Source organism: Lissotriton helveticus, chromosome 4_1 (assembly GCF_964261635.1).
Source record: "Lissotriton helveticus chromosome 4_1, aLisHel1.1, whole genome shotgun sequence".
NCBI classification, from domain to species: Eukaryota; Metazoa; Chordata; class Amphibia; order Caudata; family Salamandridae; genus Lissotriton; species Lissotriton helveticus.
This window is the reverse complement of record NC_136063.1, coordinates 1991179968-1991252056: the sequence shown is the minus strand read 5'-3', so window position 1 is coordinate 1991252056 and position 72089 is coordinate 1991179968.

The following is a 72089-nucleotide window of genomic DNA, read 5'->3' as shown; positions in this document are numbered from 1 at the left end:
GCGATGACAGCGTCGGCCTTGTTGAAGACGTGGTGGGGCAAGGGTCGGTCGGGGATCTGGAGTGGATGGAGTTCATCGTGCGGGTGGTGTCTTCGGTGCTGATTGGGGTCCAGGCGCGGAGGGTGGTGGTGGGGGGCGGTGGTTCGGTCGTGGCGTGCATCGGTTGAGAGCTGAAGCTGTTGTGTATGTCCGCGATCTTGTTGTGGACGTGGGTGGCGAGGGAGTTGCAGAGGTCTTGCGAAGGGGTGATGTCATTGTTTCCGGCGTTGGGGTTGGAGAGCTCTTTAACGATGTTGAAGAGTTCCTTGCTGTTGTGTGCGTTGTTGTCCAGTCGTTCCTTGAATGCAGTTTCCTTGGTGGCGTGGATCAGTTGGTGGTGTTTTCGGGTGGCGAGCTTGAGTGCAGTCATGTTGTCTGGTGTTGGGTCTCTGCGCCAGGCTCTCTCGAGGGCTCGGCAGTTCTTTTTGGAGCTCTTGAGTTTGTCAGTGAACCATGGGGCTCTCTTGCTGCAGGGTTTGCTAGGCGGGGTCCTCAGGGGGGTGAGGTCATCTGCGCAGTCGCTGATCCACTTCGTGAGTTTGGTGGCCGCTTGGCTGGGGTTCGTTGCGCTGGTGGGTGGGTTCTTGCTCAGGGAGGTCGCGAGTTGGTCGGTTGTGATCTTGTTCCAGCTTCTGCGTGCAGCCTGTTGCTGGTGGTGGTGAGTCGTGGTCCTTCTGAAGCTGAAATGGACGCAGCTGTGGTCCGTCCAGTGGAGTCCGGTGGCGTGGCTGAAGGCGATGTCCTTGCTGGATGAGAAGACTGGGTCGAGTGTGTGTCCGGCGTAGTGGGTGGGGGTGGTCACCAGCTGCTTGAGTCCGAGGTTTGCAAGGTTGTCCAGCAGGGTGGTGGTGTTGCGGTCGTTGTTGTTCTCCAGGTGGAAGTTGAGGTCCCCGAGGAGGATGTAGTCAGCGGAGGGGAGGGCGTGCGGGCTGATGAAGTCGGCGATGTCTTCGCTGAATTGTGTGCGTGGTCCCGGGGGTCTGTAGATGAGGGTGCCTCTGAGGGTGGTCTTGGGGTTGATGTTGACCTGAAAGTGCAGGTGCTCAGCGGGTGCGAGGGTGTCGTCGGTGTTGGTCGTGACGCGGATGGTGTTCTTGTGGATGATGGCGATGCCTCCTCCAGTCTGGTTGATGCGGTCCCTCCGGATGATCTTGTAGCCATCTGGGATGGCGATGGCGATGTCGGGCGCTGAGGAGGCGTTCATCCAGGTTTCCGTGAGGAAGGCGACGTCTGGGGCTGTGGTGTCGATCAGGTTCCAGAGCTCGATGGCGTGTCTGTGGACGGAGCGGGTGTTGAGCAGGATGCACTTCAGGTGGTTGCTGCTGTTGTGCGTCTTGGTCTTAGTTGGTGCTGGAGTAGTGCAGGTCCGGCTTGCAGGAGTGGCAGCAGAAGGGTCCGTGAGTGCGTCTCGGGGTGGCTCGGAAGCATCCTGGGATTCGGCCGGCGTTGAGTGCGTAGAGTTCGGTGGCGTCGTAGATCCGGCGGGTGGGCTGGTCTCTGCGGGAGCCAGGGGTCCTGGCACTGGGCGCAGGTCCAGGCACGGACGGGCGCAGACGGGCTTACCTTTGGCGTGCCTTCGGCGCACTTGGGGCACGCCCGCTGCGCGTTGACCACTCTGCCATATGTGGAGAGTGGGGGGGGCGGAGCGAGGGAGGGGCAGCTGGGAGGCGGGAGCGGGGTGGCGAATGGGAAGGGCTGCCGAGGGGAGGGGCGGGGCCGCAGGGGGCAGCGGCGGGGAGCGGGGAGGTGGCGGGAAGCACGGCAGGGGCCGGGGGCGACAAGTCACAGGGGTACAATAATACAATACGGGGGAAACAGAAAATAAACAGGGAGCAGAAACTACACAGGGGGAAAAAAGCAATCGGAGTTTACAGAGGAACAAAGTACATCAACACGGGGAGTGTAAAATGACAGGGAGCAGAGAACACACGGGGGAAGAAAAACAATCGGATACGTAAATACAGACGCGGCGCAGGCGGGGCAAGAGTGCCAACAGCGGTGTCACAGGGTAACGAGCGCCAACAGCGGTGTCACAGGGTCACAGGACCCAGCTGCGAGTCAATAGGGTGAATGCTGTTGCACCGATCAGATGCACAAGGAAGGAGTGCCTGGTCAGGTGGTACAATCTGCGGAGGATGATCAAGCATAAAATGGATGAAGACTACGCACAGAGCCAGCACACTGGAGGTGGCGGTCCCTGCAGACCAGTACAGTACCAGCCCTGGGATGAGAAGGTGATGGCCCTGCTTCCACCGGTGGGAATAGATGGAATTGAAGGAGTAGTAGAGCCTGGTGAGTACACAAACAGCTCATGTAACATGGGGGTAATGGCATCCACACCCCAAGTACATAAAATGCCCGCACCAACCTCCAAGTGCCCACTGCCCAGAACTACAGCCAAAAACAATGCTAATGCCACTAACATGTGTATGCCCCATTAAGAAAGCAAGGCCATGCTACGTCCCATGCAACAGAAAGCATAGACCCAAGAATGGACGTCCGGTATGCTGGAGGGTGGGTGTCACAAAATGCATTGAGGGACTCCAAATCAGAACCAATTGCCCTCATCCCATATGGTCCAGGTACACACCCATGCACCATGCTCAATGCACAGGGAGTGGGAAAGTACTGACAAGATAGCTGACACTGGTCCCTGGTGTAGGCAGCACAAGGCCCTCCTATGACCAGTGTAAACACAAACACCAGGACAACAAGGTCTGATATCTTGGACAGGAACTTACACCTACTGTCATGGCAGCATGTTCCATGGGGGGACAGCTACATCACGAGGGAGGCCCAGTGCCAACTCAGACTCCAACTACCAGCACGGTCTGTTACACACACCCCTTACACAAACATACCCTCCTGGGACAGACAATGGTGTGCCCCACTGTCACAATTTCCATGTAACACAACAAGACCAATACAGATCTGCTGAAGCATCCAAGCCAAAAATCCACGGCGCAGATCCACGATCAGATTTACAAGCCCCTTGCACCTCTTTTACGTCGCAGTTGCGTCACTTTTGTGACGCAGCAGCGGCACAAAAGTGGCGCTATGGTGCAGGGTATTTACAAGGTGACGCATCTGGGAGATGTGTCACGTTGTAAAGCCCTGCACCAGAAGTAGGTGTTCCTGCACAGGGGGGGTTATTCCAGCGTGGGAACGCCTCCTAAATGTGGCTGAGTGAAATCTATAAGATCACTTATAAGCCCATGCTGCGTCAAAACCCTGTGCCTGATTGAAGCAGGTGTAAGGATTGATGCAGTATAGTGCAGATAGGGCCCCCCAAAGCATTGCTGAAGCTGCATTGTGCTTGCGACACAACTCCAGCAATGCGCCACTTTTACAGCACAGATGCGAGAACCATCTGTGCCATTTTTTCCCCATGGTGCGCCCCATTGTAAATGCGGCGCATCCATGCTGGCGGAGCTGTGGTGGACAATAACTGGTGCATCCCTGCTGATATGCAGGGATGCACCAGTTATTGTAAATATGCTCCCACATGTCAATGACTCAGGAGCACATATCAATCTGACCCCACAACATACCCATCTACAAGTGAACATTGAGGACAATGCAAAGCACAGACAACTACCTTGTGGAACAGTGCCAACTACAATGTGTATGAAACATGGATGTTGCAATAAATGACATTAACATTGTCTGTCTCTCACACCCACAGGGCAACATGCAGAATCTATCCCCAACAATGGGGGAGATGATTCACTGTCCCAGGCTCCGCAGGAACCTGATCCCACCGTCAGCGACGCCTCTCACCACTCCACGGATGACCCCGACCACCCTAACCCCTCTGCTGTCCAAACCCCTGCAGCACCTGGTTCCGGAACATCTGTTCAAACCACCAACACCATTCCTGCCACATCCCAGCAGACATCTAGGAGCCCTGCCCGCAGTGAACAACAGAGGCAGTCTGACGATGAGGGGCAAGGTCCGCCGGGCAACCAGGAGGTGGCATACAACACCACCACTGCCATCCCTCAGGGATCCCGTCGTCCCAATGTGCCCACAATGGCAGGCCAGGCTTGTGTGGGCAGGGGTGGTGGGTGTGGCGGCAGGCAGTGGCAAGAACCTGACCAGCCAGCTCCAGGGACCGATATGTCAGAACTACGCAACATCCTGGAGGCATACCGGCGGGACACCAGGGAGACCAGCCAGGTAGTGGTGACCCTCACAAACATCCAAAACCTGCAGGCCCAGCAACACGCCAGTCAACAACAACACCAAGGATGGATGGAGGCAAGACTGGCTGAGCTCCTGGTGGTGCAAAGGGACATGAGTAATCCACTCCGTCGGATCACAGACAACATGGAGCACCCGACCTGTGTCACCAGGCAACACACTTTTAGGCGAAGACCGCCACCAGGCACAGGGAGGGAGGAGGAGGAATCGCCCGACGGAGCATCCCATGCATCGTCAAGGCCTGCATATGAGGGTCCACCAAGGAAGGTGGATCATCCACGGAAAAAACCATGAGAGGCAGTGGGCTATGCACATCACCCAGGTCACCTGGTCTGGCACCTGGACTTTGTGTGCAACAGCATCACCTCATTGACTGTCATACTCTGCCACATGGACTTGTTAGTTGCAGTCTGAACAATGAGGCCAAGCACTGTGGTCTGGACTCTGGTGACTCCAACTGCAAAGCATTACATCAACCTCAGTGACCTTTGGATTTTCTGGATTATTGCACAGCAACTATCACCTACTCATGAATCATGCACCTGACAGAGTAATAAAGAAAACAATCACAAGGTAATTTGATGTTGCAGTCATTTAGCATGAGCCAACAACATACGTGTGGGGATATGTCAAAGTATGCCTGAGTGTGGAACAAACTCAAGCCATCCATACACTGGGATGTGAGTCCATTTGAGGACACACATAGGTCACAATGTATCTTCAAATTCATACATGGAGCGCAATACACACCCGTGATGGTCTCAAGGTGCTGAGGAGGGGGGGTGCAATACTGCTCAGACAGACAGGTTTGGAAGAGTACCATGAAGGCGTAGAGGTTATGGGTCATGTGGAGGTGCCCAGGGAGGAAGTCCCAGGCTGTTTGACGAGGTGGGAGAACTATCTCCTGCATGCAATTGTTCTGTGGATGTGATGAATGGTGGCCAGGGCAAGGTTGGCTGGACGGAGTTGGGGCAACGTTGTGTTGGATGAGAGACATCCAAGGTCATTTTTGAGTCTGGGGTTGTGGACTGCCTCCTGAGTGTGGTTGAGGAGTCTGAAGTTGATCCTGCAGTTGACAGTGAGCTATTGTAGGTATCTCACGTGGACGGTGATGTGGCTGTGGCGGGGGATGTTGAGGATGAGGTGTGCAGATGCACCCTGGATGTGTACAAGTCCTCCTGGAGTTTGGCTGTTGTTCCTGCATAGAGGGCGTTGCTGTAGTTGACCCGGCTGGTGTCGTGGACCTGGGTGACTGTCTGTCTAGACTAGGAGTGGATTTATCTGAGGATCGTTTGCAGCATGCGGAGGGTGTTGTAGCATGAGTTATAGATGGTGTTGAGTTGCATGGTTATTTTGATCGAGGAGTCTACGATGAACACCAGCTTGCGTGCGTGGTCACTGGGTGCTGGTGCGGTGCCCAGGCCGGTGGGACAGAAGGAGTTGTCCCAGTCTTAAGGGGAAAATCCTTAGATGATTACCTCAGTCTTGTCCATGTCCAGCCTCAGGTGGCTGATGTTCATCCATTCGTCGATGGACCTCATGCCTTCTTCAAGGTTGGATCTGGCAGTGGCTGGGTCTTTTTCGTGAGGGTGCGGTACTGCCTTCCATTGTTTAAGAAGGGCCTGGGTCTCTACATGCCTCCAGCTCACATGGAATGTGGCGTACTCAAAGGAGACATTCATGATGTGCAGGAGGTGGGCTTCAAGGATGGGGTATACTGTGATTGAGATGTTGTGTGGAAAGGGTCCTGATGGAGCGCCGGAGTGGATGGTGTACATGAGCCTGGTGGTGTCTTTGCTGCTGACGGGAGTCCAGAACCTGAGGGGGGTATGTCCCGGGAATATTAGCGCTTTCTGCCTCTGTGTGCCGAGGCTGTCGTGTATGTCCATGAGCTTGCAGTGGTATAATGTTGCGAGGGATTCGCTTGAACTTGCATGGGTGGTATGTCTTTTGGATGGAGATCTGGGGTTAGATAGTTCACTTACGATGCCGATTAGGTCCTTGATGTTGTGTGTGTTGGTGCCTAGGCCCTATCTGAAGGATGTCCTCTTGTCCATGCTGATGATATGCAGCTGGATGCATCAAGCAAAGAAATAGAGAATCCTTATTTGCGATTATTAAGGAATCTCAAATAAGTACTCGCTATTACTTATGCATGATGACAATAGCGAAAAAATTAAAAATCGCAAAAAATCACTAAATACATTACCGATTCCATGTTAAAGAATCACAAATGTGTAAAACCTGTAATCTCGGGAAAACTACAGAGTTGCATTGGGAGCAGGATGATGACATCACAACCAGGAAGTCAATCAGCCCATGGTGCCACCTGTGCACAGAGGAACTGAGAGGCAGAAGCAGAGTGCTGGGGGAGAGAGCAAAAATACAAACTGCTGTTTGCTGACAGGTGGAGACAGACAAAATGTCCCGAACAACAACAGAAGAGGGTGCAGTGGCCAGGAAGAGAAAACTAAAGTTCAGTGAGAGAGAACTAGAGATCCTCATTGAGGAGGTGACAAACAGCCATGACAAGCTTTTTGGGAAGCTCTCACTGAAAGTACCTGAAGCAGAAAAAAGAAGGATTTGGAACAGGATCAAGAACAAAGTAAATGCTGTGGGGGTGACACACCGCAGCATAGATGATTTAAAGAAAAGATGGTATGACCTGCGTAGCCGTGCCAAGGAGCGGATAGGCTGAAGGAGGCGAAGATGCCCGGAGGAGGAAGCTCAACAGTCCGAGACAACACAGCCCTGGAGGACCTGGTTGAGGGCACTATCCAGCCTGAAGCAGTGGTGGGAGTAACGCAGCTAGATACATCTGGGGCGACCAGTAGCACACAAGGTAAGATGCATGAAAAGCAACATATCAATGTACATACCAAATGTGCCAAATATGTAAACAACCAGCAAAATCACTGTAAAAATAGTCCAGTCCACATTTTACATAGGGACCCAAATGCATCATGGGACCTGTAGGCTGTAGAACCAAATTGCCAGTCACAATACAACATTGTAAGCCTAAATCCTACAATAATGCAGCACAGTCAGTGATGAGAGAGAGTGAGAGCTTAAATGTAAAGTAATTTAATGTTGCACAACATTAGCAACAACACAAAATAATTTTGCACTGTTTCACATCACAGATGCAGCCGAAGTAGACACTGATGACAGTGAATGTGGAGACAGCACACAGGTCATTGAAGAGGCTGCCGTGTCGAAACCTGTGACACCACCAACCAAACCCAAGGCACCGCCAAAACGCAGGGCCACAGTCACACCACTGCAGCCAATGGAGACAGATCAGGGACATGGAACTGCTCCTGAGACAAGCCGTCCAAGTGTGAGCCCCACAACTACACCTCAGGCACATGTCCGGATGAGAATAAGACGCAGGCCAAGGACCCTTATCGGGGCACAGGAGGCAGGAACTCCCAATGTGTGGGGTGGCGTGGAGTCACAGATGTTGCGGGTGCAGCGCCTGCAAGCAAGGCATATGGGAGCCATCAATCTGCAGATGACAAAGATGAATAAAAACATATCAGTCATGGCCGAGAGTGTGAGGGAACTGACTACAGCACTTGTGGAAGCAAACAGACAGTCAAACAACTCACAGAGGAGGAGGCATCACCAGTTTATGACCTGCATGGCTGGCTATACCAGGTCTAACAACAAGATCTGCAACAGCATTGCACTGCTGTCACGTCGCTCGGTAGAAATGCAGATAGATATGGGCCATTGTTGTGGGGATGTGTCCAAAGCACTCGGCCAAATGACCACTGCCTTTGAACTGATTCAGTCTAGTACTGGTGAGCCCAGCAATGTTACAGGGGAAGAGGGTAGTGAGGCATCCAGCCTAAGCGATATAAAAGGGGGTGGTGATGGACGGAGCATCCGAACCAATCAAACACTCACACCCAGTCAAAAGATCTGGGTTTAATCCATCACCATTCTTCAGCCCACTCTGCCACCCCAGTTCAGACATGGCTATATGCAAATCAGTCTGACCCTGTGCCTCATGGGAACAGTCCAGCCCGAACTGCCAAGCCATGCCTTCCCTGGACCGGAAACAAGCTTCCAAGGACCGGTTTCTGGCATTAAAGCCGTCTTCAGCCCGGCTTGCTTGAATAACAGCAGCTCTGCACAAGTCAGCACTGGCAGGAGGTGCAGTACCCGTAGACCAACACCTCCCGCTGCATCCAGGAATGAAGATGTAGATGCAGGTGAAAGACGTTTGGGTGTGAGAGGGAGGAAACGCTAAACATAATCAGAATCGTGGAATTCTTAATGGTGACGTAACCATGTCCAAGACATTCTTTGTGACTGAATATAAAGTCCTTTGTATGTCTCATTTGTCCTGTAGTGCATGCAGTTAATGTGCTAATGGCCACCATCTATGTTTAAATAAACACCCCTACCGCTTCACGTACTAAGAAATACTTTTCATTTCCTGAAATTAAGTGTTGTGTCTCATCATTACATACCTCAGAAATAATGTTGGGTGATGTCCGTACGTTTTCTTTGCCCCTCCACTGAACTGGCCAAATGGGCCCGGCGTGGGTATGATGGGGGCTGGTTGTCCTCAGTGTCGGATTCCTCAATGGGGATACCTCTCATAGTTGCTATATTGCGCAACATTGCACATGCCGCCACTACCCTACAGCATGTGTCTGGCTGGTACAGCATTGTTCCTCCAGTTTTATGCAGGATGCGGAAGCGACTCTTGAGCAATCCAAATGTCCGTTCGATGACATTGCTCGTCCTGATGTGGGCTGCGTTGTTCCTCTGTTGTTGTGGGCTGGCTGGGTTCAAGTACGGAGTCATGATGAATTCCCTCACCGCTTATGCACTGTCACCTACCGGGTTACAAGCAAAGTGTTAGTGTCATGTATACATTGCCATTTCATTTTTGAGTATATTAAATGTTGATTATCTGTATATTTTTCATTTTTTTAGACGGAAATTGTGGCTCCTGAAGAAGGCGTTTTCTGTAACGCCGAAACGCGCGTCGAATTATAATCACTGCCACCTAATTTTTATATTTTTTGTCAATTTATATGAATGTAGTACATTGTAATTGTTTTATTTGTCTTTTTTCATTAATTACTATTTTTATGCATATGTAAGCAGGACAGGTTATGGCTGCTTTTTAATACGATTTTTATTAAATGAATCAGATTTCTTCAAAATGTGTTGTTTTCTCCATGAATGTACTTTTCCCTTTCATTTATAGTTGTCAATATTGGGTTGCGATCTTCACACAGTTTATGTCCCTGCCCTAAGAACTATCTATTCTAAAGCAGGGGGCCCTTGATATTCACATTGTACATTGCCATTTCATACATCAGTGATGAGTACATGTATAAAATTTACCTAGCAGGTGTCCTTCGCCAAAAACGCCCCTGAGCAGACGTGTGTGTATTCCACTATGGCGAAAGATGTATGAATCATGGGTGTTCCCAGGGTATTGTGCTACAAGGTCGGTAATGGTGTTTTTTGCATTGCACACTGCTTCTACATTTATTGAGTGATACGCTTTCCGGGTATGGAAGATATACTCATTTTCTGCTGGGGGACATATGGCTACGTGGGTGCAATCTATGCATCTGATCACGTGTGGAAACTGGGCAACTTGGTAGAAGTCCAGTTTAGTTTGGGTCAATTCCTGTTGGGTTGTGGGGAAGGTGATGTGGTTGTGGATCAGAGCCATGATGGCGGCCAGGAAGGATTTGAAGAACCGCAAAAGGGAGCTTTGTGATACCCCTCCAGCTTCTGCCACTACATCCTGGAAACTACCTGACGCAAGCAACATAGCACCTGGACATGAGTTGGGATGGCCTGGGTCCTAAGTGTCTGGCGCTGCATTAGTGGGAAGGTGCTGAGACAACGTTCAGCGACACACAAGTTCCCGGCTGACGTGGGCAGCACAAGGGACCAAAAACATAAAAACATAAAAACATCAAGGAGTGACGTGAGCACACCCATGCTCAAGGTATAGGTATACCTGCCGAGCATCAACATATGGCACATTTATGAAAGTTGGTGCAGGGTGGAGTGACAGACCCATGCTCTGAAGAATTTGCCGTAAGTTTATAGGGGCAACAAAACATGTCGGCTTTTTAAATTGAACTGTCACACAGCACAGAATAAAGTACAGGAGGCTAGTGTGAAAAAGTACGGTTTTACTATTGCAGGATTAGAGTGTCATAGCCTTTGTCACATCTTCTCCTCACTTTGGGTCCATACCTGCAACACACCAGGCTTGGTGTATAGACAGACATGGATACCCTAGCACCTACACTTTTATATTTCTGTATGCACATCTTCACTTTTCCTTTCGAGTGGTGGATGCTGATGATGAGAACCTAGGCAGCAGGCGAGTACCATCCTGCTAGCCTCCATGGTGTCACTCCCGTGAGGCTCCATCACTCCCTTTCTACACTTTTTCCTATTCTCTGAACCCCATCCTTTCAATTCCTTAGGGACGGGAGGGTTGAGAAACAGAGAATTTAAAGTGAAAACAGCGCAATCTTTGAAATTTAATCTTTTAAATTGATGCTCTAAATATGATAAGGTGATCTCCACCCAGTAAGTTATGACGGTTGATGAGAAAGCCGCTGTCCCAACGAAATAACTTTATTAGTTGGCAAGGGCTAGGAGAAGGACACTCACCCACAGAACAGGTCTAGTGTTGTACATGTTACGCTGCATTAGTGGGTCCAATTCATCTATTAAGTAGTGAATCGTTGCAGCATTCAGCCTGTACATATCATATATTTGTCCAACAGTTTGTCCCAACAAAGTGATGCGCAGGAGGAAGATTCTCTCCTCGATTCTCCTTCTGGGCTGGCCTGCTGCTAGGATCCTCCTCCTCCTCGCAAACACGTAGAATGCTGCCATTGTAAAAGGCCACTATGGCCTCATGGGTCAGTTTAAATAGCCTTCTGATGATTTGCAGGTGAGTAGGAATTTTCTTTTTTTTTTACCACCTGATTGTCATTCCCCTCAATCTGCACTTGCTAAATAGTGAATTTTGATGAAATCGCTATTAGCGATTTTTCATGCATTGTATTGCGATTTTTTGGGCGATTCCTTATTTGCTATCGCATTTTTGATTTCTCGCTAATATGGAATCGCACATTCTCTTTTCCCTAATCTAGCAATTCGGTATTTTGCGAGATTGTTCTTTTTGGTTGATGCATTGGAAAATGGTAAAAGGCACTCGCAAATAGATAATCGCTGTTTTTGCGAGCGCTTTTTGGTTTGATGCATCTGACTGATGGTGATGTCTGTGTGTGGCGGTTTCCAGGGCTGAAAGGTAACTGATGGTTGTTTGTGTTGCAAGGTTTGCACAAGAGTCTGGCTAGATCTGTATGAGTCCAGTAGGTCTGCCTTGTCCCAGGTGGCTTAACTGTTGTTGTTGCGCTTTACCGGAAAGTCCGTCAATGTGGCAAAATTGTTGGATCAGTTGCTGATCCACTGTGTGAGGTTACAGGGTGTGGCGGTGGTGTTGGTTGGAGTGTCCTGGGCGAGGGTGCCACACAGCTCGTCTATGATGACTTAGATCCAGCATCTTCGGGGGACCTGTAGCGGGGTGTGGGGCAGTGTGTTGCTTGTTGGAGAAGTGGATGCGAATGTTGATGTACCAATGAAGGATGGTGGTGTGGTTGTCCTCCAGCCAGAAGTTGCTGTCCCCCAGCCACATGTAGACTGTGGAGGTGAGGGCGTGCGTACTGATGTAGTTGTTGATGGCTTAGTGGAATTGTGGATGTAGGCCTGGAGATCTGTAGATGAGTGTTAGTCTGAGGGTGGTCAGGGGGTTGGTGTGAAACCTGAAGTGCAGGTGCTTGACAATGCTGAGTATGTCCTTTGTGTTGTTTGTGACTCTGAGGGTGTACTTGTGAATGAATTGCAATTTATCCTCCTGGATTGTTGGTGCAGTCCCTGCGGGTGAGCTTGTATCCGTCTATGATGGTAATGTTGAAGTTGTGTGCTGAGGATGCGTTCAACCAGGTTACTGTAATGTAGGCGATGTGTGGGGCTGTTGTGTTGAGGAGGTAACAGAGTCCAATGGCGTGCTGGTGGACGGAGCGGGTGTGGAGTAGGAGGCACATGACCTGGTTGCTCTGACATGGTCTGGTTGGTTGGGCAGCGCGGTGTAGGCAGTTGGTGTTGCACACACTGCATGCGAAGCTGTCGTGTGGGTGCTTAGGGTTTGCTTGATAGCAGGTGATTGATTGTCCGGTGTTCATTGCTTGGAGGGTGGCTGGAGCATGAGTCTGTTGTGTTACGTGGGTTATGCAAGGACCAGAGGGTCTTGCACTGTGCACGTTGCAGGCGCTGACGGGCGCTGATGGTCCTGCCTTTGGCACAGCGTTGGCGCAACAGTTGGCAAAGACAAGTTGCTGCCTGTATTAAGAATGGATGGAGGGAGGGAAGAGCATCTGGGAGGCATGTGGGTTGCAGAATCAGGGCACTCAGTGGGGCGGTGCCGCAGGGGAGGCAGCAGCAGGAATACGTGAACACCTGACGGCGGAAGGGGTGAGAAACTAGGCAAAAACTAGCACACAAAGACAAGGAGGTTAGAAAGGCACAGTGTTATGTTATGTTATGTTATGTTATGTTATGTTATGTTATGTTATGTTATGTTATGTTATGTTATGTTATGTTAGATGAAATTTGTAGAGCGCACTGACACCGTGGGTTTCCTGGCGCTGTAAGACAGAGGTGAGTGTGGGACCTGAGGAGGCGGAGTTTAGCCGGGTGGGGGAAAAAGGAAGGTTTTGAGCAGTTTTCTGAAATGAAGAAGGGAGCTACTGGATTTGATGGACAGGGGAAGAGGATTCCAAAATGTGGGGGCTAGGTGGGCAAACCGACGGCCCCCGAATTTGTTGGTTTGGGTTTTGGGGGCAACAAGCAGGTTGAGGTGAGCTGAACGGAGATTGCGCGTTGTACGGTGTGGGTTGATAAATGTTGTCAGGAAGGCGGGGCTGGAGCAGTGGAGGGATTTGAACGTGAAGCCGCCCAGCTTGAAGGCTGCCCTTTGTTCTATAGGTAGCCAGTGCAGTTTTTGTAGCAGAGGTTTGGCCGACTGCCATTTAGGAGTTTTGTAGATGAGACGGGCTGCTTGATTCTGCACGACCTGGAGGCGACACAGCAGTGATTTTGGGAGTCCGTGATACAGGGAGTTGGAAAAGTCCAAACAGGATAGTACTAGAGAGATGATAACCTGGACCAGAGCGGCTGGTGGTAGAAGGTGACTGACTTTACGGATTTTACGAAGCTGGAACGTACATGAGGAGATCACAGCGCCCACTTGAGATCTGAGGGAGAGTTCGGCATCGATGGTCACACCAAGACTTTTTACTGATTTCACAGGGACCGGGGAGGGGCCTAATTCGTTAGGCCAAAACTGCAGACCCCAGTGGGAAGGGCTGGAGCCGGGGAGGAGAAGCTCAGTTTTCCCAGGATTTAATTTTAGTTGGTTGTAGTTCATCCACTGCTGGATGTGTATCATGGTGGGATGGAAGTTGTTCACGGCATCCGAGGAGTTGAGTGGGAAGATGATACGCAGTTCGTCAGCGTAGTTGTACACTGTGATGTCCCAGCTCTGAAGCGAGTGAATCAGGGGCCGGAGGTAGAGGTTGAATAATAGGGGTGACAGGGAAGAACCCTGAGGGACTCCACAAGTCGTGGGGGTTTTGGACGCTGTGTAGGGGCCCAAGCGGACGGCTTGTGTTCTGCCGGTCAGAAAGGACTGGGTCCATTTGAGGGCAGGACCCTGGATGCCTGCCCGCTCGACATGGTGAAGAAGAATGTTGTGGTCAACTGTGTCGAATGCGGCCGACAGATCCAGGAGTAAGAGGGCCTGGGGAATCCCTGTGTCAGCGTTCCTCCTCAACGTGTCCAAGACTGCTAGGATGACGGCCTCAGTGGAATGGGCTGGCCTGCAGCCGGCCTGGTTAGGCTCCAGGTGGCCGGAGGTCTCGATGAAGTTGGAGAGACACCGGGTGACGTGGGCCTCCATTAGCTTGGAAAAGTAGGGCAAGAGCGATATGGAACGGTAGTTAGAGAGTTCCGCCGGGTCCGCGCCAGGTTTCTTCAGGAGAGGCACTAAAATGGCCTCCTTGAAGGTGCTGGGGACAATGCCGGTGCTGAGAGAGCCATTCAGCAGGGGTAAGATGCAGTCGGTGGTTTGAGACAGACGTCCTATAGGACCGAAGGAGGGCAGCAGTCGTTCGGAGAGCCTGATTTTACCCGGGTCGCAACTTCAGCTAGTGAGTTGGGGTTGAGGGTGGGGAAGTGGGTGAAGGTCAGTAAGTTGTTCGGAGGGGTGTCTGAGGGGGTATCTGAGGGAGGGGGATTGAGCCCTTGATTTTATTGATTTTCTCGATAAAGAAAAGGTTGAGAGCATCGCAGGTCTCTTGGGTGGGGGTCTGAGCCAGGAGAGTTCTGTCATCTGAGGTAAGTTCATTCATGATTTTGAACACCTCCTTTGATTTATTGTCCGCGGCCGAGATTCTGTTTGAAAAATGTTCCGATTTGGCTAGGAAGATTGCGTTTTTGTATTCTCTGCGAGCTGTAGTGTATTGTAGTCTGTCAGACTCAGAGTAATTGCGTCACCATGTCCGTTCCAGCTGGTGCACCTTCAGTTTGTGTTTCTTAAAGTCGCCAGAGAACCATCTGCGGGAATTGTGGTGTCTGGTGCGGGGGAACTTGGTTAGTGTAACAGGTGTATGGAAAGGAAGGAGTGTCAAGTTACTCATTGGTCACTCAAAGAAAATGGATGAACAATCACCAAAAATGACGGGCACAGGATCAGGCTCCAAAAGGCCAAGCTGCGCCCAGGACACACAGGGTCAGCAGGCGTTGCCTGCCCGTTGCGGGCAGCAATCTGCACAAATACATACACAACCAAGAACTTCATGCACAATAGGGATCATTAGCCATGAAGAACTGCATGCATGTTGCCAAAGTACACATACACTCATATGCACAATCTTTGACAATTATGCCATAGATGACGCATGCAAAGTGGCAAGAGATCTGCGGAGACAGAGATGAGGCACATTGTATTGTTGTGAACACATTTACGACACAAACGGATCAAGTATGTGTTGAGCCATGCTTCATGAGCCAATGTCCATGGCCAGTGCCATTGCTCTGCGGAAAATAACAGTCATGTAATGAGTCTACCTGTACTGCTGGTGATCCAATGTGCACATGACTGCCTGTGACTGTCAGGGCCTTGAATCCTCGGAAACATGCGATGCTCAATGGGATCCATCTCCCGATAGCCCCTTGGTCTGAGTAGAAATAGGGTGATCAGGTGAGGGAAGGAAAGGAAGGGAACAGCAGGGAGGGAGATCTGAAACAAAGGTAAACAAGCATAAGTATTCAATTCTTCTTGTCACTGAATCACAGAATACCTCAGGACCTATACTGTAACAGTAATACTTGTAAAGGAAAACAACAGCCACTGTAACCTAGTTGGGATCACAGTAATGAAAGTGCTACTGGATCTAAGGATATAACAAGGACATTACTACACACTTAGAAAGAAGGCTGTTCTATATGTTTTCATGCATTTATCCAGCAGTTAGCAACATACCCAAAAAAGTTATAAGAGCCATGTAACAGGGGAATTGGAGCATTCTTCAGGACGAGCTCTACAAGTCCCTGCTGTGAAAACAGAGTTGAACAATCCACATGAATTCATAGCACATGGATAGGTGATTAAACAGCATAACACACCAAAGATAATGTAGTACGAGTTGCAAAAGAAATGGCCAATGTTATGAACCTGTTCAAAGGAATGTGCAACTAGCACAGGGATCACAGAAGAAACATAAAAGGTAGCAGAGTATTGCAGTGATATGAAGGGGGTATAACGCTCTGCAGGCTGCTTCAACACAATTAAAGCCTTGCGGTAATCCAGAAATTCACAGTGTATAAATAAAGTCCAATAAACAGTAATTCAAATGCGCTGCTGCACGTGTCACACAAAGCGGACAATCCGTAGTTCCCCGAGGGAATCAGTGAGGGTCATGAAGGGGAATTACCCAGCCCCCGCAAGAGCCTTAAGAAGCTCATCCAACGAGGGAGGGAATTAGGTAAACACAAGGAAGCCCCGCAAGAGCCAGTCATCGGCTCATCCAACTGGGCTTCGAAATGCCCAACAGAACAAGCTGCTGGGCCGGAATTCAACAGAGAGTAACGAGGAGCGATGGTGCAAAAGCACCCCTACCGTGACCAGGATATGCAGAACGCCACAAGAGAATCCTGGAATTAACGGCACCCGACTGGTGCCACGAAGCGTTTACATTCGCTTCAGCGCAACGTCGTGGCGCCATCAGCGCCACGTTCTTGGCTTCATGGGAAATGTAATTTCTCATCCACTTACCGAGAAGGCTTGCACCGCAGTGTTCTCCACCGGCCCTCAGGAGGCCATGTGACAGTGACATGACATCGTCAATGACCCATATTGTGCCGTTACTCTATCAAAAAAGGAACTCAAAGATGTTTTTATTGAAACTAAATCTGACTTACGCAGGGCGAAGTGTATCTCCATGCCTACTTATGTATTTTATCATTCTATTAAGTCAGAAGAGAAGGGCATGCCCATGTATCTAAAATTTATAACCAAGCAATCTCACCAGTTTGTTCTTACGAGATTTAGACTTGGTATTGTACATAACTTAGTGGCCTTTCCAGTGATGAAATTACATAGCATTTCTCCCTGTCCTTGTGATGGCCAGTCTAGGCAAAGCACTTTGCACCTTATGCTTATTTGTCCACTATATATGCACCTTCGCCGTTTCTACCTCAGACCCGTGTTTTTAAAATTCTCTGTGTATACTACTGCCCAAGCCATGAAATTGTTATTTGCACTTGACTCTGCAGATATCTGTTTTTTTACCGCTACCTTTTTACTTAAAGCCATTTCGCTTAGGAAAAGTCTGGTGTTCTAATACTTTTAAATCCCTTTACTGCTGAGTTATTGTTCTCACTGTAATGTTTGTATTGTGTTTTTTATTGTACGCTTTTGTGATTGTTTTTAATAATCGAATAAAGCTTTGAAATGAATGAATGAATGAATGACATGACATAGTGGCACAAAGGGAAATGCATCCATACGAACAGACTCACAGGACATGTGGGACATACGCTGGCCCCCACCTTCACAACATGGATGTTGTAAATGCAAATGAACTGGCACACAAGATTAATGGGATGAGCCCAACACATCCTGCTGCACACGGAGAGGCTGCAATTGCCCATAGAGCCTATTGTTGTGATGTCCCACACAATGTCAACCCGTGGCATCTGCAATGTGTCAGGGGCAAGGTTTACACACATTGATGCCTTCACCACACTCCACTACAGATGACTGTCAAGAAGGGTGACTGTCATGTCATGGGAGTGATGCTACATGTTATTTGATCGATGGTGAGGAGACATGTATGCATGGTAATACAACATGCACAGAAACAGTTCCCACACATTCCCAAACCATACCAACACCAAAAAGCCTGTTTGGATTCCTTACCCGAACTGAGATTTACACATGTCCGTGCATGGAATGCTGATTCTGCCCACGTTGAAATAATCATGAGGAATAGCAGGAGGACAAAGATGACATGAGCAGACCTGCGCTGCCATTGTGAAGGGGGCAGAAGCTGACCGAGCTTCGCCCAACCCGCCGCTGCTTCCATCCAGAAGCAAGCAACTTCACGGATTGACTCAAAGCTTCCTAAAAGAAGAGCGCCTAATCCTTTCCACACCCTCGGCTACAACATACGTAGCTAGCAACTCTACGGATTGACTCAAAGCTTCCTAAAAGAAGAGCGCCTATTCCTTTCCACGCCCTCGGCTACAACATACGTAGCTAGCAACCACGAGGATCCATCAGAAGGAGACCTCCAAAACACGGAAAATAACAGAATTTTTCCCACCCCTACACGGCCCACACTATATGTGGCCAGCAATTGATGTTGCGAACCGGGTGGAAATTCCTTTCCTCCGGTAAGAAGAATTATTCCAATCAAAGGCGACTAGTAGTAGCGCCAGGCTTCATTTATTGCAGGCACTAACTGTAAAAATTGTCCTGATGATGATCCCATTGTATTATGAGCCCTTAGGGATCGAAACGTCGACGCAATATGCAGTGTAGCATATTACTTAATATGTTTATTTGAAATTGTTGACACTGCAGGGTGAATTTGTTGTAACTGCACTTACTGTAACTACAAGTCACCTTCTGGCTCAAAAACGTCTTGCTTGCCTGAAAAACTTCTTCTTTGTTCTATCTCCCTCTTCCTGGTTTATCTCTTTTAAACCTTTCGGGATAGGTACAGGACTGTACCCTACCTTGCTACTATTTTTGGCCTCTCCTTGGGCCAACACGACTCCAACGTTATCCTATGAATAAACTTACGTCCGGCTGGGCGTTTTTCAGAATATAGCACTGATTGTAGTCTATATTGTTATCTTCTTGTCATATTGTGAATCCTTAGGACCCCTGTTCTTTAAAATATGAGCAGACAACAGGCACAGCAACCTGGGAATGACAGACACACAAGAGGTCACCGGAAAACTGTTTTGCAGCAGACATGGGCAGTTACGAAACATTAACAATGTAGGACACATGCAAATTTCAAAGAAAGTCATTGCGCATTACTGTGTGGCATGACATCAGCACTCGAGTGACACATCAGAACACACATCAAAGTCACTTTCCATTCAGTCAGCTGGACACACACATTGCAACACATGCCACTCAATGCTACAAGCTTGCTCACTCATACCCAGTGAATCACAATTATGAGAAGTTGCATGTGAGCTGACTCCGGATATCATCCTCCTCCTCCTCATCACTTGCATCATGACCAAGCCCTTGATCCTAAACGGGTGGATGTTCCTGCTCCTCAGGATCCAGGATGAGTGGCACAGCCTTCTCAACTGCCATGTTGTGCAGCATGCAGCACACGATGAAGATCTTACAGACCTTGTCTGGTGCATATGGGAGGTATCAGCTGGTCTTATTGAGGCACCAGAATCGGCTCTTCAGGAGGCCAAACGTCCTCACAATCACTCGCCTGGTCTGCCGTGTGCATTATTGTTCCGGTTGTGGAGAGGTGTCATTAGCCATGGCATGTTGGGATATCCCGAGTCCCCTACATGGAAAACATCATGTAAATAAGTAGGGCAGGCAATGCCGTAAGAGCAAAAGTTACTGAAACACACAGGACAAACAGAGTTTACCCACCAACAAGACATGCCCGCTCATTGCACAGCCGCAGCATCATTTGTGGCACCCTGCTACGCCTCATGATGAATGCGTGGTGTGCCAATCCTGGAAAAAGTGGGAAATCAGCATGTTAGCAAGACACACCACAAGGGCACCACCACAAGGGCATTTATTGAATGGTAATGTTTACGGTTGCGGTAGGACTATTCAGGAGTAGGAAATTTGATGAATTCATCAAGGTGCTCCAACATGGCTGCAAAAACATCACGCAGGACACGGCTGAACATCGTCTGTGATATCCCACCAACATCAGCTATGGTTAATTGAAACGTACCTGTATAAAAAAAAAATGTAAGGCTGCCATCACCTTAATCTTGGGGGTCAACGCAGTAGGATACCTGTGTTACGGTTGGAGATGTGGTGCCAGCTTGCTCCTCAAGTCCGCAATGAACTGTTGAGTGAATCTGTAACGTTGGATGCAGGAACCTTCTCTCATGGTAGCCAAGTCTGGGAATGGCCTTGGTACAAGCGGTGCCCTGCAGGACATTTTTGGGTATAATGAAGATTGACAGTCAGCCAACATCAATGGCAATGAACATAGCACATGCAAAACTGCTACTAAACATCAGGTCACTATGGAGTCTGGCGTGTGCAATACATCCAGGACACATATGCCAGCTTGCTGGCACTACTACGAAAAGCCAGATACACCTGTTGATAGACAAATCAACATGACATGCCCTGAAATGAGCTGGTGGGCCTGTCTGAATGAACAGCCAGAGATATCACCGGAGTGACACACGTCAACATACCTGCAGTGGAAGTATGTCATCCCATCCAGACAGCTTACTGCAAGGCACACGCACAGGTCACATGGAATGTCAAATTTACATATCAAACACATTGTGATTAAGGGGTACAAGTGACAACAAAACAACACAGCCATTGACACGACGCAGACATGTGTGCCTGGGGAAATATGATGTCTGATGCACACAGACCCAACAGCCGTGGGAATCCACATGTGGCATGGTGTGCGTAGATCTTAAACCATTCCTATCTCAACACAGACCCATGTTAGATGCATCAACAGCAGTTGCAGTTTACAGAACACAAACAGCAAGCTCAATAGAACACATGACACACACCTGACATAGTCACATAGGGTCATGCTGAGTGTGACATGTCAGTTGACAAAGTGCCCCTGTCCCTGGCATCAGGAGACAGGTGCCGGTTGTGATGACTGTGCCATTCCAGTATTGCTGAGCATGACAAAATCGGACTACTGATACACATGTGACAAGTGTCAAAGTGATGTGTACCACATAGTGCCCCATCACACATGACATGTGTCCACAGGTCATCACACATTGATTGTGCAACAAGATTAGGTGGCCTGTGCTATATCACTGGCTGCCACACCTAGGGCATGCACATAAAAGTATGCAATGACAAGTACTTTGATAGACATCCTTGTGCGACTTGTATACCTGCATTCATGGCGTGTGTGCGCCGTGTATCATTATTGTAATGGTGCCATACGCGAGCGTGTGTAACGCACCGTACCCCGGCATTTATGGCATGTGTGCACCTCGTATTACTATTTCAATGGTGCTATACGCGAGCGAGTGAAACGCACCGTACAAGTACACTTCCGTTGTTGTGGTACGCAGGGGTTGCGGGACACGCCCCCCAAATAACCGGACATTGGTGGTGATGTATGTCATCCAGATTAAGAGTTTGGACTTTGGTATCAGTGATGTTTACCGCCCCTCACCCCCCCAATCGCCCCTGGTTGTTGTTCTCACCGTATGCGCCGTCGTCGGTTTCTGTGCACCAGGCCGTAGGCGTACAGGACTGGGATGACACGGGCGATGGGGATCATGGTGTGTACGTTGCGTAGCGGGGTAGTGGTTTGGCTTTTCTGGATGTTTTGAGCTCCCGTAGAAAAAGAGTCATACGGAGTGTCACAGAGACGAATCATACTTGCTGCGTCGGAAACTGCTGCTTAATTATGTACGGACATCGCGTACTGAGAGTTCCGGATACAAATTGCACGTATTTTTTAGTCATACGGTTTTTACGGGTACGATTCATATGGGAAATATGCTCCGTATGGCTATTTGTAAAGGGATTTTACCGAATCGGAATCTGCCCCTATATCATGTTCAAATATTTTTTGTGTTTTATATATATATATATATATATATATACACACATTTTATTATTATAATAGTAAATTTTATTAACTCATTATATTTATTATTATAATTTACATAATATAAAACAAGGTTGTAATACATAAAATAAACATGTATACTTTTTTAGTATTTTACTAAAATGCTATAGTAATTTTTAAAGTAATATGTAATATTAAATAAATAGTTTGGACATTTATTTGTTATTTTTTTAGTTGCCATGTTTGTTTGGGTCTTTAATTTAGTAACCGCTCGCTGTTGTTTTGGGTTATTTGTGCAGAATCCAGGTCGTAGTTGAGAGCTGCTTCGCGTTTGAGAAGGTAAATTTTATGCTCTATATTATTAAACTATTTTAAGTGTTTTTTGGAAGTAGTAGTGTTGTAATTAGTGTGTGTGGAGTAATGTTTTAGCAGTTAGGGTGTTTGTAATGTTTTATTTACATTTTTATAAATAACGTTGTATTCCGTGTTGCGGTCTAGTTAGTGTTTTGTTATTTATATGTGTTAAAGTTTCATAGTGTTTGAATCATGTTTGTAATGATGTTTTAGGTGCATTATGTTTATATTTGTGTGGGTAGGAATGTTTGTTTTTGTTTAGTAGGTTTTACGCTGAAGATATTTACGTTTACCGAAGATTGCGTTCTTTTTTTTTTTAAAGGAAGTGTTTATTAGTTGTTTTAACAAATATTTTTTTTATTCTTCCTTTATTGTTCTGGTTTCTAGGAGCGGTTATTTATCTTTTTACTATTTTTGGGGATTTTTATAGTTATTGGATTGTCGTTATTGGCCTGCAGCATTTTTTTGGGGAATACAGTTATATTTTTGCATTTTATTTGGGGTTACTTTTGCGATCTATGGATTTTGAGCTATTTGGATTTATTTGGAACATTTGGAATTTTCGTATTGGAGAAACAAGAGAGGGAAGTCGATTTAAATATTTTAACTGTGGGTGGGGAATATCGTAGTTTTATTATTGTTGTTGTGTAGTTGTTTTGCTGTTTAATTATTTAGTCTAAATATATTTATATATAAATTGTTCATATATATTAGACAAAATAATTCATTTATTAATTTAATAAAATGCCTCGTTTTTATTCTGAAAGTTGTTTTAGTAGAATTGTGTAGTAATTTGTTTAAATTGTTTAGAGGAGAGTTTTAGCTATTATACTCAAGTCCTCTTCTGGTAGGGTATAGCTGTACCTGTTGTTGCAGGTACTGATACATTTGAGTAGTTTGTATAGATAGTTTTGGTTTTAATTTTAGGACAGATTGTTGCATTCTTAATTTTTGGAAACTTTGTTCCTTTTGTATGGCAAGTAATAGTTTTTGAAGTGTTGGAGTTGTTCGTCAAGTCCAGTAGAAGTTAAGAAGGCATTATGCCAGCCCTCGACTGCGTTGTTAGTTTTGGCCTCTTGGTTGAGTGTAGTTAGATATACATTTCACCAAGGTATTTGGAACTTTGGCTGAAGTCTATGCCCTGATCTGTGTAATCTCCCCACCCAGGTATCCTCAGAATAATCTAGGAGGGGAGATAACTTTTGCTCATTTTGATGGTAGAATTGACTGTCAATTAAAAGATTGTAATGCTCTGCCACATCTGTCAATGGTACATAAGCTAGGGCTCTTAGAAGTTTTATTTGATGTGCAAAAGTAATATTTGTGGCATATTCTACACTAAGTGCAGATTTTTGTAAATGTTTCCATAGACATTGGTTTAGATGAAAATAACATCCTTGTATAGATGTATGGGGGTACAGTTTAAGAATGGAATTTATCATGGCTTGCTCAAAGTCTACGATAATTCTTTGAGGGAAAAAAACGTTTGATTCTTGTTTTATTTTTCCTAACATTTCATTATATGTTGTATTTAGTTTATTAGGTAATAGTGCATAGATAAAAGGTATGCAACTGTTGTGATATTTTCCATGGATTGTGTAAAGCTGCTTGTGGCATATTATAAAGGTGCCATCCATCATCCATGTTTGGCATTGTTGGAGTTTTGTTATATTGTGGGCTGTTGCGAACATAATGCTTCTTTTTTCCTTATTTTTATTATCAAATAATAAATAAAAGGTTCATCATTGTGGGTGATATTTAATTCTGGTGAAATGATGTTGGTATTTTTGTTGTGGGTGATTTTTTGGTTCTAGCAATTGTTCTTTTTATAGAAGCACTTGACGGTAATTGACCTTTTGCTTTTTGGGGCACTTTAGGCAATATTTTGTTTTGTAGGATAACACTTGTAGCACTTTGTGAACCATTGCTTAATTCTTATATATTTTAAAGAGTGTATCTTACTTCTATTTCAGAGATAATGGGTGGATGGTTGTGCTCTCTAGTATATAGTACAGTTGTTTCTCTTGTTGTTCGCGACCATAGCATTGGTTGAATAATATTTTGAACACTTCCAGTTCACTTTAAGACCTGTCTGCTTTTCTTGGGTACATAAATAACCCATGTAACACAATAGGAATTTCCCTTTCTGAGATGATATCAATTGGGCCACTTCAGTCATTGTGATGTTACAAATCTGGAAAAAATGTATAAGGAAATATATGAAAAAGTATATCATATACATGGGCGAAGGTCAAACTAGGGGATGGCATCAACCTCACTCATAAAATCGAGACACAGGACGGATTAAAACAAGGTTGCGTCCTTGCCCCCAGTCTTTTTAATCTATATCTTGCTGATGTCGGACGTAATTTAGAAGCAACGGAAAGCCACGCACCGAAACTGGGTAAGGTTCTTGTGCCCATAATGCAGTACGCTGACGACATAGTTTTACTAAGCAAAACCCCAGTCGGCCTGCAACGCTTAGTAAACATGTTAGCCTCATATTTAGCAGAAGAAAACCTGGAGTTGAATAAAGATGAAACAAAAGTGCTCCGAATTGTGGAGGGGAAGAAATTAAAATATAGATGGTCAATCAACAACTCTGTTCTTGAAGAGCAGGCCACATACAAATATCTGGGGGTGACCATTGAGCGGGGCAACTAAAAAAAAGGCACATACAGGTATTAAGAGGGAAGGCGCAATCATTCATTTATGCATATAGGCAACTGCAAAAGACAGTGGGAGGTCCAAACTACATGCACTTACTCAAAGTAATGGCTGCACAAATGATACCAACTCTGTCTTATGGATTAATTGGATGGCTCAGAGGTGAATCAGCGATATTAAACAACTTACAAAACAAAATATATAAAGTTGTCTTCGAGTTGCCGTACGCAGCTGCACCAGCCCAAGTCCGCTTAGAATTTGGCTTGCAAAACCAAGAAATCAGGTCGATGTCCACATTTGCTAAACTCTGCCACAAGCTTCGATCTGCCCCCAGTGAGTCAATGGACAATCTTTGTTGGGAGGATATAAACTTTCAGGAAGCCAAGCATAACACCACCCAATGGGGAAAATTTCTCAGCACGAGTTTGACAACATTAGGCCTATACGAAGTGTGGAAAGAAAACATCGACCACAAGCAGTTCTGCAAAGTAGTAAACCGATCAGCAAAAAGGATTTCTTTGCTCAAAGACAAAAGAACCCTAACTAAGCGGCGACACGCCTGGACAGTAGTCAACTCATACATCACCCAAAAACCACAAGCCTGTCTAGCCTTACACTACTGCCAACATTTAAAAAAATCTTTGACAGCGTACAGATTTGGCATGCACCACTCAAAAGATCTAAGGCCTTCTTGGAAACAACAATTCGAAAGCACCAACTGCAGATTATGCGGATACAAGGAGGAAACAGTGACACACTTCTTATGTGTATGCCCAGCGTTGCAGGCCTTAAGAAGAAGATACCTACGGGCAATTTTCAACACACTGAAAATCCGTACCTGCAGGCAGGCGGTGATATCCTGGCTGAGTGGTGCTTCACCCATTCTTTCATGCCGGGGAGTCAAATTTATGGCTAAGGTAACAAAGCTGTTACAAGACTCGGAATAGATAAAGGCATTCACTGCCCTGAAGAAAAAGTAGATCTGGGACTGATTACTGGGATAAAGGTCATCCAGTGAAAGATTAGACATTGACTGTACCAGTAAGTTTTAAACTAAGACACATGACCATAGAGCGGACATTTTCGGAGATAGATTATTCCGATTTTTCTACACTTATATTAGACTTGTGTATTTGTTGTTGCGTTGTTTTTAATTCTTACAAAAATTGTAATGATTTTAATTAATCACACAATAAAAGAATAAGAAAGTAAGTGAAGTAAATATATCATATATGTAAATGAAAATTGCAAAAATTATATTTTAGATATATACTAACCAAGTGTTATGTTGTTGTACTTGAATGAAGATGTTCTTTGTAGAAGAAATGCTATTTAGTTAATGTACTCTGTGAAATGGAAAAAAGTATATTGTTTTTGATGTTTTACATTTGAATATAGGGTGGTATTGCTGTTTGGTATAGACTATAGGTTTTAAGTTATTAAAAATGTTAAAAAGTCTGAATGGAGTTGTTTTGGTGTTTAGCATATATTGGGTTTTGAGTAGCATTTAACTAATATTTTAGAAAGTCTTTTTATAGTATACTTACTTTGTCAGTGAGTTTTTTTAACAATGTATAATCTTTTCTTTCGCTGTTTGCAGTAATATCTGTAGTGGAAATAAAAAGAGATAAAATATATATGTTAGTAAGTTTCTTGAGTAAAGAAAAATTGGTGTTGTAGTTTAATTTAGCAGTTTAATTAGCAATAGTAATCTACTTACTTTTTCAGAGGTGTAGTAGGCTTTAGGTTTCTTCTATTTTTGATAATTGTAGAAAATCCTGAAAAAATTCTCCTTCCTTCAATGCTTTGGTTTAAGGGTTAATAGAAGAGTTATTTTCATTTGTTTATATAGTGTATTTTAAATTGTTTCTTGAAGGTCATTGGTTCATTTCCATATGTTGTATTTCTATTGGTTATTTTCTAATTTTTTCTTACTTTATTATTTGCTTTCCTTTTATGGAACATGCTAATTATGAGTACATTTATTTTTTTGAAGAAGAAGGAGAGTTCTAAATAATTATATAAATAAAATGTTCGTAATGTGTATTAATGTTTTAGAATATGTTGGTAGTTCATGTTTTGAAATCAAGTTTTGCCGGTATTTTTTATATTATTATTTATTTATGTTGTTATTATTTTTATATTTATGTTTGAGTTGATTATAATATGAATTGTATTTTAATAAAATATTGTATTTATGTTGTTTAGAGTATTATTTTTATGCGTATTTGATTTTTTTATATATTTAAAAAAATGATATAATTGATGTCAATATTTTTGCTCTCAATATTTTTACATGTGCTATATTTATTTATTAACATCGATATTTAGTATTGCGATATTTATTTGTGCGATTTTCTGTGATCTATATAGTTGCATTACGATATTGTTGTATCGATATTAGTGTCGTTTTTTAATTAAGTATACACTATCGATATTTTTGATGTCGATATTTTTGTTGCGAAATTTTTGTAGTTCGATAATCTGACTTTCGATAATATGTCAGTGATCCATCAGTGATATTAGCCTCTTGAGAAGCAAATAGAAGTGCAAACCAGGCTTGACAAGAGACATTATGGGAAAAGGGAAGAGGAATGAAAGGTGTTCCTCCCGTTTTCTGATGAGCTGGCATCATTCCACAGACCCAACAGTCAGTAATCTTCGTAGCATTGTGCGTGTGGTGCAACATCTGGATGAACTTGTTGTTCAGATAAGACTATCTATGCTTCTGCTCATGATAAGGGAGAGTTAAATAGTGGTGTTCAAAGGGTGCTGGAGTAGTGGCAGTCAGTATTTGTCGAGCAGGAGCCACTCCCTCTACAACCTAAGTTATCACTGTCATAGTGACCACAGTGACAATAAATCCAATAATGCGCATTATCTTTTTATCATAGATCCTTGCAGCAGTTGATTTTTCCTTCACAGGCATATTTATCTTGTCATTGAAGTAACAAAACCATTGAAGTTCTAAAGTCCTGGGCAGCCGTTGGTTTCTTCACTGAGGGTTAAGACAGGTGTCACTACACAAAAAAATCCCCCCCCTCATCAGCTCAGGTTCTCACTAACCCAGGACGGTTGCTCAACCAGTTTTTTTCAACAATGACGTTTTTTCCATGGCCGCAGTTGATATCGAGATACACCAGGGGTCGTATGGTCCGGGAAGACATCCTCAAGTTCTTCAGGTGATTTGGCTTGTCCTTTCTCCGTATCCAGGATGTCTTGATGGTAGATCAGGACAGCAGGTTCCACCAGGGTAGACGGCACTTTCTTACAATGGGTAGAATGCACCAGGTTCCTCCTGTTTGTCACTCGGACTGCAGTTCTCGTTGCCAGGAGGACTTGCTCTTGGCCGCACAGCCTAGGATCCAAACTGCTGGACCTCTAGAAGGATCGGACCATCACATGGTCGCTGGGCCGTAGTCCATGGCTCTCACACTTAGACCTATCGGAAGAGCTTCTCGAACCTGTTGATGAATAGAAATCAAACTGTCAGTCAACTGTGATAGGTAGTCACTCATCCAGACACATTGTACAGCATGTATGGGCCATGGCTTAGGAATTCCCCAAATATTCATAGGTCATCCAAATACCACCTCATATGTTGTAAGACCAGATTGTGAATGTGGCACTGATCTAATGGACAACAATGCCAAGGGTAATGCATCAGGAAAATTTCAAGGATGTAAAAGTCTGTATTTTAGCTAGCTTCAGCATGAGAGTAGCATTGTATCTCTCCACTAGCCCTGCTGATTGTGGGTGGAAGGCAGCATGACACGTCTGCTTAATCCCTAATCTTTTCAGGACATACTCAACAACTTGCCCAATAAAATGTGGTCCGTTATCACTCTACAAAAGTTTGCAAACACCAAATCTGGGGAGGAATTCTTTTAAAAGCACATTTGCTGTAGTAAGAGCTATATTATCTTTAGTTCTTTCGCAGGGTATGCCTCTATCCACTTACTGAAGGCACATACCACTACTAGGACATATTTCAGATTATTACAGCATTCAAGCTGGATGTAATCCATTTGCAAAACTTCAAAAGGTACAGTTGGTGTAGCAAACCCTCCAGTAGGAGTATGTGTCCCTTTTACACGATTCTACTGAAGACAAATCAAGCAGGACTGCACTATCTTTTTAGCTGTACTGGCAATTTCTGGATGCTCCCAAACTTGTGCAAGCAATTTCGTTATTGAGGAGGCTCCAACAGTTGCCAGCCCATGTGCCATATGAATCATAGTTTGTAAATAGGCTGTGGGCAGTTTTCATTTGGTCATGTCTTTATTTCGTCAACAGCCCTCATCATCCAATGTTCCCTCTTTACCAAAGCTCAAGTTCTTCTGCCAAAGCAGATCTCTGCATGTCTAACACTTTCTGCCTAACATCATTCCAACGTTCAGCCTGTGACTTCACTACGTACATAGATGTGGTGCTTCACTGTATTGCAGTTTTGTGGGCTGTGTGATCTGTGACGGCATTGCCTTGTCCCATTTTATTAGTCACTTTCTTGTGTGCGCTACATTTAACAATTGCTATTTTCTTTGGGTATGTCAATGCAGTCAGAAGATTATGTATCAATTCTCCATGCATTATCTGCATCCCATGGGATGTAAGAGAGCCTCATTCCTTCCAGAGTAACCCAAAATCATGAGCCACTCCTAAAGCATAGCGCATTTCAGTATAAATGTTCACAGACAAGTTGATACTAAGTTCACACACTTGTGTCAAAGCTATTAGCTCAGCTGTCTGAGCTGACTTCTGTGGAATACGAGCTGTCTCAACTACCGTCTGAAGTGTTGTAATTGCACATGCAGCTGATGCCGTGTCATCATCTGGTACTTTCAAACAGGACCCATCAACCCATGGTTCCCCATCAACATTTCAGAGGGGCATATCTTGCAAATCAACACAACCCTTTGTCTGTTCCTCAGTAAGGAATATACAATAATTTGGCTCTTGTGACTTGGACTGAGTCACTGGTTATGGCAACAAGATAGCTGGATTCAGGGTTGAACATCTTTTCAAAGTATTATGAAGGGCTACTGGTGTGTCTAAGATAGCTTGAATGCGATCTGGTGTAAGTGCACGTTCCTCCTTAGACAGAAGCTGACCTAAATAGGTAACCTTCTGTCTACAATAGTGCAATTTCTTCTGTGAAACTTTGTGATGGTGTGATGCAAGAAATGAAAGCAATGACAGCGTTCCTTGTTCACACTGTTCAGGCGTATCAGCTGCCAACAAGATGTCATCGACATATTGTATGAGAGCCACCCCAGTCGGCACAGGAAAGGAATCAAGTTGTCTTTTAAATGCTTGACTGTAAATACTAGGGGCCCCATTAGCATGGCAGTGGCAATTCGCCCGACATCTTTTCCCGCCCGCCACCCATTTTCCCCACCATAATACTATGGCGGGGGGACCGCAGCGGACGGAAAGACCATCCGCCGCTTTTCCGCCCCGGTCGCCTTGCGACCGGGCGGAAAAGGGTTCTATATGGTGGTGGTGTCTATCAGACACTGCCAGCCGTATTAGAATGGGCATTTTCCAATGCCTTTCCGTGGCGGCAATGCATGCGGAGTCTGCTTTGGGGGGCCGTTGCGGGCCCCCAGGGACCCCGGAGGGGGTGGGGGTACGAGCAGTTCCATGCACAACATGGCAGGCAACGCGCGGTGCCTGCCATGTTGTGCATAGAAGTGCACAGCATGCCTTCCTGGCATTGTGGCGGGCGGTGCTGAGTGCACCGCCCGCTACAATGTCAGGAATGCTGGATGCGCCTGCCACTGTGGCGGGCGCATCCTATTTGCAGGCACGGGACCCCGCCTTTATGGCAGGCGGTCACTATATACGATGGGATGGCGGGCGGGAAAAATCCACCCGTCATCCTAATGGGCCCCTAGGACTCTCAGTATACCCTTGTGGAACTCTACAGAATATAAAGGTTCAGTTATTCAAAGTGAAGCCGAACAAATATCGGCTGTCAGGAAGAACAGGGATTGAGAAGAAAGCATTCTTTAAATCAATCACAGTAAAGGTAGTCGCTGTCGGAGGAACCATGGTAAGGAGTGTCGTGATGTCAGAGACTACCAGGTATCGTGGCAGTACAATCTTGTTAACGTCTCGTAAATCACTGATAAACCTGTAGATTTTCGTATAAGTGTCTTTCTTCTGAATAGGAAGGATAGGGCTATTGCAAATATTGCAAGGGACTTCTTCCACAACCTCCACTTCAATCAGATCATGAACAATGTGTACAAGTGCCTCTTCACCTTTTCGAGAAATTTTGTATTGAGGCAATCAAGGCAGAAAAGCTCCCTCCTTTACATGAATATGCACTGGTGGAATAACCATTTGCCCCACATCAGTGTCTAACAAGGCCCACAAAGTACTAGGGAGTGAAGCCAAAGCAATATCCTCTCTAACGAGACAGGATTTCTTAGTCACTGGATAGTTATCATTCATAATAACGTGCACACCTTCTGGGGAACAACGTATTGTAGCCCTAAAATACTTGAGCATATCAATACCCACAATATTGTCCGGTGTTAGGGGAAAGCAAAAATGGACATGGAGCAGTGAATTTATCAACATGGAATGCCAGTGGGTGAGACAGTGAGCTAAGGGAAGGTGTACCACCAAAAGCTATCGATGTAATGGTTAAGCAAGACAGGGGAGACCTCGGAACCAATTGTTTAGACAAGGCGCTACGAGTAGCTCCTGTATCAACCAGAAATCGATCAGTAGAACCCAAAACATGTGCTTGAACATAGTGACCCTTCTGATCTATTGGAACTTCAACTGATTCCTTACCCCATCCTAGGCAGTCCTATGTGTAAGCAGAATCTTTCAAATCAGATGATAAATAATGAGACATTTGATATTGGTTCCGTCTATTAAAAGTATTGAAAGCATTGTGTTCATGCACAACAGTGTCAAACCTAGCACGGTCATCCATGCCTCTACTATGCCTGAATACCCCAGACGACTTCACGTTCGCCCTCGTCCACGCGGATACTGCTGAGCACGCAATGCTGGACAATCAACAGCCCAATATCCAATCTTCCTACAATACGCACACTGATCAGAAGACAAAGTTGGTCTAGCATAAGTGGGTAAGGTCGGACCATAAGACTCACGTCCGCCTCTGCCGCCACCTCTGTAAGACATGCCGTAAGCATGAGCTAGCAAAACCTTTGTTTTCAACTCCTTAGTCTTCTTATCCTCATTGCCCTTAGCTTCCAATTCCTGACGTTCATAATACTGATAAATATTTATATGATTGAACGTGCACAGCTAATGTTTAGTATACGTTTTTAGTTTGTACCGTGCTCCTGGGTATCGCTCCCTGAGCTGGAGCGTTATCTTATATCTCTGTGGCAGCACCCCCATATACATGGGGTATGTCTCCCGGGCACAGGTTAAAAGTGCTCTATGAGAAGCTTTCCCACTGTCAAATAGGCACGCTTTTCCAAAAGATTCTTTTCAAAAGTTCATTTGAATTGATATTGTTTTATTCACAATGTGCTTCTTTCAAAGGTAAACTTCATTTCACAGAAGTCATCATTCTCAGGTTGACATATTAATTGTTGTCCTGAATGCATTTCGGCCCGCTGGCCTTCATCTGGGGAATATCTATGAAAAGAAACATTATTCCTAGTTAGGTAACTAGTGAGGATAGTCACTGAGTATTAGGTTAGTGGTGACATAGTGTTCAACCTAAAATATAAGTGCATTAATGGTGTGTGAATAATACTATTGTTACTTTCCCCATGGTCAAGTGTTTTAACCTCTCCTGAGTGCTCACGGTTTTAAACTATATGCAAGTCCTTCTTAATCGGAGTCCGTTCTTGGGTTCGAGTGCATCTGTTTGGTATGTTGGTTATTTTCGCAAATGCGTTGACAATTTTTATTGTTATAGGTGAATTTCACAAGGCCACTACGTGCCTAATCCCAAGTGTAAAGCATGAAATACATGCTTAGTATCAGGCATTCCACTTATAATGTCTGAACGGCGTGCTCCTCTCCCGTAAGCGATTCGGCAAGTTTTAATGAACTGCTGTGGGTTACGCGTTGTGGTTATGTGAATGATGATGGACTACACGTCGGCGTGTAGTACTAAACATTAAAAGTGGATTGAAACTGAACTCGGAATGAACATCACTTTACGTGCAACCTTCTAACGCGATGTGTTTATAAACGTGTTAGTGTAATTTTTTTTAAAAAAACATGTGCCCAAAAGTATAAGTTATGTCGTTAGCATGATTTACAACTGCGGGTTAGTGCTATGGGTTAAAGTATAGGTAACGACCTACACGTCGGCTCAAGCTGCTAAACATTGAGGATGGACTAGAATATGCTAGAGGAAGGTAGAGAAAGGCATAACGTATTATGGCATGTTACATTCAACTAGTAAAAGGCTGTTGATAGACCATATGATTCAAAATGTATGGCTTAACAAGGTACATTCGAATTGCCAAAGGCTGTAAAATGAAACTAGGGAAGTTGATAAGATAATAAACATCTCCTAGCTGAAGGTAGTAAAATGAAACTATGCAACTAGAAAAGTTGCTAAATTGTAAACTGTTACACAGCTGAAGAACCTCAGTCCTCTCATAAAAAATGATATAACCTTACACAAATGTCATCCTGTTTAATATATTACACATGCTTGGTTATGAGTAGCATTGAAATTCAACCCGTTAATTCAACCCGTTGGGTTTCAAGGTATTCATGTGGTATATCAAATAGTTCTCTCTTTGTAATAAAGTGTTGTGATTGTCTTTTCCTTCTTGTTTGTCTATTGTTTCCAATACGCTGCATTTTAGTTGGCTGATGTTGTGACTTAGTTTAAAGAAAAAGGGGTAACCCTGTGTCCCTCAGAACCTGGGTAATTAATGGTTTATGAAGAAATGGTTCTGTTGGGTAAAACAAAATGATTTAACCATGCAATAATGCAATCCAAGACTAACGTTCTCCCCTAAAGCACAGCTCTAGAAATAGATACTCAACAAATAATTCATGAAGTCAAGGGATTGTACTATGTATTTGTAGCAGAATTGCTTCATTCATTGTTCACATTCATAGCATGAATAGACTGTCGCAATCAATATTAAAGGTGCAGTTCAGTGACATCTGTGAAAAAGTGCTCAATGAGTGAGGAATATGTACAGTGCGAAGAATTTCCTGTATACAGATATATACACAAGTGTTTTTATGGTGGCCAGACACCAATTTGGAGCCAAACATTCCTATTCTTCCTAATGGAATCCTGGTGGTACTGGACCTATGAATAGCATACATATTCCTCACTCATTGAGCACTTTTTCACAGATGTCACTGAACTCCACCTTTAATATTGATTGAGACAGTCTATTCATGCTATGTATTTTGGGGAGAACGTTAGGATTGATGTTGTGACTTGCTTCAATAAAATGATGTTGGCATATGGATGGTGCAGCACAATTTCCCATCGATGTACCGGTCTTTTGTCGATACCAGCTATCCTGCCATTTAAAGTAGCTTTGCAACAGGGTAAACTCCAGGAGTTCTATAAGAAACACCTTCATCCCTTCTTCATACTCCGTGTGTAATAGTGCTTTTTCAACGGCTTCTATTCCTTGTTGGTGCGGGATTGATGTATATAAAGATTTTACAGCTATGGTACACAATAGTGTGGATTCTTTTCCTGTTATCTTGACTTGATTAAGCCTATTGAGGAAGTCCGTTGTATCTTTGAGGAATGTTCTCATCTTCAGAACACATCGTTGCAGACAACGGTCTAAAATGTACCCACCGGTTCATGAAGGCTTCCACGAGTCGACTATGGGGCGACAAGGTGGTCTTTCTGAGTCTTTGTGTATTTTAGGCACCATATTAAAGGTCGGGCTCTTGGGATTCATTTGAATTAAATATTTTTTCACCTTTTCGTTTATGTTGCCTCCATCTAGTGCTTTTTGGACTATGGTTTGGAGAGTTTCCTTGAACTGATCTGTAGGGTTCGTCTCAAGTCTCATGTATGTGTTTTGATCAAGAAGATGTGTTTCCACCTGCTCTTGGTAGTAGGTAGTGTTCAATATAACCAGGGCTCCCCCTTTATCCACTTTTTGACATGTCACAGTGGTGTTGTTTGCGATCGATTTTAATGCTCCGAATTCTTTAGTGAGGTTTCTGTATTTATGTTTTTTTTTTAAATTGAGTTTAGTTAGGTCTAGTCTTACCAACAGTTCAAACATGTCCAAGCTCCTATGACTCACAGGGCCATATATATGCTTCTTTGTCTTAAGCCTTTCAGAAGGTACTCTCCTTCATCTGAATGATCCGTGACGATATTTTTAAAAAAATGTCAAAGTCTACGCTTTCTCATCAATTTGAAGAACCTGATGTTAAGTTCCAACAAATTTGTTTGTGCTGTGGGCACAAATGATGTTCCCTTTTATAATGTTTGTAGTTTAAACTCACTGAAGTTATGATCTGAGATATTAATGACCAGGTTATCTGTAATGTCCCTTTCTTGCCCTTGTCTTTCTTCATTGTTACATTGCGTGTTTGGAGTTGTTCTTTTTCTTTCTCTTTGTCTTTGTCTCTGGCACCGCGTGGGTCGTCCCGCTTGATGGGGCCTACCTCTAAACAAGCATTTGCAATGCAATAAGTCTCGCATTTAGGCAAGTTGAGCTATTGGTATTGCCTTTTATTTTTGTTTTGGTTTTTAAAACATAAATCAAACACATTGTCATTTACAATGCCAATAGCTTAAACTATTGCAAATGGGAGATCTATTGCATTGACAATTCTTGTTTAATTATGCAAATAATGAATAATATTAGTGTTATATAAATTGTAGTATATTAGCTAGAATATGACCCTATCTGGAAGCTAAGGTAAGTAAAAAAAATACTGTAAAATGTATGTTGCATCCATGCTTGCTGGTGAGAGTGAGTCTATGCATGCAAGTGCGTGTGAATGTTAGTATGCCTGTGTTGACACCCCTGGCTATGCTGTAAGTGTAGCTGGAATGTAGGTGCACCTCAGTCTGATGTCTGTGTTGCAGCAGCGCTATACCATGACTGGGTGAGGACCCACGTCTTTGTGTGTGTCTCCAGCTGGCCTGAGTTTCTGTGTGTATTGGGGGGAGTGGGGATAAATCTCTGCAGTCTGTCCCGCACTCAATGGCCTGCATGCAAGTGTTTGCGAGGCCTGCCTGCAACATGCTTCTGTGCTGACACCACCACAAAGTCCCCAGCCTCGCTGGTGCTTTTATGCTTCAAGTGAGGGGCTCTTCTGAGTGAGATATGGGCATGCTGGGGTGGGTATCTTATGCTGTGGAGTAGGAAGAGGGTGAGTCTGCCACAACTGGGGGGGGGCTTTGCCTTTCGGCCATTTGTTTCCATACGTTTTGCCCCTTGGTGTAGGTAGCTTGTGCCAACCCATGTGCCCTCCCTGTCTTTTTCTTTGGGGTACTGCGCTCACTGCTCCTTATGCCAGCTTTTATGTCATTCCTTTGCAAAACAAGAAGCGCAGCAGTGAGTGTGGAGGAAACTGATATTTACTTCTTTCACCTGATTAACATTGATTTTTAATGCAAAAGTGATGCAATTAAGACTTCATTTAGCACACATATCAGGGCACACAAAAAGGGATCCCGGAGTCGGTGCTGGCGGATAATACCCAGCAAATAGGCTTTTTTTGTTTGGACAAACGCAGTGGGTGCCCGGAGAGGATGCAGGGCCGGCCTTTCTTGGTGACTGCTGTCTATGTCTGCGGGATGGGCTGGGGACAATGGAGGCGGCTGAACGAGGGTGGACACTTTGTGTCACTCATTTTTTTTCTCTGCCTTTCTTCCCGGGGTCTCGACTGTACAGAGCGGTTAATCTTCTGTGCGAGTCAATCTGTTCCCTGGGACCAGGGAGATGGGGCTGGCGGTTAACCCCTCCGCGTGTCAACAAACAGCTCGGCACGGGAAGCACACGCTGAGTTCAATGGAACCGGGAAGAGATCTGCGAAGATACAGGGACGTGCGGGCAGCAAGTCTGACCCACGGACTGGGGTGAGGTCGGTAAACTCCTCAGAGTCATGGGGCCAGAGACCATTCAACCACGCACGTAAATAAACACACATACAGAGCCTGCTCGGCACCGGCTGCACATAGTGAGTCAGTTTGTTCGGCGGACCAGGAAAAAGTCTGTGAGCGCCTCTGAGTGATCGGGCTGGATGATGATCCACCAAGCGTGAAAAGTACAAAATAAATAAGTAAAGTGACCGCGGTGTCCCCAGTGGGCGCCTGGCTCATTATAACTAAACAAGTGCGAATAGAGTGAGTTTAACATTCAACAGTCACTATTTTCACTTCTGCTTGTATTACTTTTTTTAAATTCAAAGGCAATGTTTGGATGCAATACTATTCATCAGTGTCTCCGTCCATCCTCGTGTGACACCCGATCCAGCGCGCTTTGGTTTCTTTCTGATCCTAACAAGCATTGGCCGCGCGGCAGTAAAGCCGCGCGGCCAATAACAACTCATTCCCACAGCAACATCTAATTCGCTGTACACAACCAAAGATGCACAAAAATAGCACTTGCACACACACAGTAGAGGGCAGGACTTCAAATACCCACACAACACATGAGCAGAACAAAAACACACGTACCCTTTCCACAGCAACAGCAGGGGGAGGGAGCCTGCCGATTCCCTCGCGGGAGCCGGCGGCGATAATTAATACCATATGGCGCTGCCGCTAGCTCCCACGAGGCAATCGCCCCACATGCATGCGTTGCCATTGAAGGCAATGGAACGTGCACAAGTTTGCCACAAAAAGGGAATCTACGGCTTTAAGTCTCTTTCCAAGCAGCGCATGTGCGCTGCGTAAGCGAGACCTAAAAAGGGGCATTACTTGTAGTGGGTTGATTTGGTCCCAGCATTGGCGTTTTCTTCTGTATGTTACTGGGTGGATCCATTGTTTCATTTTCAGAGGAGGAGGTATCTGTGTTTTATTTTGACTCAGTTTGGCATAAATATCTGCCCACATGTAGACTTCCCCCAATTTATAATCAATCGTATCTCTATGATATTTCCGGATTTTCCTTTCATTCACCTCCTGTGTGTGTTTTTGTAGTTGACTGTTGATATCCTCCAAAACATTTGTTAGCTCTTCAGGGGTCATCGATTTATCAAGTTCTATTTTAACTGCCGATATCTCTTTGCCAAGCTCTTCTAGTATATTTCCTAGATTATTTATAAAATCAGATCTAACGAGCACTTGTTTAATATTGCATACTATCTTTCCTTGAACTTCTGTACATTTTTTCAAAATGCCGGTTTTAAAGGGATTCTCAGTCTCCTAGGTATCCTTTGTGATCTATAGTATCTTATCATTGTGCTGGCGTGTAGTCGTTGGTTGATCTCCTTTCTGGATGTTCTTTTCTTTAGTGCGGTTATTAGTATACTCAGTGGTTTCCTCTTGTATTAGTGCATAAATCGTTGACACTTCTTCATTGGCGAAAGCTAACGTTTCCGCCCTGTATTCTGTTAAGTTTGATATCTCATTATATAGCATGTTGATTGTGTGCATGCTACGTTCTGGGTTCAGGTCCAATTGATAAATAATTCTATGATAGAACGTGCACCGCTAATGTTTACTATAAGTTTTAGTTGTGTACCGTGCTCCTGGGTACCGCTCCCTAAGTTGGAGCATTATGTTATATGACTGTGGAGCACCCCCATACACATGGGGTATGTCTCCCGGGCACAGGTTAAAAGTGCTCTCTGTGAAGCATTCCCACTGACAAATAGGCACGCTTTTCCAAAAGATTATTTTCAAAAGTTCATTTCAATTTATATTGTTTTATTCACAATCTTCTTCTTTCAAAGGTAAACTTCCGTTCCCAGAATTCATCATTCAAAGGTTGACATTTTAATCGTTGTTTCAATGCATTTCGGCCCACTGGCCTTCATCTGGGGAACAGCTATGAAATTAAACATTATTCCTAGTTAGTGAGCACTTCGTTGGAATAGGATGTTCGGGAAGCATGAACACGTGTTTGACCGGGAGTAGCGCGGATTCAAGCGCATGTTAACACGACATTGATGCAGTTGGGAGGATTTTGTCGCATTGTGTGACTGTACTGGCGGCATTTGCTTAGATATATTCCTTAAAGATCACTTGTACAGTTTGTTAGCTCCACTTAGAAATTATCAACGTGGATGCCAATTTGGAAGTATCACCGTCATCATGTTTACGCCATCTGTGGCCTCAATTCGCAGTGACTATTATTCACTCTCGACAGTACTAACTATTCTGATCTTGACTTGCTCCCTACCGGGTTGGAATTATCACCGGTCCAGGGACGTTACTGACTTTGGAATCAACCATTAAGCCATGAAGAGTCAGAGACCACTGTTTCTCTGACGAAACACATGTCGGCTGTCTGCTTTGTGTTATAACCAATTAAAGAAATCAAGACATCAACATTGAATACTGTGCCATTTGCTTTCGAATTATATCTACATTGTATACTTTAATACTGTATGTGTGCACAGGACTGTTGCTATACATTCACACAACACCCTTCGGTAGTGTATGAAGCAACACAAAGAGTAGAAGAACCATGGGTCTTTTATACCCACTCAGGAGCTCAAAAGAAGGCGGTACAAGCACACATAGGAGAGTTACATACAAAAATGGTCAAACAGAAATGCACAGTCAACAAAGAAGGAGGAGCCAACAGTTGCTAACTTTAGTAGAAAGATCCTGACAGTAGCAAACCTAAACAGGTGCATGGGAAGCTACAAACTCTTCTGCACATGTGCAGAGTAGCAGAGGCTAAGTATAGGCAGTTCTTTGAGCAAAGCACAAGGGTAAATGACAGAGAAGAAGAAAAGAGCACATGGCAGACAAAATGGCTGTCGGAAACAAGATGGCTTCAGTTAAATGCTAACATCGATCTCTGCCAAATTTCCACATACCATGCAAACATAGGGCAAACAAAGACAAACCAAATGGGATGATGGACAGAGTGTTAAACAATGCAAGCACTCACCCCCAGTCAATTGACTCGGGTTTAATCCATCATCATTCTTTAGCTCACTACACCACCACTGTTCAGACATGGCCATATGCAAATCAGTCTGATCCTGTGCCTCATGGGAACAGACCAGCCCAAACTACCAAGTCATGTCTTCCCTGGACCGGAAACAAGCATCCTCCGTCCATCATCCCCTTTGGTTTTGCTTTGTTCACCCTAAGTTGGCACTGTATGCCCAGACGTGTGTCCCTTGCTCACTCTGCCACTGGATTCAAGCGAGCCTGACTGATGACAGCTGATTAGCCAGAAACCGGTCTCAGGATGCTTGTTTCTGGTCCAGGGAAGACATGGCTTGGCACTTCGGGCTGCACTGTTCCCATGAGGGACAGGGTCAGACTGATTTGCATATGGCCATGTCTGAACTGGGGTGGCAGAGTGAGCTAAAGAATGATGATGGAATAAACCCAGATCAGTTGACTGAGGGTGAGTGCTTGCAATGTTCAACACTCTGTCCATCAACCCCCCTTTGGATTTCCTTTATTCTCCTTAAGTTGGCAGGGTATGCCCAGACATGGGTCCTTTGCTCACTTTGCCACTGCATTCAAGCTAGCCTGGCTGATGACGGCTGATTAGCCAGAAACCGGTCCCAGGATGCTTGCTTCATGTAGAGATTAGCCATGCTGCCCATTAAAGTCCCTGTGACCTGCCAGTACAGTTGTTTCTGGGACTAGAAAAGTACTATTTTATTGCGAGAGTAGCACAATTCATCACAAAGGAGGTTGGAGTAAGATCGTTCTGTTGTCTCTGGTCGAGAAGTTCTCTTAGTGTTTTAGGGATTCATCTTGTGGGATGTTAGTGTAGAGGGATTTCACATCAAACGATGCCAGGAGGTGTATCCCAGGGTCAAAAGTCACCTCACTGAGCACTTGCAATATATGTTTAGTATCCTATACATATGATGGCATTTCTGCCACAATGGGACATAAGAACCAATCCACAAACTGAGCGAGGGTTCAAGAAGGGATCTGTTCCCGGAAACAATTGGTCTTCCCAGTGGAGGTCTGGTAGTTTAGGTATTTCTGGTAAAATATAGAAATATATATTCTTGGCTGTTTTGTATCAAAAACTCTGATTCACAATTGCTGATCTAACCCGCATCTCTAGCTTTTTCAATCATCGTTCTAATTATGGTCAAAAGTCTTTGGGTGGGGTTCATCTGTAAACATTGATTGTATCTTTCATCACTGAGTTTGCGGAGGCATTCAGCTTGGTAGTTCTGTTGGTCCACTATGACCATTGGCCCTCCTTTGTCTGCCAGCTTTATAACTATATTCGTATAGGAAATTAGCTGTAGGAGGCAGACCAATTCTGTTTTAGATAGATTGGATAAAGGCATCTTGGCTGAAGGTCTGTGTATGTGAAAATCGTTGATAACTGCCTTTTCAAAAGTAGCAATTTCCGGTGTAAACAAATGAATGCGTGGACTAAAGGTGGATTTCTTTCTCAGGCCTGTGTTGGTCACTCTTCCTGTATCAACAGTTTCAGTGTTGTCTGCAAAAAAGAAAGCTAGTTGAATGTTCCCAAATAACTGGGGTAGTTTAAGACTGTGTCAGGTAAGTCTTCCCCCAGGAGGGTGAGCACAAAACCCAGACCCTTATTCAGGACTTCACCTTCTAGTGGAGACAAAATCTAGGGCCTAAGGTTCATGATTAAGTTACACTAGTGCTTGTTGATGGGCATGGGTCCTGTGCCATGCTCCTTGTGAGGTGTTGTTCTATTGCAGGGTCCCACTGTACTCTCTGATGTTAATATTGAGGTAGCTTTTGTTAGGTTATGATTGGTTCTTTGTTTTTTAGTGGATTCAGTTTAATTTGCTTTGAAACTAATTATGGGTAGAGCTGCAAGTCTATGATGGTAAGTGGGACTATGGGGCTATGGGGATTGTATGATTGGAATTATCTTTAAAAGTTGAGAAATTGCAGTTCCTGTCAATGTTAAGTTTTTATTTGCAGAGAGATAAGGACAGTATCATGGGGATGAGTAATTGTAAATCAGTATAATCTCATTTAATCTGGATAATACATTCAATTATAACCTATATGCAAGGAAGGCTAACTGCTTGGGGCAATATGGTATGGCTATAATGTGGTTTACTGCTGCATGTAGATATGACTTGTGAACTCACTTTGGGTGTAGAATGACTTTTAAAGCTGTAAATACACATAAGATTGGAGATGTTTGGATATAGTGTGTTTTTTAATGGAACTGTTTTCAAGATTTGAATATTCCTTTTTTATGGTTCTGAACTTTTCAAATCACGATTGGTTGACAATTTCGATTAAGGGCCTACGATCTTGGCGAAATTGATCATACCGTCGCTATTTTGGCGGTCTTCCCTCCACCAATTTAGTTGTTCGACCACCCTATTTAAATGTTGCCAATTGCATAGACGAAAGACGGCTGCAGTCCCGTCATCACCACCAGCAAACCTCATCCATGTTGATGGCGGGATAGGCAAAATTGGCTGACAGAAGGAGGGCTAACAATTTCCCCATCACTCCTATCAATGTGTGCTTTCCCTACAGAATAAGTGAATGTAGCAGTAAAACCTCCACACCTTGTCAGAATGGAATGAAGATAAGGCACAATCTCAGCTGTCACTTAAAATATGCACAGTGCTCGTGCATGCAAAAATATCACCAACACGCAATAGCATATCAATGTGCAATGCATATGTGGGTAATGTTGAAATGTTAGAAATTCAAATGAACACACCTGTAACATCTCTTGAATCATGGATAATTTTGGTGAAGGCTACCTACCTAAAAATGGACACATACACAAAAAAAGGATATCAAAATATATGTCACAAGGTGTGCATAAATAAATATCTTACTTGTTGTACACATGAAAAACATATGCAACACACATCATAGGGACCAACGCAATGAACATGATGTTGACATTCTTCTAGACAAGGTGTATCCATTACCATTTGAAATACCAGATAAATGAATGCCATTTCCAAATTTGAATCCTACAACAAATCCATCCATGTAACATTTCCCCTTTTCTATTGCAAGCCCTGGACTGGATCTAAGTACAATAGATACAAACCTGTTTATACTGATCAGCAATTAATGTGAAACAAACACACCTGTAGTATCCCATCCACATAAAAAATGTCACATCAGTTAGGTGGTGCAAGTGGCCATTACAATGACGAATGCCTGCCCATAAAATCAGATGACCATCAAGGGGAAAGGATGTAGCCTAACGGCTAGGCCTGTAGATCTCAAATCTGGGGAACTGGGTTTGATTCTCGGAAATGACGCTTGGCATCCTGTTATTCTGGGCAAAGCACTTAATTTCCCAAATGCCTAACAAAATTGAATGTGTCCTTGTGTAACACAACTGGTGCTCATGTAAAGTGCTCTGATATCTGATAACTTCGGGTCAAGTCTGTGTTATGTAAAAATGCGGGAAAAACCCCATAAAAACAGTGTATGCACATAGCAGAGTATACTTTCAACAAATATGTAGCATAACAGGCCATCATGTTCAACAAAAATAGGAAATTCACATCCAACTGTAACATTGCTGTGATAAAACAATAGCTAAGGACATGTAATGCCAGAAGTAACATGGTCAAGTCTAAATGAAATATTTAGTGAGCAACAACAGTAATGTCTCTAAATAAAGTCCAAGCCAATTGGCAGTTCTGTAGTACAAAAGGTAAAGTTTCATGGACTTTGGCATAAAGCTTGCATCCTAATACACTGCCAAGGGGACCCTCCACAGGAAGGGGCATCTAGTGGGCAGGGCAGGCACTTCTCAGATCTTACATGAGAGGGGGTTGGATTTTGGGAGGGGTATCCTTGCGTTGGGAAAGGGTAATTTTCCAATTAGGATGTGATGCGTTGGGAAGTGGAAGGGATGGATGGACTTTTTGTAGGGGTGGATTTGGAAGGGGTGGGTTGGGGTGTGACAGAGGTAGAATGCTATTTGATAGGGGTGGTTGGAGGTGTGGGAGGGGTTAAGGCCCTTGAAAAACTGGAATCCTTTATCGGAATTTAGTAGGCTGTTTGGGAGGGAGAGGGGTGAGGGAGGTTGAGAGAGAGTCCAGTGTGTGATGTGCCCGAGTCTGCTAAGGGTGCAGTTGCCTGTGGGTCTGGTGTATGTTTTGGGGTTCAAAACAAAATCCTGACGATGGTGCCTGGCTCCACACCACCACCTTTAGGGGCTGCGACTACATCTGAGATCCTGACAGGGCGGCAGTTTGGACTCCGACTACATAGATTAGAAACCGCCAGCATCATAATGCGGCGGTCAGACTGAAGGGCTGACGGTCAGTCGGACTGCCACTGACGGCCTGTTGGTGACGATTTGACTAAAAGTAATCAGGCCCTTAGTTTGGAGCTGAATGTGAAAGAAGAAATTGAAGTCAAATGTTTACAGGGAATTAAAAAACTAACTCTCTCATACACAATCCCACTTTTAGAAATTTGTCAACATGTACCATGTGTAACTGGAAGACAATGAGTATAGAAGTAAATTATCTTTCTACATAATGTTTTGAATTATGCACCCTTTACGCATGGGTGCATTTTGAATTTTTCAACACTGAAAAAGAGCTAAATAATATGATTGTGTATCCATGAGTTTGTGGTTTTAACGGTTGGTGAATAAACAGCAATTTACTCCTTAAAAATTCTAAATATCTGTTACTGTGTTGTACATTATGGACAGAGGAAGAGTTGTCAGTCCAGTCAATATTAGCACATGAAACGTATTTAGCGCTGCGGATCATAAACTGGAAAGGTCAGTATCACGTAAACATTCACTTGGCAGGAGGCACTATTGGTTAGCAAAAGGATGTGGGCAGAAGGCAAGGGAAACATTGTTCATCGATGTGCATCACAAAAAAACACAATTCATTCATCCTCTGACACCTGGATTTTGGCAGTGCTAATTCTGAATTTATTGGATAAAAATATGGTCTGTACTTAACATTCAGTTGTGGATGTGCAAAAAAGTGTCATTTTTCAAATAACTCATTTTAAAAACCAATCTTGGAATATGCATTTAAAGTGGGTGGTTAGGATATCAATTTAACATAAGGGAACTGTATTTGAGGCCAGGACATACTCCAACTCCTAAATTACAACATTTTGGGCCTGAGCACGGAACACTGTAAAGTGATTTAGCTTATTTGGGACTGGGAAAGCCTGTGGAATGTTTCTCGTTATATGGTACAATGTTCCCTGCATTTTAAAGGCAAATCAGATGCAAATCAGTCACGCTATTTGTATTCTCCTTAGTTACACACGTTTCACGGAACATATGTAGGTAATGCAAATACGATTGATAGACAGAAACAAAGGTACCACTGTACAGATATGTCAGGGATATGTATCAATCAAGAAAAGCACACTATTTCTCATTGAGAATACAGAAGTACCTTCCGCGTCCATCTCCTTTGCCACAGAGCTCCGTCTTTTCGATGTAGAGAATTCACTTATACTAATAAAGTTTGAACATATCCCCTACAAATATGGCCGTCCAGATAGATCCTGTCCTATGTATGACCCATAAAAGAGTGACCGACCTTCCACATAGCCTGTTTTGTTTCTGTAGTGGACAAGATAGCACCTATGGTAAGATTAGTGTGTTTTAATGTTTCATTTTACACTGTTTTCTGTTCTTGTTGTTTAATGTATTTGAGCTTGTAAAGCGCACTGCTACCCGTCCGTAGGTTTCCTGGCGCTGTATAACTCTGGGGAACCCGTCCTGGCTTTCCCTGTGGGATGGTCCCTGCTGGGAGTCCCCAAGGTGGAGCCAGGCATCCCCGGAATTGATGGGGCCGTTGTGGAGATTAGGCAAGCTAATGCCCAGAGTTGCCGAGTGGAACCCCTGATTAGAGTAAGCACCGAAGTGAGAATTATCGAGTCCGCTGACCCAAGTCCACGACCCTGCCGCGTCAGGAATTGAACCCTGGTCCCGGGCCGATTTCTGCTCCCGGGTCTGCCCCCTCTAACCAGTGAGCCACACTACTCCAATAATTTAGTTCCTTTGCAGACAAAGCAGATAGTCCTGTCCTAGCGGCCATCCTCCTACGTTGATATGAGGGCAATCTGGCACCGTTACTGGCAGTGGTTTAGCTTGGAGGGATTCAGATTTTTTGAAGTTTATTATAAGGTTCTTTCAGTCCTGCCACATGCTCCAGGCGATTAAGTGAGCAGCATTAGAGCGAAATGGTTTATATAATGATCATCAAGTTTTTCTCTGTTAATCCACTGCCTGATTAAAACATGGCAGTGGTCCCATAAGCACTCCGTGGTGTTTTTAGGCAAGGAGCGCCCTAATACCACACCACCCTGCAATAGGGGCCAATGTTTAATCATAATGGCCCTTATTTTATTTTTTTTGATAGCTGAATCCCACTATTAATCTTAAGGTCGGTTGGAATGCTTGAAGCGTCTATTAAATAACAGTTCTTCCCAACTCTTTTGGTTTGCTTTCACCAGTGCAGAATCAAGTGTGTCTTTTTTTATAGCCTCTTTGTATAAATCTTTTCACATTATCAACTTAGCTAGCAAGTACATCATCCTTGCAGATGCAATTTCTCCCAACACGAAGTATTTCCCCATAGGGTATGTCATTTTTAAGATCCAGTGGATGGAAACAATGTGCATGTAGCATAGAGTTTCCTGCAGTTGTCTTTTCATGCAAGCGTGTCTCGTTTTTATTGTCTCGTATATACACCTGTAAATCAAGAAACCTTCGCACTTGCAGAAACTCCAAGCGGGTCATCCATGTGAACCACGTTAAGCCCACCATGACAGGGCTGATTTGACCATGCTGATGGTCACAGGTGAGGATCAGGAAGCAGAGAGTGAAAATCTCCCTGATCTCCTCTCAAACAGAAGCTGGAGCAAGATCACCGCCGACCAGCTCACCATCTCCCTCAGCCAGAACCCACCTGCCAGCACACCGGACCCCAACGAAGCAGCCCGCAACTTCGCACAGTGGCTGACCGCCTGCACCGATGACCTCGCACCACTGAAGAAACCTCCCAGCAAACCCAGAAGCAAGAAGGCCCCCTGGTTCACCGACGAACTCAAGGACTCCAAGAAGACCTGCCGCACCCTCAAGAAAGCCTGGCTCCTCGACTGGACCACTGACAACATGACCGCCCTCAAACACGCGACCCGCAAGCACCACCAGCTCATCCGCACCACCAAGAAGAAATCACTGAAGGATCGACTGGACAACAATGCCCACGACAGCAAGGAACTCTTCAGCATCGTCAAGGAGTTCTCCACCCCAGTACCGGCAACAACGACATCACCCCGTCACAAGATCTCTGCGACTCCCTCGCCTCATTCTTCCACCGCAAGATTGCCGACATCCACAACAGCTTCGGCGCACCCTCCTCACACCCAACCGTCGAGCCAACGCACCCCACCGCCACCCTCCGCACCTGGACCGCAGTGACCACCGAAGACACAGCCCGCACGATGAACACCATCCACTCCGGATCTCCGACTGACCCCTGCCGCCACCACGTCTTCAACAAGGCCGACTCCACCATCGCACCCCAACTCCGAGACGTCATCAACACCTCCTTCGACACCGCCACCTTCCCGGAGAGCTGGAAGCATGCCGAGCTCAGCGCCCTACTGAAGAAACCAACAGCGACCCCACCGACCTCAAAAACTTCCGCCCCATCTCGCTCCTCCCTTTCCCTGCCAAAGTCATCGAGAAGATCGCCAACAGACAGCTTGCCACCTTCCTCGAGACTAATGGATCCCTCGACCCCTCTCAGGGTGGCTTCAGAGCCAACCACAGCACCGAGACCGCCCTCATCGCAGCCACCGACGACATCCGAGCCCTTCTCGACAACGGGGAAACAGCGGCACTCATCCTCCTGGACCTCTCCGCCGCGTTCGACGCGGTCTGCCACCGCACCCTAGTCCAACGCCTCAGCAACACCGGCATCCAAGAGAAGGCATAGAAGTGGATCATCTCGTTCCTCGATGGAAGAACACAGAGAGTCCGACTCCCCCGTTTCATTCCGAGGCCACCGAAGTCATGTGCGGCGTCCCGCAAGGATCATCACTCAGCCCCACCCTCTTCAACGTCTACATGAGACCTCTCGCAGCCATCGCACGCCAACACAACCTCAACATCATCTCCTACGCCGACGACACCCAGCTGATCCTCTCCCTCATCAGAGACCCCGACACCGCCAGAACCAGCCTCCACTAAGGGATGAAAAACGTTGCCGAGTGGATGAAGAACAGCCGCTTGAAACTGAACTCAGACAAGACGGAAGTCCTCATCCTTTGACCATCACCCTCCGCCTGGGACGACTCCTGGTGGCCCCCAGCCCTGGGCACCGCCCCCAAGCCGACAGACCACTCACGCAACCTGGGCTTCATCCTCGACTCCTCCCTCTCGATGACCAGACAACTCAACGCCGTCTCCTCTTCATGCTTTCACACCCTCCGCATGCTCCGCAAGATCTTCCGATGGATCCCAACCGAAACCAGGAAGACGGTCACCCAGGCCCTCGTCACCAGCCGGCTGGACTACGGAAACACCCTCTACGCCGGAACCACAGGCAAGCTACAGAAAAAACTACAACGCATCCAGAACGCCTCCGCCCGACTCATCCTGGACATCCCTCGACACAGCCTCATCTCCGGCCACCTGAGGAACCTGCACTGGCTCCCCGTCTACAAGAGGATCACGTTCAGGCTCCTCACCCACGCACACAAGTCTCTCCACGACCTGGGCCCCAAGTACCTCAACGACTGCCTGACCTTCCACACGCCCACCCGACAGCTACGGTCCGCTAGCCTCGCCCTCGCCGCCGTACCACGCATCCGAAGAGCCACCGCCGGAGGCAGATCTTTCTCCTACCTGGCGGCCAAGACTTGGAACTCCCTCCCCATCCACCTTCGGCTGACTCAGGACCACCTCGCCTTCAGAAGACAACTCAAGACCTGGCTGTTCGAGCAGTAGCGGCCCCCTTCCCCCAAGCGCCTCGAGACCCTTCCGGGTGAGTAGCGCGCTATACAAATGTTATGATTGATTAATTGATTTAAAGATGGATCAGTGGAAGGAGTGGTCTTGTCATGTACCCTCACTGCTCAATAGCAGACTGTTTACAGTCAAGTCCTAAATCTGCTAATGAGCTCTTCTCCTTGGTCCCTAGTCAGACTAACTGGCGTCTACGTCTACAGGATGTGGACTTTGGGGACAGCTTACCTGTCAAAAATAACATCTACAGGCAGTCTGGATATGTCAAGTAGAGGATCAAATATGAAGTAAGCAAGGTGGTGGAAGTTATGTTATGTTATGTTACCAGGTCTTGTATGGAGCGCAGCTGCCCCAGCAAAGAGGCGTCCTGGCGCTTTCAGCATCAGTAAAGCGGGCCAAACACCATAACAGAACAACACCAAACGAAGACCACCGAGACTAAGTTAATGGAAAGAGAAAGGTTTTGATGGCTTTCTTAAAGACCAACAGACACTCCATACTGCATATCTGCACAGATAAGGAGTTCCATAACTTAGCTGCAAGGCAGCAAAAAGAACGGCCCCCACGAGACAGTGCTTCACCTCGGGAACACTGACCAAGTGCTGCCCCGTAGAGCGCAACTGGCGGGGGGGAACATAGGGGGTAAGCAAATCACCCAACAGGCTAGGCCTAGCGAGCTTCAGAATCTTAAAGATAGACACAACGTCTTAAATTGGATGCGATTCTCCACAGTAAGTCAGTAAAGTTTCCAAATGACGCCTGCAACAGGGCAGAACCATGGGAGCCCCACCAAGGCTCTGGCAGCAGCGTTTTGGACACGCTGCAGCTGAATTATTTCAGCCCTATTTGCCCCCAGCAGGAGGAACTGGCATAGTCCAGACGAGATAGGATAGTCGACTGAACAATCAACTGGTGTGTTGGTGGTTCAAAGAACTTCAAAAGAGCCTTAAGACCCCGCAGAAGGCCAAAACAGGTTTCAGCAACTTTTCTGGTATGGACCTGAAAACTAACAGAGGAGTCCATCCATACCTCCAGATTTTTTACCAGTTTCTTTGAATTCGTATTCTTACCTTGTGCACTTGGCCACCAGTGCTCGCTCCACAAGCTCACGTGTTTCCCGACTAACAAAACCTCAGTTTTGTTGGCATTCAGTTGCAAGCAGTTAGTATTAGTAGCCATCAATTCAGCCACGGCCGCCAGCCCATCTCCAAACCTGGAGGTATTGTGAGAGGAACCTTCAGCCAAGGTCACCACAAACTGCGTGTCGTCCGCATACGTGACCATAGTAAGGTACCACTGCCTGGCGCCGCTCCCAGAGGATGAACGTACAGATTGAATAACAAGGGACTCAACGCCGAGCCCTGGGGCAGCCCCTGGTTGATGGAATGGGCCTGAGAAAGAAACGGGGGGCAGACACTTGGAAAGATCTTTAGTTCAGAAAGGATCTGAACCATTCCAGAGCCAAACCTGTCACCCCTGCCTCCTCCAGCCTCTGTAGCAGAATACCATGTGAGACAGTGTCAAAGGTGGCACTAAGATCCAATAGGATCAGTGTCGCCATCTGACCAGATTCAAGGATGGTCCGCAGATATTCAGTTGTGTCCAGTACTGTGGCCCGGGCGGAAACCGTTTTGCGATGGATCCAAGATGTTATTGGAGTTCAAATAGTGTAAGTGCGTTATTAACATGCGTCTCTGCTATCTTTGCCACCCAGGGGAGAAGAGATAAAGGTCTGAAGTTTTCAAGCTTGTCCGGGTCAAGCAATGGTTTCTTGAGAATGGGAGATACCCATGCTTGTTTCCACAGCGCCGGAACAGTTGCTGTTGAGAAGGAGGAGTTAACTATCTGGCATAGCGGGGCCAAGAAAAGAGAGAGTGACTCCCTACACTGGGCCGGCTTCAAAGGGTCAGATGGAGAGCCAGATTTAATTTTCCCGCTCAGCCGAGTGAGCACATCCTGTGTAATGCAAGGAATGGCTGTCAAAGTCGGCCGTGACCAGACTCTAAGAGACGTAGTGGTAAGAGGAATGATCGCTTGTGGAAAAGACTTATAAATAGCACAGACTTTCTCCACAAAAAATGTGGCTAGATCCTCACACTGCTCTGCAGATGAAATAACGGGCACCGTGGTTTTCCTAGTCCTAAAATCTTTAAGGATCTTAAAAATACATTTGGCTGGATTAGGACTAATCTTGATTTTATTAGCATAGTAAGCTGAACAAACTTTGAATATGGTTCTATGATAATGTTTAATTTTGACGAGGTAGCATACTTTTTTCTTGGGATCATAGTCCTTTCTCAGTTTTGTTGGCATTCAGTTGCAAGCAGTTAGTATTAGTAGCCATCTATTCAGCCACGGCCGCCAGCCCATCTCCAAACCTGGAGGTATTTGGGGAGGAACCTTCAGCCACGGTCACCACAAACTGCGTGTCGTCCGCATACGTGACCATAGTAAGGTACCACTGCCTGGCGACCGCTCCCAGAGGCTGAATGTACAGATTGAATAACGAGGGACTCAACGCCGAGCCCTGGGGCAGCCCCTGGTTGATGGAATGGGCCTGAGAAAGAAACGGGGGCAGACACTTGGAAAGATCTTTCGTTCAGAAAGGATCTGAACCATTCCAGAGCCAAACCTGTCACCCCTGCCTCCTCCAGCCTCTGTAGCAGAATACCATGTGAGACAGTGTCAAAGGTGGCACTAAGATCCAACAGGATCAGTGCCGCCATCTGACCAGAATCAAGGATGGTCCGCAGATATTCAATTATGTCCAGTACTGTGGCCCGGGCGGAAACCGTTTTGTGATGGATCCAAGATGTTATTGGAGTTCAAACAGTGTAAGTGCGTTATTAACATGCGTCTCTGCTATCTTGGCCACCCAGAGGAGAAGAAATATAGGTCTGAAGTTTTCAAGCTTGTCCGGGTCAAGCAATGGTTTCTTGAGAATGGGAGATACCCATGCTTGTTTCCACAGCGCCGGAACAGTTGCTGTTGAGAAGGAGGAGTTAACTATCTGGCATAGCGGGGCCAAGAAAAGAGAGAGTGACTCCCTACACTGAGCCGGCTTCAAAGGGTCAGATGGAGAGCCAGATTTAATTTTCCCGCTCAGCTGAGTGAGCACATCCTGTGTAATGCAAGGAATTGCTGTCAAAGTCGGCCGTGACCAGACTCTAAGAGACGTAGTGGTAAGGGGAATGATCGCTTGTGGAAAAGACTTATAAATAGCACAGACTTTCTCCACAAAAAATGTGGCTAGATCCTCACACTGCTGTGCAGATGAAATAACGGGCACCGTGGTTTTCCTAGTCCTAAAATCTTTAAGGATCTTAAAAATACATTTGGCTGGATTAAGACTAATCTTGATTTCATTAGCATAGTAAGCTGAACAAACTTTGAATATGGTTCTATGATAATGTTTAATTTTGGCGAGGTAGCATACTTTTTTCTTGGGATCATAGTCCTTTCTCCACTCGCGTTCTGCTCTTTTACAAGCTTTCCTTAAGATGGTCAGAGAGTCTTTGTACCAGAAACTAGTAGTAGAGGCTCGTCCCTTAAACCATTTTGCTGGAATAAGGGAATCTAACCCTTGGGTAATCCAATCACAAAAAAAGCCAATGTTATGCAGCTGTCCGAGAGGGTTTGCGGCGAGGAAAGCATGAAAATTCTCTATCCTCAATTTACGACAAGGGCGTTTAAAGACAGGCCGTTGGATGGCTATGTTAAGAGGCTCTGTGATCGGGACGGACATTTCTATCAGCGAGTGGTCAGTCCATCCCATGGGTTTAGGCATCTCCACACTTGGAGACTGAATGTTAGAAAATATGGGGTCCAGCAGATGCCCAGCTACGTGAGTAGAACAAAAGACCAGCTGGTTTAGCTGATGTGCAGCCAAGTCTGCAAGCAAGCTACAAATCGCGTTGTCATGCATTAGATCAAAGTGCAGGTTAAAATCACTGAAAATACTGAAGTTAGCAGTGCCCATAGCAAGCGGGCCCACTGCCTCCAAAAGGGCATCTTTACACTTAGCAGCCGGCCCTGGTAGCCGACATACTAGGAGCCCTGATAGGGTCATATGGGGACTCACAGAGATGCTAAAACGAGCGCACTCGCAACCTTCAATTTCTTCCTTAATGAAGAGACAGGAATAGAAGGATTTAAAAAACACTGCAATGCCACCCCCTCTAGACTCCCTGTTGATAATGCATATAGAATAACCAAAGGGCAGTGCTAAATTAGGTTCAGCCACCATGTCCTCATTCAGCCAAATCTCACCCAGGAAAAACAAATCAAGGGTTTCCCCTATAAATAGGTCATGAATTTCAAAATAATGTTTAGCCAGCGACCTCACATTGAGCTGAAGTTTGAATGATGGAAGAGGGTAATGGGGCGGAGGAGTAGAGATTACAGCTACAGCGAGAGCAACTGAATGGTCCTGCCCCAAGAGTTAGTGGAGGTGCCTTACACGTTGTTGCTATAGAATTAATGGCCAATAATTCTTCCCGACAATTAGGAAGCACTCAACAACTAGACCGCCAAGATGGCATCTACGAAGGTCAAACCAAAAGTGAGGGTTTCCAGCGGTCCAATTCAAGTCGCCCTCCACAACAATCAGCCCAAAAGGCTGCGGTGGACCGGGGCGCTTGAAGCTGATGAATGTGTCAGGTAAATACAACAACAGTGGCATATAAACCTGGTAACACCCTATTTGGATGTGGGAATAGACAGGCATTTCCATGGCAGCAATGCTGCCATGGAAAGACTGGTGGGATTTGCTATGGGGGCTCGTTACGGGCCCCCTCTGTGGGTGGGGGTGCACTGGAGGGTACCCATGGTACCCCCTGCAGTCCCACGCACCAAGTGACAGGCACCATGTGGTGCCTGCCACGTGGTGCAGGGAAATATTGTCCATGCTCTTTTACCATTGCGGATGGTGCTGGAGCCAGCAAAACCGCCCGCAATGGTAAAAGGTCAGGATGCGCCCACCATTATGGCTGGCGCATCCTATTTGCACTGGTGGGACCGCCGCACGTCTGGTGGCCGGTCCCATCATGTTATGATTGCGGGCGGACTGATGTCCACCCATCATCATAATGAGCCCCTAAGTCCTCTAATAGACTACTTTGAAGACCCTTGGGTTGGCAGACTGCACCATTCGGGACACAGGCAATGACACAAATTCCAAATACTATGGTTCACTGTCCATGACAGCACCATAGCGCAAAAGCCAAAACCTACAAGGAATTAAAAGGATTGCACAGTGCCTTCCAAGCCACAAATTGAGAACCCTACCTTCCATAAACGCCCTACAAAAAACCAAAGCTACCAACAACTAAGATTACAACAATCAGTAATCCAAATGAATCCTAAAATAATGAAACAAACCAGTAAACTGTATGACATGCTACAATGAAATGTTAGAATCTATATAAAGAACACTACTAAGAAACAAACTACTTAGAAACAAAAGAAAAGTTACTATTTAAATCACCTAGATACCTACATAGTAACCAACAAACCTCAACAAAGCTACACACCACCACAACTTAAAGATTTGCAAATAAACATTAAACAATAAGTGGCTTATTACAATGTTGGTCGGAGTTGCCTCTGACGGACACTGTCTCAGACTTGGACCTACCGACCTGAGGTTGGCGGTTTCGACTGCCTGATTACAATGCAACCAAACACTGTTTTGGCGGATTCCCACAGTTCTCTAAGGGAGCTTGTGTTATGGCTTTAAACTCTCCATGATACAGGCTTGCGAGAAATGGGGTGTGTGTGTAAAAACCTGCACCCTGTGGCAGGCACCACATGGTGCCTGCCACACAGTGCAGGATTTTACCCTTGACCACCTGCTGTAAGCTGCAAAGGCAAGGGGGCCCTCCTAGGGCCCGCCAAAGTCACTTTCTGACAGCGTTTCTCTGTTAGAAAGGCCAGCACGGAAAGGATGTTGGAAAACGACATCGTAATCCCGACGGCGGAAACCCCATCCATAGGGGATTGTGGTGTGGTTCTAACAAACTGAAATACACCAAGAGTCGTTCTCAACCAAGTTGGAATGACCAAGCAGTTTACATTCCGACTGCTGACATCGTAATCGGAGGGTTGGACTCCAAACCTACCAAGTCGGTCGGAAAGTCTCTGACGCGGTCAAAAAACATCCGACTAGTGGTCAGAGGCTTTCCAACTGACATTGTAATCACCCAAAAAATATTTTATACGTCAGTCTGCAAACATAGAACTGCTGTAGAAAATAAGACTGATAAAGAAAAGTAATAGAGTTAATAATTAATGAAAAATCAACACATCAACAATCGCTAAGCACAACATTAGACATAATAGCAAAATAAAACCAAGTACATCCAGCACATAGAAATGTAATTAATACATTACAATTACAGCAAATACACATAGATAATAAAATGTATTATTTTCCACCCACAAATATATAAATAAAATAAACTTCCAATTCCGTAGCTGTAGATCGTTGTCTACATTCACGTTCTCAAAATATAATCTGCCAAAGAAGCCCACAGTAAATCCATCAAAGTAATCCAAAGTCACAAGAAACCATGACAATTATAAAAAAGATTCACTCCAGGAAACTCAAATAAAAGAACAAACTTAAAAATATAATTATTGGTTTATCAGAAACAAAATTGGTTTATTTTAAAATAAAATGCAAAAACCACAGGATCTTGGCAAACTTACATCAATAGAATGCAAAACTAGACTTCGAATAAAAAAATGGCTGCTAAAAGAAAACTAAGAAAGACCATCTCTATAGAAAAGAATGGGACTTTAACTAAAAATGTTGAAAAGAAATGTTTAAAATGTATGTTAAAATACCATGAAATATGTACATAGGTTAATAAATGTATAATGAAAATATAAGTAAATATGTTAAGTATGCAACAAACAGTAGTCTAAAAATACTAAATAATATAATATAGCACAGTTTATAGCATACATTACAAAGAATATTAAATGTGTTGTAAAACAAAAAATATATGAATGACAATATATGGTTGACATTTGTTTACCATATTTGGAAAAATGTTGAAAAATTCAAATATGTGAAACAATGTGATGTCTTTAAGAATACTCATTGGCCAGTTGCTGAGTTGGGAATGGGCTCTTCTCATATCATAGATTTTGAACTGTTTTCATTGTACTCAGTCAAGCACGTTTCTATTAGGAAGTGGGGCTGAATTCAAGAATAGGCCTACAGAAAATGCATGCTCTAAATATCTTCATTCTTGTCCAGGAAGGTGGGAATGCATCTGGAAGAAAAACATTAAGAGCTCGATTATTATGTTGGTCGGAGTTGACTCAGGACCGACTGTCCTCCTGTCAGTGCTCCCGACACCGCAATCACAATGCGACCGCACCATTTTTCTATGGGAGCTTGCACTGCGGCCTTACGCCGGCCGTAGCACAAGCTTCCATTGAGAAATGGGAGATTGTGATGCACACATTACTTTGTAGATAGAATTTGTAAATTGCACAGAATATACAGTGGTCCCCAGGGGAGGGCCAAACCATATACTAAAATAGTGGAATGCAAACCATGACCTAAGTGGAGAATGGACCCAGAAGATGTAGAAGAGCAGGGGACCCAAGGAACCCCCCAAGGTGAGTATCTAGGAATCCCATGGAGGTCACATGCAGAGTCGGAAAATGACTGCGTGCTCAATGTTAGTCAACAGGAAAGTCGCAGTTGCAATTTTAAAGAAGAAGGATCCTTCCCATTAAACCCCGAAAAAACCCCATTGAACCCCGAAAAAATCCTGTGGAAGATGGAAGATTGGAGAGTCATCTCACCCATGGGTACCCCAGGAACCAGGATACCTACACCAGGGAAGCCGGGTGCATAGTGTGAAGAGACGTCAGAAACTGAAGTAGACCACAATGAAGGACTTTGGAAAAGATGAAGGTGAAAGTGTCTGGTGAAGATTCAAGGTGAGAGGTACCTGCAAGCAGAGGGGACAGAGTCTATGCCATTCAGGAGTGACCAGGAGGCCCACCGATGTCGGAGATGCAGGAGAGTTGACGGTGCCCTTGAAGTTGCAGCTGTACAGACCAGGCGATGCAGAGGAGGACCAGGAGCCATGCACGAGCTGTCCCACATGGGTTATCAAGGGCCAAGGGGTGGGTGTCCAGCAGGGGCACTAACAAATCTTGGCAAACCTTGGCAATGGCAACCAAAGTAGGGGGAGGAAACAATGCAGTGTTGGAAGCAGCAAGGTCCAAGTCACTCACCACGAGCAGGTAAGTCAGAGCAGGCTGCGAGCAAGCAGGGGAGCCCAGTGGAGCCAAACAGGACCCTCAAGAGGACCCATGGGCCGAAGGCACATGAGTCGCAAGAGGACCGTGAGCAGCTCACCAACAGATGAAGGCCCACGGTGCAACGGATTTGATGCAGGCAAAGATTTTGGCTACAGGAGATGCTGTAGATGTTGGAGCTTCTTGGAACCCAAAGATCTCTGGAGTCAAAAAACCTGGGCAATGGCAACAGTCAGGGGTTCTGTTCCATCGGTACCGATTAGGGATATTGGCTTCAAACTTGGTGAGAGGACATTGCACGCCTCGAGGGAGTTGCAGAACCACCACCTGTGTTGCTGAGCCTTTCGGAGTCTGTTGGAATCCAGGATCAGCAGACCTTTCAGTTGCATTGCAGTGCCTGCAGATGCAGGGGAGTGACTCCTTAACGCCAAGAGAGCCCTTTGGTTGTCTTAGATCACCACAGGCCCTATGAATAACCTGTATGGCGCACAGGCACAGATGTTGCAACAGACTTGAAGGACAACAAGACCAGGTGCAGCAGTAGTCTTCCCAGTTGCAGTCTTGGACCCTAATGTAAATTCCAGCGAGGTCCAGAGTACCCAGATGGTCGAAGTTGAAGTGGTATGTGTTCTGAATCTTGAACGAAGACGAATCTAGGGACCCATCCGCAGATAATCCCTTAAGTACCCTAAGGAAAGGGTTAGAATGATTTAAGGGTCCCTGCCAGAGGAGGGGCTTGACAGTGGGGAGTATACTCCCATGACTTTTGTCCAGTTTTGTGCCAGAGTGGGAGCCAAGGGCTCCCTGAACAGGTTTGGACTCAAGTAAGTGAGGAGGGCACCAAATGTGCCCTTCAAGCAGTCTGAGTGGTGCTGGGAAGCACCCCACCCTGTCCCAATACACAAAGTCCTGTCTGGGAGGTGGACACATCGCCCTGTGACTGGATACCTATTGTCCTGCATTCCTTATCACAATCATGTCTATGGTCGGCAGCAGCCATAGTTTAGTGTGCGGGTCTAGAAGACTTGTACCCGGAGCACAGAGAGCCTGCCAGAGGAGCTTTACAATGCATGGAATCATACCTCCCACGCCATTTACGTTGTGGAGGTATGATTCCAACATTTTTGATACCAAACACGACAGTGTTCGTTAGAGAAAGTTTAGAGATGGTCATTATTTATTTAAGCGTTGCCACTCTATGGAGCTTAATAGCGGATGCACTTACAACCCTGGAGGATGGACTCCAAACTTTGCAGGGGTGTCCTGCTCATGAAGTGGCATCCTCATGCTTAGAACTGAACACCCTGCCTTCAGGATTGAAAGGCCTGCCTTAGGGGTGACTTAGAGGTTTTAAGTGCAGTGGCTCAGATATAAGGAATCTTATATCTGTCGTAAGCGGTGCTAGCACCAGCTTACACAGGCTGCAATTGCAGGGCTACAGTAATGATTTGAGTGGTCTCTCATGGGTGGCATAATACTTGCTTCAGCCCATGGGAGACTTCTAGGTCACCTATGCCCTTTGTACCTTAGTACCATATACTAGGGATTTACAAGTTTAAACCGGTAGCCAATCTGGAGTGTACCCAAGTACTCACCCTGCCCAAATTAGGGGAGATTGCAGAAAGAACAATTGATGGACAGAACACAGAACAATCTCATACATTCACCCCAGTACTGAGATCTGGGCCTACATCCTTCGTTTTTTTGCTTCCCATTCCATTCCAGTTTGAATCCAGCCATATGCAAATCAGTCTTGAAATAAATAATTACACAAGATCCCAGTCAAACCACATATTGCCTCAAAGGTTTAGTTTTATGAATTTTTTTTGTGGTAGTTCCTTAAATGGTACATGAAAAAATATGGTTTTTTCTCCTCTTATTAAGGTTCCCTGAGTCAAGTGGAATAGTTCAGATTTGTTTCATTTAATTCTGAGATGTAGGAGATGTTCAAAATATCCCCAAAAATCACAGCGAGAGTACAACAGCATGTTAGCAATATAAGGCAAGACAATTTAGCATATCATCCTTTCCAAGCAGAGGTTGAGACATATCAGATGGCACAGTGGTTCCATCACTCTAACAAAAAGCAATGGCAACTGTACTCGGTTTCTCTGCAAATCAAAAAGGGGTGTGAAGTTGTAGAGGCTGCTCAAACAACACCTGGGTCCTAGTATTGTATAGGTGGAAACTGGTTCAAACACAGATTACTTTCTGGAATCAGAAATGTGGAACGTAAAGATCAATGGCCAGCTGATCATTTAAAGTAGCATTTGTCATGGGTTGGAGGTGGTTTTTGTTGCGGTTTTGGAACACCTATAATCTTGCAAAGTAAGACAATGTGGATTGGACTGGAATATATCTGAATTGATTCGAAAAAATCTGTAAAAAGGGACCTGAAGTCTGCTTGAAAGTATGTTGGGAATATTCTAAAGTGTCTATTAAAATGTGAGATTTGGTAATGTGAGCCACAGTGGAAGGGATATTTATAAAGTTTCAGAAACAGAATTCTATGTAAGTATAGAGTGAGGGTGTACCCCAAATGAGAAGGGCCTCATTTTTCAAAGAGAGAGGAAGAGGAGCTAGTATCACAGCAAAGGGCTCAAGGAATCTGCTTACAAGCCGGCTTGGCAGAACTCCCAAAATGTGTTTATAGAGGTAAATACCTATAAACTCTTGGCTTGTGTATGTAGTACTTTAAGTGTGTCCCAGTTGTCCGCTGTCAGCATTGATCTGGTGTGAGCACAACCAATTGCCGTAGGTAGAGTAGAGCAACCATGCCAGTGAGAAATGTGCGGAGCTCCAGTTGTTGCACACAGATTCATGAAAGTAAGAGACTAGTCATTGAAGTCAGCTTATGAGGTAACATTGTGTCCTGGCCAAGATCACATTTTTGATTGGGCATGTCCCACCCTGCCCCTTAAGGAACCATGCTAGGCCCTCCCAAGCCTTGGTATTTTGTGTAATTTTTTTACCATGGCGAAGTCATTAGTAGCAAACTGATTCAACGAGTTGAATGTGTACAAATGAAACCTATAGTGATCTGCAAGTCTCCACTCAGCCTTTCATACTTCAGATGTTGGGTAAATTGAGCACCTAGGAATGAACAGACAGTAAGATATATTTCTTTGAACCTTTTTTGCAATTGTATACTCTTTTTCTTTAAACGCATTGTAGGTTACTCCTGTTCACATTCCTGTTATTGGTCTAATCCCAAGGAATGAGAGATGGCAGCTACTAGATCATTATAAATGTAAATGTGTGTATACTTGTAAAGCGCACTGCCGCCCCATCTCGGGGCATCCTGGCGCTGTATACCACTGTGGAACCCTTCCTGGCTTTCCCTGTGAGATGCCCCCTCCAGGGCACCCCCAAGGTGAAGCCAGGCATCCCAGCGCTGTTGGGGCCTTTGTGGAGATTAAGCAAGCTATTGCTCAGAGTTGCAGAGTGGGACCCATGATTAGAGTAGGCACCGAGGCGAGAATTATCGAGTCCGCAGACATTGAGCCCAAGACCCTGCCGCATCGGGAATTGAACCCTGGTCCCGGGCCTGACCTCTGCTTCAGGGTCTGCCGCTTCTAACCAGTGAGCCACACTTCTCCACAGGCGCTACAATGGCTTTTCACTCTAAACCACTTTATATTTGTATTTGGCTTGAGATACTATCTGTATTAGACTAATTTGAACACCCATTAAATCTTTCCACTTCTTTTCTGCACACTCAGGAATATCTCTTCAGTGGTTGTCTTCCTGCCTGTCAAATTGCATGTACCCAGATTTAATAAATATTCAGTTCCAGAATGTGCCTTATTTATGACAATCAATCTAGGAAATTATAAGCATGCTACTCATCTGTAAGGGTCTCAAGGCGCGGGTTGAGGGGGTAATGCATCTCCGGTCGGTCTAAGAGCCAGGTCTTGAGGGTCTTCATTAAGATGGGCAGGGTGGAGGCGTGCCTGATATTGATCAGTAGCTCATTCCAACTCTTGGCTGTGTTGTAGGAGAAGGTTCTTCTGCCCGTTCTTGCTCTGCGGATGTGCGAGGGTTCGGTGATGTCAAGGTTGGCGGACCGGAGGTTTCTTTTGGGTGTGTGGAAGGAGATTTTGTCATTGAGGTATTGGGGTCCGTTATTGTGGAGGCATTTGTAGGCATGGGTGAGTATCTTGAAGGTTACTCTTTTCTCAACCAGGAGCCAGTTGAGATTGCACAGGTGCTGGATGATGTGTTCGTGTTGAGGGATGCGGAGGACGAGTCTGACTGCGGTGTTCTGTTCGGTCTGGAGTTTGCAGAGTAGAGACTTGTTAAGGACATTTCCATAGTCCACTCTGCTGGTTATGAGTGCGTGGGTGACGGTCTTCCTTGATTCAGGGGGATCCATTTGAAGGTCTTTTGGAGGATGCAGAGGGTGTTAAAGCAGAGGGAGAAGACGGCATTGACCTTTCGGGTCATGGAGAGGGAGGAGTCGAGTTTGATGGCAAGGTTTGGGCATGGTCCATGGGGGTGGGGGAGCTGCTGAGGGCGGTGAGCCACCAGGAGTTGTCACATGCAGTTGGGGAGGGTCTGAGGACGAGGACCTCAGTCTTCTCTGAGTTGAGCTTCAGGCTACTGTTGCTCATCCAGGATGCAACATCTTTCATTCCTTCCTGGAAGTTTAGTCTGGTGGTGATGGGGTCCTTGGTGATGGAGAGGATGAGCTGGGTTTCTTCGGCGTAGGATACTATGCTGAATCCGTGCGGTCTGACGATGGCAGAGAGGAGGGCCATGTAGATATCGAAGAGCATGGGGCTGAGTGACGATCCTTGAGGTACTCTGCAGTTTATTTTTGTGGGTTTGGAGGGGAATAGTGAAAGTCTTATTTTTTTGGTCCTCCCGGCGAGGAAGGAGCGGAGCCATTTGAGGGTGGTTTCCTGAATGCGGCCTGGTGGAGTCTTTCAGTGAGTGTTTGATGGGAGATGGTGTTGAAGGCTGCAGAGAGGTCAAGTAGGATTAGGGCTGCGGTGGGGTGCCCTTGGTTGAGGAGGGTGCGGATGCCATCTGTGGCGGCGAGTAGAGTGGTCTCTGTGCTGTGGTTGCTGCAGAATTTGGATTGGGAGCGGTTGATGATGGAGTTTTCTTCAATGAATTTCATTATCTGGACATTGGCGGCCTTCTCAGTGACTTTTGCCGCGAAAAGGAGGAGGGTGATGGGTCGGTAGTTCTTGAGGTCCGTGGGGTGTGCTAATGCCCTCTTGAGTAGGGGTCTGACTTCTGCACATTTCCAGTCATCAGGAAAGATGCCAGTTTCAAAGGTGGCGTTGATGGTGTGTCGTAGTTATGGAGCGATGGCGGCGGCTCTGTGGAAGATGTGCGGGGGCAGGGGTCCAAAGGGGCTCTTGAATGGATGCCTTTCATTGTTGAGGTGGTGACTGGGGCCCAGGAGGAGATTGTGGGCTGGCTGGCATTGCCTGGAATTGCTGGAGGATGGAGTGGTTTCGGAGATAGGTGTCTGGTCATTGAAAAGTAGGAGCTGAGCTTGTTGCAAAGGTCCTAGGAGAGGGTGATGTCCGTGGTGTCACTGAGGGGTTTGATGAATTCCTGGATGATGCTGAAGAGTTCCTTGGGGTTGCTGGACTTGGCGAGGATCTTGTTCCGGTAGAAGGTCCCTTTGGTGGATCTGATGCGTTGGTGGTATTCTGTCTTGGCGTTCTTGTAGGTGGTCCAGACTTCTGAGGATTTGTTGTTTCTTCAATTCTTCTCTAGACGTCGGCTGTGAGCCAGGTGGCCTTCCTGGCATGCTGTCTGTCAGGGTTATGTAGGGGTGCAAGCTCAACTGCGCTATTGGAGATCCATCTGCGGAGTTCTTTGGCTGTGAGGTTGGCATTGGTTGAGATGGGGGGCATTGCGGTTGAGGGTGGAGTTGAGCTGCTTCTCAGTGATCTTGCTCCAGTTTCTTTGTGGAGGGTGGGGTGTAGGTTTGGCTGTCATTGGTTTGTTGATATGGAAGTGTATGCAGTGGTGGTCCATCCATGGGGGTTGCCTGGTGTGGCTGAAGTGGATCTTGTAACCGCCTGTGAAGATAGGGTCGAGGGTGTGTCCTGCCTTTTGGGTGGGGATGGTGACAAGTTGTTTCAGTCCCAGATTGGCAAGGTTGCCCAGGAGTGTGGCGGAATTGGGGTCGCCGAGGTTGTCGAGGTGGAAGTTGAGGTCTCCGATGAGTATGTAGTGCATGGAGACGATGGCGTGGTGCTCAATGAGGTCGACGATTGAGGTGGTGAATGCAGTCCGAGGTCCTGGAGGTGTGTAGGCGAAGGTGCCTCACAGGGTTGTTCTGGGGGTGGTGGGGATCTGGAAGTGGAGGTGTTAAAACTGTATGCACCTATCACCTTGTCTTTCTTCTACCACCATTAAGAGATGGAAACAATATTAACATACATACATTTGGGGATTTCCTGTATCAGAATAGAAATAAATATGAGGTTGGGATAAGCTCAAGAAATCCTCTATTTGATGTCTCTATCATCTTCCCCTATAGGAAAATAGTCGCTGTCCTCAACAGTTTGTGCCTATCAGACATATATCAGGGAAATGAATTAGCTCAGAAACTGTTAGGACTGGTAAACAAACAATTCACTAAGATATTGGTACAGAGAATTACGTGGAGATAGCCCTCAGATAATTAAGGATATGAGTTTGCAGTGGCTGCGATGGACGAGGATTACGATTGATAGCGATACCTGGTCCAAATATTTTGATTATGGATACTCCCTGTTGAGAGGTGCTAACTTTCACAAAATTGTGTTCTTTAATGGCTGGATGTTGTATTATTCTCCAGATAGGCTAAAATAAAATATTTCGAACCAGAGATAGACTGTGACCAAGGTGCAATGAATTAGCAGAATGGGAGCATATATTTTGGTCATGTAAGGCAGTTGCTGGGTACTGGGCACAGGTCTATTGGGCAGATCTGGCTAAAAGTGGGATATATGGTTAAGCCCTCACCATCTATAACCCTGTTAGGTCTGTCTATTCCATCACGATTTGGGAAAAGGAATGCACAATTTATCTTTATCTCTGCAAGGGTGGTTCGTTCTATTATAAATAAACATTGGAAATCATCCATTTACCCTACATTAGGGGAATGGTTTAATTAGGAGATGGTTAGCATGGGAGAGTACTGGTACCATACTCAGATTATTCAAATGTCGCAGGGAAATATGGGGCACTTTTGCAACGGAAAAAGCCCCTTAAGAATGAACTGGACAAGATCTTGAAACAAAAACTTGTTAGATCACCCTCATTTACCGCATTAACAGTATTATTAGACATACATATAGTCACTATCCCTCAGAAAGATCTAGTAACTATTTTATTGTCAAGCGCTAAGTTGACTGTTGCCCGAGCTTGGATCTCCCTGAAGTCTTCCCACATTATGGAATGGTGGTCATTGGTTAATGAAATATACACAATGGAGCATGCTTTAGCTAGAATGAGAGGTGTTTGTTCATTACTGAAATGTGATAACATTTGGGGCACCTTTATATAAATATTGTTGCAATCTTTTAAATTAATCAGGGAAATTCCCCTTTTTTTCTTTTTTTTCTCTCTTTTGTTTTAGGCAACTTTGATTAATGGATTAGTACTTATTATTTTAGCTTTATCCCGCAACGCTCCTTGTTACCTCATTATGTTGTGATATTATACAAGTATTGATTTGTTCAGAAATTATCTCCATTTTGCTTAATTGTTTTTCCCTCCTTCCTTGGTACATTTTGTTCTGTTAAAATGTACTTTATTTTTGACTTTCTCGTGCTGTTAATAAAATGTAAAATTAAAAAAAGAATGAATGGTTAGTCTTTGAACATTTGTTGCAGTAGACACATGCACTTTCCAATTTCAGAAGAATGGGCAACAAGCACTTTAATAGTATTGGGATCAATTTAGTTTGTTAATGATTTTGTATGCACTAGTTGCTTTACTAATATATATGTAAATGTATTGCGACTTATATAGCGCACGTATCACCCGAAGGCATCAAGGCGCTTGCCTTGGGAACCCGTCCTGGCTTTTTCCCTGTGAGATAACCCCTACTGGGTATCCCCAGGGTGAAAGCCAGGCATCCCTCAGCGGGGTGGGCCGCCGTAGTGGAGATTAAGCAACTATTGCCCAGAGTTGCAGCGTGGGACCGCATGATTAGAATCGGCACAGAGGCGAGAATTATCGAGTCCGTGGACATTTTGGGCTCAGGTCCCTGCCGCGTCGGGAATTGAACCCTGGTCCCGGGCCAGACCTCTGCATCAGGGTCTGCCGCTCTAATCAGTGAGCCACACTCCTCCACATCATATAAAATAACAGTTGTGAATCAATGGTAGTAATTACATAATACAAGACTGAAGAATGCTATTCACACTGGGTTATGAACCTTCTCTTGCACTTCCAGAATATAAAAGCTTTTTTATGATGTTGAAATATATGGGTTTCATTGGACAGTTCTGGCTATATATGTTGCACTTTAGGGGAAATGCTGGGCCACATGAATTGTTGGTTTAACTTGATTTATTGATGTTTTTGTACACACTGGTTGCTCTATAGTGATATACAAAATAATAATTGTGTATGAATGGTTGTAAATAAATAATGCAAGACTATAGAGCACTATTCAGAGCAGATTATGCACTTACTATTACACTTGCACTTTACAGAAGACAAAGGGCCTGATTACGAGTTTGGCCAGTGGAGCCGGCACAACTATGCCTCCGTGGCACCAAAACCATGCAAGGCTTCCCAAGGACATCGTTTTTTTGCACTCCATACCACCCCAGGTCAGACATGGCCATATGCAAATTAGCCTTGACCCTGTGCCTCATGGGAACAGTCCAGCTCGAACTGCCAAGCCATGTCTTTCCCCCCATCAGAATCAAGCATCCAAGGACCGGATGGATGGATTTAGGCCCAGATCTCTGTACTGGGGTGAATGTATGACAGTGTTCTGCATTCTGTCCATCACCTGTTGTTTAAAGGTATGGTGATCAAAAAAACGATGGATTTAGGCCCAGATCTCTGTACTGGTGTGAATGTGGGAATAGGCCTGATCTGTGGTGCTCCTAACACTGGCCGGCGGAAATGGGCCCCATTCCATCTGTATCTGCGCACGTCCGCAACCTGGGGGTGACCATAGATCAGGGCCTTACAATGCAGTCGCAAGCGATTAAAGTGACGGCCACCTGTTTTGCCATCCAGCGCTGGTTGAGGAAGATACTGTGGATGTTGCCGACCGACACCCAGAGGTCTGTGGTCAATGCCTTGGTGACCTCCCGGTTGGACCAATAACCTATTACCCACTGTATGTTGCTCATGTCTCCATTAGCGCCGGGAAACCCTACCTGGGTAGCTGTCGCGCTCTATAAACTGAAAAAATAAATAAATAAATGTATGACATTGTTCTGCATTCTGTCCATCACCTGTTGTTTAAAGGCATGTTGAGCAAAAAAACGATGGATTTAGGCCCAGATCTCTGTACTGGGGTGAATGTATGACATTGTTCTGCATTCTGTCCATCACCTGTTGTTTGATGCTTGTTTCCAGTCCAGGGAGGACCTGGCTTAGCAGTTCGGGCTGGACTATTCCCATGGGGCACAGGGTCAAGACTGATTTGCATATGGCTGGGTTCAAACTGGAAAGGCATGGTGAGCAAAAAAACGATGGATTTAGGCCCAGATCTCTGTACTGGGGTGAATGTATGACATTGTTCTGCATTCTGTCCATCACCTGTTGTTTTTGCATTTGTCACCCCGAGTGGGACGGGTATGCTCAGACGTGAGTCCCGTGCTCTCCATGCCACTGGAATCAAGCTATCCAGGCTGAAGGGGGCTGAAAGCCCGAAACCGGTCCTTGGATGCTTGTTTCCAGTCCAAGGAGGACCTGGCTTAGCAGTTCGGCCTGGACTGTTCCCATGGGGCACAGGTCAAGACTGATTTGCATATGGCTGGGTTCAAACTGGAAAGGCATGGTGAGCAAAACAACGATGAATTTAGGCCCAGATCTCTGTACTGGGGTGAATGTATGACATTGTTCTGCATTCTGTCCATCACCTGTTGTTTTTGCATTTGTCACCCCGAGTGGGACGGGTATGCTCAGACGTGAGTCCCGTGCTCTCCATGCCACTGGAATCAAGCTATCCAGACTGAAGAGGGCTGAAAGCTCGAAACCGGTCCTTGGATGCTTGTTTCCAGTCCAGGGAGGACCTGGCTTAGCAGTTCGGGCTCGACTGTTCCCATGGGGCACAGGGTCAAGACTGATTTGCATATGGCTGGGTTCAAACTGGAAAGGCATGGTGAGCAAAAAAACGATGGATTTAGGCCCAGATCTCTGTAATGGGGTGAATGTATGACATTGTTCTGCATTCTGTCCATCACCTGTTGTTTTTGCATTTGTCACCCCGAGTGGGACGGGTATGCTCAGACGTGAGTCCCGTGCTCTCCATGCCACTGGAATCAAGCTATCCAGGCTTAAGAGGGCTGAAAGCCTGAAACCGGTCCTTGGATGCTTGTTTCCAGTCCAGGGAGAACCTGGCTTAGCAGTTCGGGCTGGACTGTTCCCATGGGGCACAGGGTCAAGACTGATTTGCATATGGCTGGGTTCAAACTGGAAAGGCATGGTGAGCAAAAAAACGATGGATTTAGGCCCAGATCTCTGTACTGGGGTGAATGTATGACATTGTTCTGCATTCTGTCCATCACCTGTTGTTTTTGCATAAAGTTCCAGAATGGCATGGACAGTGACTTTAGGGAAAAGGTGAAAAGCCATACGAGTAGTTGGTTTGACTTGGTGTTCTTTTTGCACTGCATAATGCTATATTTAAATTACTATGCGAAATACATGTGATTCCAACTATTGCTGCTGGTTTCCAAGCATATCAATATATATATATAGGTTGAGAAAGGCAGCCTGTCTGCTGAAACGCGTTCCTGTTTGTCCATAGCCTTATGTAATCTGCGCAATAAACGAGAGAACCCCACAATGACGGGTGCTTGTTCCTTAATCTGAATCGGTTGGGGACTATTCTTTGTACATTTTGGGCACTAGCGGAAGCGCTACCTTTGAAGCACCACCAGCGATGTGGCAGCACACCAACATTACTGCAATTTGGATTCTGAATATATATATATAGTGATACATGATTTGTACAACATCTCCAACACTCAAGGCAAAGATAATTTAACCCCTCAGGAAAGAGCAGCATTCTCGAAATTGATCAACGACAAAACAATTGAAATAAAAATGGCGGATAAAGGGGGAAACGTGGTACTGTGGGACAGAAATGCATATATCACAGAAGCAATTTCTCAATTATCTAACCCCCTGTTTTATGAACAACTATCAAAGAACCCTACGGATAAGATCAAAAGGGAGATTGACAAAAAACTCGACATTTGGGAATCACAGAACTTAATCGACTTGGATGAAAAGAAATATCTAATGGTGGATTTTCCAAAAATTGCAACTATGTATTTTTTACCCAAAATACATAAGGATCCTAATAAACCACCAGGGAGACCGATAGTGTCGGCAAAGGATTCAGTTTTGGAACCAATAGCAAACTTCATCGATTACTTTCTCAACCCTTATGTCCAGAAACTAAAATCTTACATAAAAGATACTACTGACTTTCTTTGCACAATACAAAAACTTAACTGGCAACCTAACTATCAGATGATTACAATGGATGTAATCGCATTATACACGAACATTGACAACAATCTGGGTAAGCAGGCCTGCCAACATTTCCTGCAAGATCGAAATATCCACTACACGGACCATAATGAAATGTTATTGGACATGATCTCGTTTTGTTTAGAAAACAACACCTTCTTATTCGGAGAAAAAATATTCAGACAACGAAATGGAGCCGCAATGGGCTTTTCTTTCAGCCCAAGCTACGCTTGTATAGCGATGGGCTGGTGGGAGGAAACAGTGGCTTGGAACGATCAAAATCATCACTTCACCAGTAAAATAGTAACCTGGAAAAGGTTTATTGATGATCTTTTCATCGTTTGGAGTGGAAGCACAGAGGAGTTCCAAGAATACTTTGATTACATGAACACCAGCACACCGTGCCTAAAATTCACCTATCAAATGAGTGACAGTAAAGTAACTTTTTTGGACACGGAGGTGTATGTCAAAAATAATCGATTCGAATCAACACTTTATCGGAAATCCACAGCAACAAATGCTACCTTGGAAGCAACTAGCTTCCACCAGCCCTCGTTGATTTCAAGCATCCCCTACGGGGAATTCCTCTGTCTAAGACGAATATGCAGCAAAGAGCGGGAGTGGAAAAAACACAGTGCAGGCACAATCAAACGTTTTCAAAAAAGAAAATATGGCACACAGCTAATCAACAAATGTTGGAAACAAGCTGCAGAAAAAACCAGAGAGGATTGCCTCCAACAAAAAGAGAAGCTAAAGGAATCGGAAAATGAGCCAATAAGACTGATATTGGATTATAGTCAAGAATCCAAAAAAATCACAGAGACTCTAAGAAAAAATTGGAAGATACTTCAATTGGACCCCTTGATGGGGGAAAAAATGGGAACCCATCCAGTAATTACTTACAGGAGAGCAACCAACCTAAAAGACCTTTGGTTCACAGTCATTTTCAAAGTAACAAACCTAAAACTTTATGGCTGAAAACACAAGGCTTCGTCAAATGTTTTAATTGTAAAGTTTGTGAAATTGCCAAACCAATGAAAGAATTATCAATGGCAAATCAAAAAACTTGGAAAATTAAGGAACTCATCACTTGCAAAAGCTCATATACTCTATATATGATAGAATGCCCATGCAAGCTGAGGTATATAGGCAGCACCATATGTGAACTAAAAATACGAATCCTTCAACATGTACGAGCAACCACAAACAATGACAGGAACAATGCTGTAGCCAAACACATGGAAAGTATCACAATAGCAATTGGAAACTCCTGAAATTTTGGGGTCTGGAATCATTACCCCCATCAGATCGAGGTGGCCACCGGGAAAAGCTTCTAAGACAAAGAGAGTCACGTCACATCCTGAATTTTCGAACCTTGTCACCTGTGGGTCTCAACTAGTCGGAAGAAATGTACATTCACTTATGAACATACTTGCTCTGCTCCATTGGACACTGCAAATATTTTTCCCTCCCTTTGATGGTACCCATCTAATCCCATCCCCTTTCCCCCCCCCCTTTTTTTCTTTAAAAATGTTCTTTGCAGAGCTTAAAAATTGAACTATTTAAACTCATGCCCACTGGAGGGCAGGACTAAAACAAACCCATGATGAATAATCATTGAAAATGTCTATTAATAATCTTTGGTTAAATGCCCACTGGAGGACACAACTGTACAGATGAATGTGAACATTAATTTGAATATTATTTCAAAGTTGTTTAAATTGGGGGCTCCCTCATTACCTGACTAATAATGTTTGAAAAGACAAACTACATAGACCAGAATTCTCTGAGGGAGGAAGTGAAACGATAACTTCCTGGGAACACAGGGGCACTTTAAATATTGCTGATTGAAAGTTTGAAATTAACCGTGAACAAGGTAGATGTTACTACCGAAACGCGTTGGTTTTGGATTTCTGTGTAAATTAAACCTCTTTTGGCAAGAACACTGGCTAATTGTGGCGGCTCACTTTTGTTGATTCTAAAGGATTAACAATTTTGGAAAATATATGTATATATATATATGCATTGATACCTTCATGACTATTTAACCTTTTTGGGCTTCCTGCAACTCTGTGTTATCCTAATATGTTTTGATTTGAAATTCGCATAGTCATCTATGGGTTTCAGACATTTATACCTGAAAACCTTGCTCTTTCTTCCCTTGTACCTGTGGTTTATTGGTCCAACCTTATTCTCATGGTGACCCTTTCACACCTCCCTTTATCCCTCACTTAAACCCAAATTTACTAACATTTTGTGTCAAGATTGCATCCCTTTGGGAGGCGTGGTCTAGCCACAAATAAGAGTAGCTGCTTGATCTCGGAGCTCCACAGAGAGACTGGGCCTGAACGGAGAGAGTGGCCTCTATGCTGCAGCGGGGATCTAACAACCCATCCCTCTACCCTGAACACACCTGCTGATGCCCAACCAGGGAACTTCGACGACCATTGCAACCGCCAGCCCAACCTGACTCTTCCATGTCCGAGCAAGGGTGTGGGGCCTGAGGAAGAAGCGAAGCCTCAGCTCTCAATAAGCAGCCTAACCCCTCAATTTGGAAGTGGTTCCCGGCTGCTGGCAGCTCATTCCCTGCGGTAACCCTGATGAGTTTCTGAGGCACATCGGGGGACCAAGGGCTAGCAGCCCGACCCGGACAGAGGACCTACTATACTACGATTGTGGCACTAGCAACTGCTCGACTTTCTCCCCTGATGGCCCTGGCACCTACACGCAGCCACCTACACCCACGGAGGCTGCGAACCCCTGGATTCAGGCCTACATGATGCAACTTACCACAGGTAGGTGGGGGTTCCACTCTTTCACTCTACACCTCATCGCCTCTCTTTTGACATACCAGCATACAGGGATCTGCACAATAGGCACACATGCACACCAGAGGACGTGCCTGGGCCAAATCTCACAGCAGCAAGGCAGCACCTTCCCCCATCATGCTACCCGGGCAAGTGGCGGTGCCTCTAAGGCGTGGCAGCGGCCCATCAAATGGCCGGCCCCCAGCCTAATCCACCATGCCTCCTGAGTAGGGTAACCAACTGGCATAGGTGCAAATTCAGGACGGTCAGCGCAAAAATTCAGGACAAATGGTCAAATTTCAGGACAAAAATTCAGGACAGAAGGTCAAAATTCAGGACAAAAATTAGGGACAAAACATAAGTTTTACAGACATATATATATATATAAGTAAATAGACAATCAAAATAAATACAAGTCAAAATAAGTTTATATAAGGTTGCGCCAATCGTGCACTTCACAGTTTTTCAGTATGCGTGCAGCTTTGCAAAGCGACATCGGGCCTTTTCTGCAACCAAGATTTGTGCTAGTAACAATGAACATTAATAAATAGTATTTTTGTATT